General features: G+C 41.0%; 1 protein-coding gene across 1 annotated transcript; it reads left to right on the top strand.

The window, feature by feature from the left end:
* The first annotated feature begins 4,942 nt into the window (after nt 1-4,942).
* Nucleotides 4,943-52,213, top strand: LOC113026171 (scavenger receptor cysteine-rich type 1 protein M160-like). Its single transcript, XM_026174647.1, has 15 exons — nt 4,943-4,998; nt 10,032-10,061; nt 10,160-10,450; nt 11,073-11,378; nt 11,456-11,743; nt 14,132-14,437; nt 14,516-14,806; nt 42,623-42,898; nt 43,029-43,355; nt 43,971-44,255; nt 49,130-49,435; nt 49,511-49,798; nt 50,015-50,341; nt 51,822-51,913; nt 51,993-52,213. The coding sequence occupies exons 1-15, from the start codon at nt 4,959-4,961 to the stop codon at nt 52,137-52,139; spliced, it is 3,600 nt and encodes a 1,199-aa protein (XP_026030432.1). The 5' UTR covers nt 4,943-4,958; the 3' UTR covers nt 52,140-52,213.
* The last annotated feature ends 4,085 nt before the right edge of the window (nt 52,214-56,298 follow it).

Genomic DNA, 56,298 nt, shown 5'->3' with positions numbered 1-56,298 from the left:
AAAAAAGCCTTAGTTGCAAGAGAAAGGGAAAAGAGCAAAACCAAACTAGCCTGTTTACCACACGGAGAGAGCTAATAATCTGGCAGAGTCTAGATGGCTGTGCTGGTCCTTATGTAGAGAGCTGATGAACGACAGGTGATCTGAGGAGGGGTGATGGGGTGGAGGGGAACAGCTGCCCTACAGATTAAAGCCTGTTTGGGTTTTTTTTATAACAAGTTTTATGTTTTAGCTTTGATTGTTTTGTGGGGTGTTTCTTAGTGATGCACTGTAACACTTTCAAAGACAGACCTACAAAGATGGAGCTCAAAAGCTTCAGAAAGTATTTAGAAACTTCATCTTTTGCATGTTGTCTTATAAAATGAAAACATTTTTAATCACCTTTCTTCCACATTCTGATGTTCAGTTTGAACTTCAACAGGTCATCTTGTTTACATGACTAAATGCATTGAGTTGCTGAAGTGGCTATTGAGTAGATTTCATATATATACTGTATACCACCACTGTGACACACACACCAGGTAGTCTAGCAGCAGGCTGTCTCCAGCAGCCTGAAGCTTCTCCTCCTTCAGATTCACAGCTTTCTGCTGGTGTCCAGCAGCAACTCTGGGCCACAGATTTGAACAGAACAGTTCAGCTGGGGTTCATTAGTATCTCCACACTTGTCATTGTCAGTGTCTTTCACTAATTTGCATAAGAGTTTTACTCTGGGTCACAGATCTTCTCAGAAAATCACAAAAATGAGAACGAACCAATCCAATCAGTCTGATCTGTGCTGTCATGTCTCTCCAGGCCTGCAGGGGGCAGAAGCCGAGCACACCTGAGAACACTGAGCTGGTTTACTGTAACTTCAGTCTTTGTGCACCTGAAGGAGCAGAAGACGACCTCCGAGGAGCTTGTCTCAAACCCAGATGAACTTCTCATTTGTAAAAACAAAGACTGGTTTCTACTGAACCCACATTTACAATCAGAGAACAGTTTCAGTACAAATGAAACTTGAGACTTCCTCAGATTATAAGTTTTACCGTCACAGATACAAACAGTTCTCATCTTTAAGTTTTCCACACATTTAAATTAAAGTCTTGCTGACTCGTGATGAAAGATTGATTTTATTTTAAGAACTTCCTTTTCCTTTCCAGCCATCAGTGTGTTTGATCCACTTGGTACTTTCCACACGTCTTTCATTTCTTCATTTTCATTTTCCACAGACAGACAAACTGTTCCAACTTCTGCAATCTGGTAGAAGGTTCCACATCTTCCGGGCAAGGACAGAGAGACTCAAGAGGAGCTTCTATCCCCAAGCCATCCGTGCCCTAAACACACACACCCGCCCTCTCACATCATCTATAATTGACTGAGACAGGACTCTCTTCCAGACACTCTAAACCCAGGCACAATGTACATTTCAATTCCTTTAATTTTAAATATGTTTATATTGTCTATTCTGTAAAATAGTCAGATGTCTATTCATATTAATGTACAGAATTCACCTGCTTGCTACTACTACTGAACATTCACCCAATGTATATACTATATATATGTATATATATATATATATATATATATATATATATATATATATATACTATATATATATATACTATATATATATATATAATGTTCTTCCTCTACAGCCTCCCCTCATTTTTGCACATGTCGAGGAGCGTGTCAGGCTACATTTCACTGTGTGTTATACTTGTATAACTATGCATGTGACAAATAAAGAACCTTGAACCTTGAACCTTGAAGATACCAAATATCAACATCTCTTTAAACGTGCTGTCAGCAAAACCTTTTGTGTTGATTCTTCATCATAAGTTTACTCTTGAACTAAATCCTAATTTAATCATGAGATTATGGAAACAATCGATTTACAGTCACTTCATTATAAGTTTAAACTTTTATGCATACAGACTTTCAGCTTCATATATTTCTTATTCTTCAGCTTTTTAATATTCCTGTGTGATCTAACCTCCAGCTCCTCTCGTTGGTTTCCTCGGTGATGTCTGAAGGATGGGTGATAATTAGCTCTGGATCTTCTGCTGCTGGTTCAGGGGAGGTACAGTGAGGTTCTGGAGCATGATCTGGGTTTTGTGATGCAGGGTGGGCCTGTCATGAGCTTTCTTTCACAGGTTTCCCATTTCAGTTGGAGTCCTGTGAGTCTTCTTGTCTAAGTCGGGTCTGTGACTCTGCTGTTTTTAGGGCCCTGTGAGGTCCATGATCCTTCCTGGTTCTATCTTCACTGCCTGTCCTTCTTTTTGATTCCTGTGTCCTTCCTGTTTGTCAGCCCCAGATCAGATCCTAATCGTCTTCTTCCATCACGACAGATGTTTTGGTTACTAAGAGATGTAATCAGCATCCACAGCTATGTTTGTTGCAGACGTTTTTTTTCAGTGATTTTCGAAAGATGACAAAAAAAAAGAACACAAGGAGGACTTCATAAATATGTGCAATTAACTGAATCATCACACTTAGTCTTTCCTGTGTGTGAGATGCAATGAGTATAGTTTCTTTGAATTCTTGTCTTATTTGTATTAAAATGATTTTATTAAAAGGATGTGGATCGTTATACTCGTATTATGTTTGAGATCATGAAGCAGAGCAGTGGCTGTAAACAGATCATATTTAACTGACGTCACCTTCAAATGAAGTCATTTTGTTTGATCAGCTGTTGTATTAACTCCTCTTTTATTACACACTGTTATCGGCTGAATTGAGGTGAACCCTGATGTTCTTCTTTAATCTCAGTTTTCTCCTCCTTTAGCTCTTTTCTCCTCTGTGCCTCCTGCTCATCAGTCTGCTGTGATTTACTGCCTCACACCAGTTTTGTTGAACACAGAAGGTGGTGCAGAATAAACAGCAGTGAGTTTTCGGGTGTCTGTGGCTCAGGAGGTGGAGTGGGTCATCAACTAATGGGAAAGTTAGTTATTTGATCCTTGCCTCCTCGAGTATGCATGCTGAAGCATTGGCTGGAGAGTACTGAACTGTCAGAGTGTGTGAATGCAGATAAAGTGCTCTAACAGTGTGTGAAGAGGCTAATGAGGCATCATAAATTTTAAGAGGAAGCAAAATCTGCAGGACGAAGCAGGATAAATTCAGGCAGCGCCTTTTCCTTTCATCAGCGATTAGAGGTCAAGATGGAAGGACGAGGAACTGGTGAATGCTGTCTAACCTTCTCTATGAGCTTCACTATTTTTGAAAAGTCATTTAATAATTTATCTGTGCTATTTATATGACCCGAAACGGCTTCTTTTAGCAGGTTTTTATGGTTTTTGTTTCAGTTCTGCTGTCATAAGCATAGATAATCATGCTTGCTTCATACCACAGTAACTGCATGTAATTTGGTTCCTTTTTTCTTATTAATTATTACTAATTTCACTTTAACTATATTTGTTATTTTAATACAGGTTGTGTTTTTTATTGTTATAGCTGTTTAAATAATAAAACATAGCTTCTCTCATCTTCTTCTTCTGAGTCATAAAGAAAAGTTTGCACTTCAGCCCTTCATCCATTTTCAGTTTTAACCCTATTATCAGAACACACTTGTCACGGTTTGCCGGGGCAAGCCGTGTGAATAATAATGGATCCAAACTGCAGGCTGCTGAAGTGGAGGGTGAGTTTATTTGCAACCAAAAGGTACAACAGACAGGGTGGCGAGGAACCGAACGGTGAAAACTCTAAACTGGGAAAACTAAATAAAACACTAACCGGAATACGAACGTGACATGCAGGGAGAATGACCAGAGAATCAACACAGAAGGGTGGAAGGGAAATAACACAGGTGGGAGACACAGCTGGGAGTGATTAACATGACGAGACCAGGGAGGCAAACTGAAAACACTCACATAAGACGCAGACCTTCACAATAAAACAGGAACACACGGGGGGGGAACAGGGTAAACACCAATTAGAGAACAGAACCAAAATCGCGAAGAGAAAACACAAAACGCTGGGTCAAAAGGACCCAGGATCATGACAACACTGTCTTAACATTCTCGTACATTTGTCCTGCAGTAGAGAAATAAAGATGTTATCAGATAACATGAGTTAAAATTTCTGGATTTTTTCATGAACACTGGTAATTTACAGCTCCATCTGGGCTTTTATCTTCAACAGGGAAGAGAAATTATGGAATATAAAATGTGGTGACTTTTTTCCTCTTAGAACTGCTTTTAATCCCACCTTCAGCAAACATTTGGAAAATGTCATCTAAGATTTTACATTTGTAGAAATAGTTGCTGCTACATTTGTTGCCAGCGTAATTTAGTTTTTGGTGTTGTTGATAAAATGATGTGAATTTAATGCGAATGACAGATTTCCAGCATCAGTTACTGCTGCCTGCTTCCACTGTACAGGCTGTGACTACTCTGTGGGATGTTGGTGTGGTTTTAGATGTGCTGTTGATGGACGGCATGTCTGATGGACAGAAAAAAAGACCTGATTTCAGAATGATAGATTCTGCTCATCACCTCTATACTTCTGTCCAAAAATAGGAAACAGTGAAACAAACTAAAACATAGTTTTACACATATATTAACCAGAGTCCTTCTGGGTCAAAACCTACTTGACTTTTATACATCTAAAAATAAAATGTTCAAACTATTATTCATGTCATGAGTAGATATGATTCTAACTGCTGGTCATTATAAGCATTTGAAGCTTGGCTGGTGCCATAAAGTCCGAACAGATGAGAATTTATAGCATAAAAAAAATCATGTACCTGGATACAGGATATTTGGTCTTTTACTAAACAATATGTTCAATAAGACTCTGAAGAATTCAGCCGAGGAAAAGGCTGATGTGATGGAACACAGAGTTCAAGAAAGGTCACAGTGGAGTGACCTCCAGCAGAGCTCACACAACCAACCAACCATCCATCCCACCATCCCGCCCCTTCCTGTTAGCAGAAATATACTGAGGACAGCACATGATGGTCAGAGCAGAGAGACGTACAGCTGGACATGGATCACCTATTAGTGCTGCTTCTCCTGTGGAGCTCAGGTAGGACACCTGCACACACACACAGTTCAGTTTTGAAAAACACCTTCTAGTTAGAATCCTTCAGACTTCGGACAGGTGATCCAGGTGATCCAGGTGATTGATATATGTATTTTTTGTCTGCTTATTTTGTTGGTTTTTGTTTTTTGCCCTTTATCCCCGCTGTTTTTCATTCCCTCTTTCTTTTCCCCAGTCAAGTCTGTCCCGTATCTAGCATGTAAAAATAAAATAAAATAAACAATAAAAGGTGAATCAAATAGACCATTACGGCAAGGCTGGGATGGTCCACTTGGTAAAGTAAATCCGTTGGGCATCTTTCTTCGCCTTTAGACAATAATTCTGATGGCAAAAGAACCAAACAGGACAGGCAAAAAAAAAAAAAGAATCCTTCAGACTTTGTCAAATCAAAGCCATATTTTAATATATTGACAGTCACTTGTGAGTTGTTTTGTCCGACAGGTCAATATTCAGTGATGATCTCTGTGCAGCAGCACTCACTGTCGGACTTCCTCACTGATGATGATGAGTCACAGTTCCTTTACTCATGACCAAAAATAACTCAAGAAACTCTAATGTCTCTGTAAAGCTCACTCTGAATAACTAGCTGAACACACCTAAAGACTGTTTCCACCAGCTGGAGCTGATTCTAGCCTCTAACAATCAGAGAGGAGCCCAAACTTTCTGTCTTTCTGGCTGCTGTTACAACCAAATTTCCCCTTGTGGGACAATTAAAGGATTATTCTATTCTAAACTGTACTGTGTTATCCACAGCAGACTTAACGCCTCCTCACTAACAACTCCACTTTGAATGAATGAACGAACTACGTCTACTATATTTTAGAACCCAAAGAGGGAAGCATAGCCCCATCACGTCTAGACTTCTTATGAAAATGATGGAATTTAAAAAAAACAAGACTCACTGTAATAGAGGTTAAAGTAGAGCTCTTCCTTGCCACCATTGCAGTGTGCTGCTCAGAGGAAATCATCAGGTTGTTTGTGACCTTCTACAATAATATAGCCGTTATCCTATTAAATCAAATTGTTTTGTTTTTTTTATTTAAAAATAGAAAGAACCTTGAGAAGACTATTGTTGTGAATTGGCCTGTTGTGGCTGTGGCTCAGGTGTTAGAACAAGTCGCCTACTAATTGGAAGGCTGGTGGTTTGATCCACATCTGCTGCAGCCTGCATGTCAAATATCCTTGGCCAAGATACTAACCCCAGGTTCCTCTCTGATTGTTTCTCTCACTGTAAAATCATGAATGTTAGATAGAAAGCATTTATATAGAAAAATGTTCTTGAGTGAATGAAGCAAGTTGTACAAAAGCACTTTGAGTGCTCAGTTAGGGTAGAAAGTGGTTTAAAAGAAACAGTCTATTTACCATAAATAAAATAGAATATATATGTGTGTTATTAAACTACAGTGATAACATGTACTTCCTGTTTTCATCAGAAACTCCTCATTTCACAATAAGGCTTTTATTGTGAAACATTTTCAAGAACATGCTCCTCATTTTGTGACAGTGGCTGTTTCACATGTTTTAGAAAACTTCCTTTGTGAAGTGAGACACACAGAGTAGCATTTATTTTACTTTCAAGGAAGTAAAAGCATACACAGTCAACGTCGAGCGCTCGAGTGCAAGTGCAAGCCTGCGAGTTTCATCCATACACTTTTTCCAGCATTATCCTGTTATAAACTGTCAGCTACATGATGTACTCATACATGATTATAATTGTGCTCTGATTAACAGATGGAAGAGCAGAAATGTGAACTGAAAACAAGATAGATAGAGAGAAACAGAGGGACATACATTTCTTCAGCTTACTGTTAAGAGTATTGCATAACTTTAATAATTTTGCTGTCAATATTTTTGTTTTTGTTCTGTTCACAAGCAGAATATTATACATGCTATCATTAGGGCTATATATATATATATATATACATATATATATATATATATATATATATATATATATATATATATATATATATATATATATATATATATATATATAAAGTTCCTAACTTGCAGGGAAAAAAAATCTGCAAATATACAAAATTACATTCTGGATAATGAAGTCAGTGAATCAGATCAGATGCCTGCAGTCAGCATAATACCATGCCCCCATTTCTCTGTATAAGAAAACAAGTTTACCAATTGAAGAGACTTCACCCCTAACAGAAGAAAAAAGGAGAAAGTGCAACTTAATGAATTTAAATAAGAGTGTATAAATGGAAAAAGGACAGCTCCCTTAAGTGTCTCCACTTAAGTGACGGATGTTAAACACCTTTTAAAGATGAGGCTTGGGCTGAAATAACAGGGGTGATGAATATTGTTTCTAATGGGACAATTAGCCTGGCTCAGTGAAAGAAATTATTTAAAAATAAATTTGATGTTGGAAAAAAAAAAAGAACCAGCCCACTGTAAGAAAAAGAAGAAAAAGGGCTGACATGTAATCATTGAACCCAAAAAAATAACTCACTTACAAAGAAACATCAATATCATCCAGCATTCTGGGATAGTGCCCAGAAATTAAACTTAGTGATTTCATCCAGTAAGAGGATGTCATTATACATATATACTGTCCTAGAATGTACCACAGGTCTTCAAACTGGCAATAGGTAAACCGTTACTTAAAAAGCCATCTCTAGACCCAGCAGTCTTAGCTAATTATAGGCCAACTCCAACCTTCCTAAAGAGTAGTTGTCAAACAGCTAACAGATCATCTGCAGAGGAATGGCTTATTTGAAGAGTTTCAGTCAGGTTTCAGAGCTCATCACAGCACAGAAACAGCTTTAGTGAAGGTTACAAATGATCTTCTTATGGCCTCAGACAGGGGACTCATCTCTGTGCTTGTCCTGCTAGACCTTAGTGCAGCGTTCGATACTGTTGACCATAATATCCTATTAGAGAGATTAGAACATGCTGTAGGTATTACAGGTACTGCACTGCAGTGGTTTCTATCATATCTATCTAATAGACTCAAATTTGCTCATGTAAATGGAGAGTCCTCTTCACACACTAAGGTCAGTTATGGTGTTCCACAGGGTTCAGTGCTAGGACCAATTCTGTTTACATTATACATGCTTCCCCTAGGCAGCATCATCAGAAGGCATAGCATAAAATTTTACTTCTATGCAGATGACACACAACTTTATCTATTCATGAAGCCAGATAACACACACCAATTAGTTAAACTGCAGGAATGTCTTAAAGACATAAAGACCTGGATGGCCGCTAACTTTCTGCTTCTTAATTCAGATAAAACTGAGGTTATTGTACTCGGCCCTGAAAATCTTAGAAATATGGCATCTAACCAGATTCTTCCTCTGGATGGCATTACCTTGGCCTCCAGTAACGCTGTGAGGAACCTTGGAGTCATTTTTGACCAGGACATGTCCTTCAACCCACATGTTAAACAAATATGTAAGACTGCGTTCTTCCATTTGCACAACATCTCTAAAATTAGAAATATCCTGTCTCAGAGTGACGCTGAAAAACTAGTTCATGCATTTATTACTTCTAGGCTGGACTACTGCAATTCATTATTATCAGGATGTCCTAAGAATTCTCTGAAAACACTTCAGTTAATCCAAAATGCTGCAGCAAGAGTCCTGACAGGGACTAGAAAGAGAGAGCATATTTCTCCTGTTTTGGCTTCCCTTCATTGGCTTCCTGTTAAATCCAGAATTGAATTCAAAATCCTGCTCCTCACATACAAGGTCTTAAATAATCAGGCCCCATCTTATCTTAATGACCTTGTAGTACCATATCACTCCATTAGAGCTCTTCACTCTCACATTGCAGGCTTACTTGGTGTTCCTAGAGTATTTAGAAGTAGAATGGGAGCTATATAAATAAAATGGAATTGAATTAAATGTTTGTTTAGATACCAGAGAATATTCCATGAAAAGGTTAAAGTCTACACATTTTCAGTTAACATTTTGTGCTGTTAACTCATAATTATATATTTTATTGGTGGTCTAAGGAGCTTGGAAAGAAAAGCATCTGGACTTCTTTAAGCGTGGAGACTTAATTCAAATACATCTACTCTCTGTTTCATAAGGATAAGAGTGCAGATGTGGTGGATCATAAATTTGATTAGTTTTGAAGTTGTACATCTCTGTTCCTTACATTTCATGTCATGCCCTTATTAATGTTTTATTTGTTGCTTTGACTGTTTTCGAATAGAATATGCAGTGGGAATATAGAGGGAGATAAGTAGTGAAAGTTTTGCCTGGGTTGATTGTGCGTCGATCCATTGTTAATGCCTCAGGGCTCCAGTAGGTGGGTTCGCGTGCTTCCTCCTTCACTCAATACAGACGAGTGAGAGTGAGAGCTGCGTGTCTGTGCCTTTCTTTCACCTCTCCGCACTATTTCCCCTGTTTAAGGGCACAACACAGACATACTATATCCCAGTGTGGTTTGCCAGCTGCATTGCTCAAGAAAACCGCGCAATCATTACTCTTCAGCTGTGGATACATATGCAATCAGTAATGATAGTTATACTGGCTGCTAATAAGGGTTAGATTGAAGGTTAGGGTCTTTCTGCAAATTCTAATATGATGCCATAAGCTGCTGATTTATTTGGATCTTTGTGTTTTTGCACTGGTTTGAGATGGCAGCAGCATAAGGCCAGCAGCCCTAACTCAATTTCCTTCGTGGCCAACCTTTGGGATCAATAAAGTTTATTGATTGATTGATTTTTTTTTATTTTATTTACTCTGTTTTTATATTTGATTCTGTCTCACTTCACCCATTTTATCACAGGTTCACTTTTTGTAATAGTAACCCTTCATGCTGAAAAATGGAACATCTTCTCCTGGTATATCATCATCATATTGTGCTTTTGACACACCGATAGTTTTGACAAAACAAGATTACTTTAAGCAATGAGGACCAGAATGGACTGATCCATGAAGTCTTTAAAAACTGCAATGTTGATTTGTGACTTCTTGTTTTACAAGTCAGACTTGGAAAACGAGTCCAGAGTCCTGCTTTAAAATGGCAACTTTTTTCTCTAATGTTCTTTTCAGGAGTCCAGGCTGAAGAAAAACATAACTCAGGTAAATGCAGAAATCAAATACTCACAGAAGCAGCAGATAACTTTACTTTTCAGAAGTCAATTAACTTCTTTACTGATGACTCTGTGCTTTCTGTTCAGAGTCTGATGATGTCAGGTTGGTGGGAGGAGCCAGTCACTGTGCAGGAACACTGGAGCTGAAACATCTGGGAGAGTGGAGAATAGTAGATGGTTATGCTTGGACCCTGAAACATGCAGATGTTGTCTGCCAACTGCTGGACTGTGGCTCTGCTGTTTCTGTAGAATGGAGATTTGAGACCACAAACACACCTGTGTGGGAAATGAAAACTGAATGTATTCAGTCTGGATCTGCTGTGAGAGATTGTGTAACATCAGATTCATCTTCTTTCATCGCCAATGTCACCTGTGCAGGTGAGCCTATAAGTATAAAGCGTGTCATAAGTGCAACACGTTCACATCAGCTTCTCAGGAGTCACAACAGAGAAAACTTTAGGATTCATCTGGACCAACCACCTCTCTCAAAGGTCTCTTTCAGTTTTCTGAACCACCGTGTCCCATCAGTACCTTCTTATCTGTCCTCATGACAAACAACAAAAACATGCTATCCACTAATTACAACAAATCCCATTGTACACACCCAGACTGTAGAAAGTCTTTGCTGACAAGCAGCATCTGATTGTTGTGACCTGGCTACTGTGGAGGTCTGCTCCATGTGTGTTTGAAAACACACTAAAATCAAAGATAGAGGCTATGTTTCCAGTCCAAAGTATAAATGAACACATCCAAGTAAAAAAGGAGCTACAAGGCAGATTTGAGTATAAAAAAATGGAATACGTAAAGTCATAAGAGGCTAATATCATTAAGAATAAAAAGAAGCAAGTTTTGAACATTGTCAACATGTAATGCATGTTAATGATGAAGTCTAATCAGAATTGTGCTGAGTTTGAGTCAGTGAATAGTTGTTTGCTGCCATCTTTTTTTTGTGTGTCTGCTGTCTCTGATCTCTCTGTTTGATCTTCTCTGATGTCTCCAGACTCTGTCAGGCTGCTGAATGGTTCCAGTCTGTGTTCAGGCAGACTGGAGGTGAAGTCTGACCAGAGCTGGTCCTCAGTGTGTGAAGCTGACTTTGACCAGCAGGATGCAGAGGTGGTCTGTAGGGAGCTCGGCTGTGGGCCTCCTTCGGTCCTCCAGGGGGCGCTCTATGGAGAAGTGGAGGTTCCAGTGTGGAGCAAAGAGTTCCAGTGCGGAGGCCATGAGTCTGCTCTCCTGGACTGTAGAAGCTCAGGCTCAGCTAGAAACAGCTGCTCACCTGGCAAAGCTGTTGGACTCAGCTGCTCAGGTAGAAGAGGAGCTGCAGCTTTGATGTGGTTCAAACTCACTTTATTATTTTACTGATGACTCTCTGCTTTCTGTTAGAGCCTGATGATGTCAGGTTGGTGGGAGGAGCCAGTCGCTGTGCAGGTACACTGGAGCTGAAACATCTGGGAGAGTGGAGACCAATGTTTGAGTTTCGCTGGACGCTGAAAGAGGCAGCTCCTATTTGTGAACATCTGGACTGTGGTTCTGCTGTTTCTTTACAACACACCGAGTCATCATTAAAATTTAGCTGGAGTATCAAACCTGACTGTGTTCAGTCCAGATCTACTCTGAGAGAGTGCACAACATCGGGTTACTACAACCCCATCCTGAATCTTACCTGCGCAGGTAAATATATTTTTGTTGTTCTTCAAATCAGATCAATTCAATTTTATTTACATACAGCCAAGTCACAACAGGAGATATGCTTTATATTGTAAGGTAATGACCCTACAATAATACAGAGAAAGGCTCAGCAATCATATGACCCTTATAAGCAAGCACTGTGGTGACAGTGGGAAGGAAAAAAACTCCCTTTTAACAGGTGTTTTTTCCTTCACTTATTATGTGTTTGCACACCTCTCTGCAGGAGATTTCTTCCTCTGAAAAGGGAGTTTTTTCCTTCCCACTGTAATAGTGCTTGTTTATAAGGGTCATATGATTGCTGACCTTTTCTCTGTTTTCTCTATATTATTGTAGGGTGTACCTTACAACATAAACATCCTTGAGGTGACTGACATCATGATTTGGCACTGTATAAATAAAATTTAACATGTGTTAGATTGATTGGTGATTTGAAAGTAGCCATAGGTGTTATCATGCACAGGGATGCCTCTTTTAACACTGTATCCTGTTCAAGATTTAGCTTCCTTTGACCATGACTGTTGGTATAGGCTCCGCCCTCTCAGAAATCTGAACCGAATGGATGGAAGAAAATGGAGAGACTGGTCTTCTAAATAATCACACCACTGATCATGCCTCTATGAACTATAATTTTTACAGTTACAAGTTACCAAAAAAATTCAAAGAATTTGAAAACGAACATATCAGAGGTTTAAAAGCTAATAATTTCAGTTCCTCCTCTTACAAGACATTGCCCGATTGCATATTTTCACATTACAGTTAGAGCTGGGCGATATGAGATTTTTTCATATCACGATATGTTTTTTTCATTTCAGGCGATAACGATATATATCACGATATAAGCCAAATAACTATATTTGTAAGATTTAAATGTGCCGTTGCTCACAAGTAAAATGTGAAATAATCAGCAGCTTGTTTTTATTTAAATATTTATTTCCCATAATAAGTTCAACAGGGTAGATGTACTTAAGGAACATGAGACTTTTTCAGATAAATAAAGGCAAATATTGCAAACTACACAAAAGGCAGCCGCTAAAGCGTTTAAGTTTCAAAATAGAACAAACGAAACAGACTACTAAATTGTCAATTCCACTTAGAAACAAAATATTAATTCTAAAAATAAATCTTAGTTTGTTTTACAGAAGAACAGACAAAACTGGCTAACTTTTGTCAATATCAAATAAACTGAGAACTAAAAGGAAATTCTCAATCTCTCCTTGTTGTATAGCTTAGCTTTTCAAACAGTTTTAACAGTTACTTTAGTCTGACAAAAGCCGAATGACGAATTAGCGCTTCCAGTCAGAGACTGAGGCTACGTCCACACGTATACGGGTATTTTTGAAAACGGAGATTTTCCGTTTTCGTTTTAAAAAATAATCCCGTCCACACATAAAGGCAGAAATGAAGGAAAACGCTGCTATGAACATGCCAAAGCAGCAGGTGGCGCTAGATTCCTAACCGTGCAGAAATATTGGCCAATCAGAAGTCTAGAAGCCTCGGTGGGAAAAAGTAAACAAAGCTGGGGCATAGAAGCAGAACCGAGTCGTATGTGTGGAGGGACAGTAACTGTGTGTATATGTAAGCATTTAAACACTGCAGAGAGTAGAATTAACAGTAACAGTATTGTAGAAATTCATTTCACCGAAACAATAACGTGGCGCACAGTGTGACGCATGTACCGCTTTATTGTATTTCCAGACTTGCTTTCGGCACAATTTACAGTGCACGCTACTCTGTTTTTTGTCAGACTTGAAATAGCCGAAATACCTTCACACTACGGAACTTCTATGGCTCTTCTGTTCGACAATCTCTCCGGCATTGGAACCATCATCTGTTTTCTCTTCGGTAACCTTCGGTCACGCTCGGTTGATTTTTCTAGTCGGCACACTCATTTCCTCCATTACGCGCTGGCTCCATTACCCGCTGGCTGCTTCCCAAACAAACACACGTGCGGCTTGGCACTTGTGCTGTACGTAACAAGTCACGCGACGTGACGCTGCGGCTGTGATTGGTTCGGCTCTGCGCTACTTAATTTGGATTGGCTGACCTTTTTTTTTTTTTTTTTTTTTTTAAGAGGACAAGAGCGGCGAGGTCTATTGCGATAGCTTAATTTCTCTATCGAGTAAAAGTTATATCGCGATACATATCATTATCGTTCTATCGCCCAGCTCTAATTACAGTTAAACGTTTTTGACCTGCTTCTGAAGAAATAAAATGAGCTGAATGTAATTTTAAAGATGTGTTCTGTTGTTAATGATGAAGTCATGTTGAGTTGTGCTGAGTTTGAATCAGTGAATAGTTGTTTGCTGCCATCTTTTTCTTGTGTGTCTGCTGTCTCTGATCTCTCTGTTTGATCTTCTCTGATTTCTCCAGACTCTGTCAGGCTGCTGAATGGTTCCAGTCTGTGTTCAGGCAGACTGGAGGTGAAGTCTAACCAGAGCTGGTCCTCAGTGTGTGAAGCTGACTTTGACCAGCAGGATGCAGAGGTGGTCTGTAGGGAGCTCGGCTGTGGGCCTCCATCGGTCCTCCAAGGGGTGCTCTATGAAGAAGTGGAGGCTCCAGTGTGGAGCAAAGAGTTCCAGTGTGGAGGCCATGAGTCTGCTCTCCTGTACTGTAGAAGCTCAGGCTCAGCTAGAAACAGCTGCTCACCTGGCAAAGCTGTTGGACTCACCTGCTCAGGTAGAAGAGGAGCTGCAGCTTTGATGTGGTTCAAACTCACTTTATTATTTTACTGATGACTCTTTGCTTTCTGTTCAGAGCCTGATGATGTCAGGTTGGTGGGAGGAGCCAATAACTGTGAGGGCATGATGGAGCTGAGACATCTGGGAGAGTGGAGAACAGTGTCTGCCTTTAGCTGGACGCTGAAAGATGCAGCTTTTGTGTGTAAACATCTGGACTGTGGCTCTGCTGTTTCTGTTGACTCAAGACATGAGTCTTTAAAGAGACCTGCATGGTGGATCAAATATGATTGTGTTCACGTCAGATCTGCACTGAAGGACTGTACAGCATCAAGTTACCATTCCTTCATCCTGAACATCACCTGCTCAGGTAAAATATGTATGACATAATTTAAGACGGTAATGTAGCAGGTTAACATACACAGTAGCAGGAATAGCAGCTGACTGTCTCCAGCCATCATGAAGGCTGACATTTAGAAGTACTCTGAAGGAACCTCTGACCAGTCTGAAAGGACTCTTTCAGCCTAACAGTTTTTTAGTTGCTGATTACAGCAGCTGTTTATGAAGTAATGTGCTCGAACAGCAACTATGCTAACACAAATCACAGCTAGGTCTAGAAAGGTGAACTTAGGGCATGGGCTAATATGGAAGTGGAGATTTGTGAACTGGACCAAGAAACTGAACAGACAGTAGGGCTGCCACAAACGATTATTTTGATAGTCGACTAGTCACCGATTATTTTTGCGATTAGTCGACTAATCAGATCATCATCCATTGAATGTAAAACATACAGCTTATTGCACCAGCAGCATCTGCATCTGCTCTTATCATTCTCCATCATTAGCTTACAGCTTTAAGTGTTTAAGGTCTGTGCTAACTAAAAATAAAGACAAGATGATAGTTTATTAAATTTTAATGAAATTTGCAGATTGTTTTGGTGAAGTTTAATAAACTCCTTGCTATCTAAAATATAACAGGACACCGGAGTATATTCTTGAGCATCTCACATTTCTGATAATCAGTTGTCAGCTTGACGTTTATTCAGCTGTGTAAAAACTATAACCTTAATCTCAGCCAAACCGATTTACTCAGGAACAAATAAAATACTAAAAAAAAAAAGCCAAACAATAACATTTTTAAGTTATCTAAGTGACTTATATATGTTTAACCTGAGTAGGGGAAGACGGCCGTGGGTATGAAAACGATTTCCCCGGAGTCCGCGGTTCTCAGGGGCTCTAGGGAGCCTTGCCGCCGGCTAGCTATCGAGCTAGTGGGTAACAGACATTGGAGCGCTTTTGAAAATATGTGGTGTCTTGATAAACTGAGCAGATATTTCAGGTTTCCACAGCTACATTCTCGCCTGAAAACATGTTAAACGTTTATTTTGTGACCCAGAAAGAATAATAAGAGTAATATTAAAACTAACTAGCTGCCGCCATTGTTGAAAATTGAGCTGGGCTTCGCTATGAATTCTGGGACAGAGCTACTTCTTCTTCTTCGGGGTTTAACGGCAGCTGGCATCCTTGTACATGCAGTGCTGCCATCTTCTGTTTCAGTCCGTTATTACACTCTTAAATACTACTACTTATTCCTGCGTCTTTTGTGATCTTACAAAGCTTCAAACGACGTGTCGACTATTAAATCAGTCGTCGACGATTTTGATAGTCGACGTAATCGTGACTAGTCGACTAATCGTGGCAGCCCTAACAGACAGTAAGACGAGGTGGGAGATACAGGAACAAATGATGAGACATCATTTGAGATGAGGCATCAGTGATGGTACAGTTGGCTGGAACTACTCAATAGAAATTAGTTCTTGTTAACATGATAGTGGCAGGTGTCTCTAATCCAGGTGTAGGCAACTCCAAGCCTCAAGAGCCGGTGTCCTGCAGGTTTTAGATATCCCCCTGGGTCATCACACCTGAATAAAAGGATTAGTTTATTAGCAGGCATCTGGAGAACTATGCGACACGTTGAGGAGGTAAATCAGCAATTTGAATCAGCTATGTTGGACCAAGGACACATCTAAAACCTGCAGGAAATCCTAACCCTAACCCTACCCTTGAGGTCTGGCGTTGCCTACCCCTGCCCTAATCCTACCCACAGATCACACTCATTATTTTACAGCAATGCAAAAAATACTGGACCAATTGTAGGTTTATAGGAGCGTTGGAGCAAAGCACAATAAAAAAAGATCAGAGCTAGAAATCTTTAAATGACTACCATTACTAAATACAACAACAAACAAAAAGTACATCTACAGCCACTGTTACATAACGCTGAACCCTTCTTTGAATAAAACTGAATTCAGTTAACAATTCCCCTCCCTAAGTTGTTTCCTTAATTATCTAGTTTTTGTCTCTTCTTTTTAGTGAAAGAAGGACAAAGGGTTATAAATCTTAAAATTGGCATTTGTGGATTGAGCAGAGAAATCCACTTTTTTTTTCACCAACACGAAAAACAGTCATGATCAATAAATCAACATGGGTATGAGTCACAAGTTTTATCACTTCCCCTAAATGATGCAAAGAGGACAAAACTAAGGTTACATTCACATGTACACAGGTATTTTTTCTTTTAAACATGTTCCTTTCTTTGTGTTTTGGCCTTTCATTCAGTATTTTGGATGAAAGTATTTTGGACGAAACAGTATTTTGGATCAACAAAAAAGATTTTCATAACCTGGGTGAAGATTTTCAGAAACGTAGTATTTGTGTTGATGTGTGGCAGACAACAACAGAGATTTTTTTTCTCACAAAATCAGAGGCGTGCACCTGTATCTCCATTTTGTCATGCCAGACACTGCACCATACACCATGACTGGGGGCTTTTGAATGGCTAATATTTTTTTCATTATTTGTGTTTTATCACCACCTGTTGCTTGCTGTGCTCATGGCAGCACTTCATAGTGATGATGATGATGATGCTCCCAATCCACTGGTTTCCAAACCCTTCCAAGTGTCAACTGCTACCTTACTCAGAATAAATAAACCAGCCAGGCAACCATTTTTGATCTTTGTTACGTACAGTCATCACTACTTCTGGATGCCTTTTTTGGGTATCTGCCCCGGCCGAAAGCTGCTCCCATTCCCCTGTCAGGCCTTTCCTTAACTACAGCCTCAATTCATGTTCAAGCCATCTGGCGTTATCCACTTAAAATGCTGTCAAACCTTAAATGAGGATGTGGCCCCAGCTATTGAATTGGAGATAAATTATCTGTTGGACTACACCTCCAAACATGTCCCGTCTGGTTCCCTGTTACCCTCCCCACCGGCTCTATAAGCTGTTCATTCTCCTTTTGGTGCCCCACCTTCCCTCCCCATTTTTGATTCATTCACTTATCATTAGTTCATGGGGAAGATTGTGTGAAATCTAAAATGAGGGTGTAGGACCAGGTAGTGAAAAAGACCAAGTCTTACTTCTTGCTGTGTTGTTGCACCTGTAAACTGGAAGATGGTAAATAGACTAGTTCATGTATAGCGCTTTGCAACTCTATCTGAGCACTCAGAGCACATTACTTTACTTGCCTCATTCACACCAGCACTTTTTTCTATCTAACATCCACACACATTCATACTCTGATGGATGCATCCGATAGCAATTTGGGGTTAGTATCTTGCCCAAGGAAATTTAGTGTGCAGACTGGGATCTAACCACCAACTTTCCAGTTAGTAATGGAGTACCACCTGAGATAGAGCCACCCCGACAAGGCTGTCTGCTATGGGTAATACACTGACTAGGCAAAAGTACCTCACACAACCACACTTAAAGACAACTGAACTACCAGTCTCACATTTACACACTTATCAATTTTGATGTAACCATATTTGAAATTTGAGCGTATATGAAATCCTCTCCCCCCCTTACTTTCAAACAGGTGATAATTTCAATAACTTAATCGTCATAGATCAGTAACTGAGTCAACAGAGCTAATATGGAGCTGACTCATGGAGCAAATAATCGGCTGAATTTAGCCATTCTTCAGATAAATAGTCTAATAGCCTAAATAGACCGCAACTGCAGTTATCAATTCCAACTGAAATTATTTCAGTTTGTCCTCAATAAATTACTGTTTAACATTATTTTATAGCCCTTAGAATATTCTAGAATGTACCAGATACATTTTGATTACATCAGGTACTGAGCAAAGGCATGCTTATAACTACTTACCAGGAGATAGCCAGGGCCAACCAACATTAGCAATTAGAGCAGGGCGATATGACCAAAAATATTTATCACGATATACATCTGAAAATTTGCAATAACGATGTAGCTGACGATATAATTGACACTAGACAAAACACTTTACAACTCCTCAACTTTATTAGTTCAAAAAACCCATCAATGTATTTTCACTTAAACAAGCTGCTGTTTTTTATGTGCATTAAAGTTATATAAAAATTTAACAGTGCAAATGCAAATTCCTTGCTGACAGTTTAACCAAAACCTAAAAAGAGGTTATACACACACAATACGGTAATATTATGTTGAAGCACAGTACGTATCACTCCTCGAGGCTCCTGCCTTACGATAGCCGTAATGCTCCGACAATCCATCAAGCTTAGCAAAGTCGTACTAAAACATTTGACAGTGCTGTGTACGACATAAAATCATTTTGAGGTCAGTAAACACAACCAGAATTCATACATAAGGCACACGGGATTATAAGGGGCACTGTGGATTTTCAGAAAAATCAAAGGATTGATTTTAAGTGTGCCGTATTTTCCAAAAAACACGGTAATAACGACGGCCCGCTTGCATGCTCTACCAAAAATAGTGCTTTGTTGTGTATCTGACAGACGAAAGCTAAACCAGTTCCACACCACTGAAGTTGCAGCATTTTTACAAACCAATTCTGGTTCATCCGTTTCATTCAACGATCCGCTTTCGCCCTTCTCATTCTCCGTCGGCGACATGCTTTTTCCGCCATGTGCATATGAAAACAAAGGCAGTGCACATGCGCGTTTTACCCTTATTCTATCACAATATTTCATTTTCTTATCGTTGCCCAACATTATACTGGTATTACCATGAATGGTATGATATGGCCTAGCCCCAGTAGCAGATACGGCCGACACGGGTGGTTGCCCGGGGCGGCATCGTGGTGGGGGACGCCATCACAGACATCGGCAAAAAAAAGGTTGCTCGCACTCTGCTGCTGACCCTACATCAGCCAGCGCATTTTGGAGATGGCATAGGCACCGATCGGTTTTCTATCACCCATTTGCTGGGAGCAAGGCTGGACTGGGACAAAAAATCGGCCCGGGCATTTTGACTAGAGACCGGCCCACCAGGATAAAGATTGAAAATGTGACGTCATTCAGGGGTAAAACCGCAAAGGATTCTGGGAACTTGTGGCAAGAGGTACTAGCGCACGCAGGCTTTCAATTGAACTCAGTTACACAGCGATAAAAAGAAACACAAAAATGTCAAGAAGCTGTTGTATTATTAACTGCAACAGCCGGTCGCATGACAGCCACGGGAAGCCGATCTTTTTTTTTTTTTAAATCGGATTACGTCGTTGAAGAGAAATGTTTTAAGCCATGTTTCCGAAGTAAGAGCCGACGGATGGTCTGGATATACCAAATATAACGTCCCAGAACACTCCAGCTCACATGTTAGTCTGCTCCAAGCATTCCCACAAAGGTCAGAGTTTTTTAGTCGTTAATGCGTCATTTTTCTTAACATAATTGGTGATATAGGTTACAAGCAAGTCTGGCGCTGAACAGAAATTGTCGCGCTATGCTCCTTTGTTTATTGTGCATAAATAGTGAATTGTCTTGACACAATATTGCGTTTCAGTTCTGTTATTACCATGGTACATTGACAAAAACATATACTTTTATTCACAGGATAAAACAGTTGTTTTGTATCACTAATTGTCCAGTGCGATTACAAGATACAATATTATTGTCACTGCTACATTTCTGTAATGAACCAGAAATTATTTCCACTACTAATTAATTACCGTTGAGCTCAAAGGTCCTATTAATAAACGGTTAACGAATGTGTATTTATGACGATGATTTGTGAGACTGGTAAACTTACCTTTGTTCGTACAATGGTCTTTACACGGTGCGTTTCAAGTCCTGCACCCATCCATCGGTAAACTGTACCTGGGCTTGTTGCAGTGACCTGAAGTTACTAAACTTCATGAGTGTATGCACTCACTCCAAGAACCGTATGATTATAAATATGAGCGTGGTGAAAGTTGGGCAGCACGCTAACGTCTTTTGTCCCTCTGTGTGCTCGTAAGGGTCTGACCCTTTCACACCTTTGATTTTTTTCCTCGTATCTTTTCTTTGTCTTTTCGTCGAGTCTGTCTTTGTACGGACCGGCATTGTTCTCCTTTTGTTTTGTACATACCTTTTTTGTGCGGCAAAGAAAAAACAAGAAGGTATTGGAACCGGAAAATGAACGTTTTGCGGTGCTGCAAATGCTTGCATTTGATGCGGTACTTGGATTGTTTTGCCACGAGTTCCCGGCATGCAATGCGCGAAAACAAGGGGGCGGGTGCATTCGGCCTCCTCGGCTGTAATTGGTCCAGCCCAGAGTCGATCATGACCAATTGGCCAATCCAACACCTTTCATTATATATACCCTTCCTAAAAAAAAAAAAAAAAAAAAAATCCATCGGCCCATAAAAACAAAAGTTCGCCAGCGGCCCACCGGGCAAATGCCCGGTATGCCTGATGGCCAGTCCAGCTATGGCTGGGAGTAACGATGTGTTCACACCGAACGTGATAGATGCGATCAAAACGCGCCAGATTCACACCTCGACGCGTGTCCAACGCGAATTCATCGCGTGTCAAACCTGAAATGTGGGAGGAAGTTATGCCAGACGGTATCTTTGCAAGATGGCAGCTGTCGAGCTAGCACTTGAAGAGAGAGTCTCCCTTCTCTATTCACCGTGGAGAGCAGAGCAGCAGCGTAAAAGACGTCCTCGCCGTACCTGGGTCCATCAGATCCTGCAGAGGCGTGAGCAGTTTGGTGAGTTTCACCACTTGCTCCACGAGCTGCGCCTGGATGACGGCCGCTTTCAGCGATACCACCATCTTTCCCTCGCTCAGTTTGAGGACCTGCTGTCCCACGTTGGTCCCAGTATCGCCAAGACACCAACTACAGGCAGAGCGCCTGTCCATCTGCCTGCGGTTAGTAAAAGTGTTTAATACGGTAGTCCTTTATTGATACCTGTGCTAATATATGCTAAACTATTGTTTATACACTGCTAACATGGATGTGGTATGCTAACAGTGAATGCTGTTGGTGTTTACTGAAAGCAAACTGTGGTACAGAGACGACTATTTATAATATTTCTAGTGATTTATGCTGTTATCAGTGTTTGCAATGATAGCATGGCTGTGGTGTCATATCAATGTATGCTCTCGGTGTTTGCTGATATCAAACTGGTATGAGGACCACTCTGGGTTAATCTTTGTAGTGATACTCACTCCTTTTTTTTTTTTTATTTAGACCTGGTTTAATTCTGGGATAGTTGAATATTTGTATATAATCCCTGCAGCTGTCAGACTCTATAACAGGGGTCACCAGCCTTTATTAAAACTGAGAGGCAGATAAAATTGTGAACAGTTTTTAGTTATATGGTTCTATCTAGCATATTTTATCTTGATATGCTGTCTTATCACAGCATATTTTTTTCCAAAATATTAACAATGATTTAAGCAAGGAAAGGGCTACATGTCAACACACAACTCTTTATTTCTATTAATGTCTTACTTCATTCCTACCTGATTGACATGTTTAGGAATTATGAGTGATTGGCTCACTGTAGTTGTAAAAGTTGCTACCAATCAAATTATGATACGTTAAAGTTAAAACAAAACACAACTGACTGTTTTAGATATCATCTAATATACATTTTGTAATTATCCTTATAATTACAAAATGTTTTATGTAAGATTTAAGTTTTGTGATTTAAATCTGACATCACAAAAGTATTTTGGAATTTGAATAATGTATCTTGTAACTGCAGTACACATAATACTGATTTTGAACAATTTTGTCCAGGTTCCTTGCCACCGGGGACTTCTTTAGGACCATCGCGTTCAGTTTCAGAGTCGGTGTGTCCACGGTGAGCCAGATCACCCCCCAGGTAGCAATGGCCATCTGGGACTGTCTAGTGGACGGCTGTGCCTTCACCTGGAGACTGGCGGTCCATCACAGAGGGATTCCAGGAGCGCTGGAACTTTCCTCTCTGCTGTGCAGCTCTGGATGGGAAGCACGTCCAGACAAAGGCACCCCATATATCATATAGGAGACACACACATTGATATACACTAAATATTTATTCCATTTCTTTTTTTGTGGTGCCCACATTTATGCACCTGCTTGATTTTGTTTAAACAATTATTGCACACTTTCTGTAAATCCAGTGAACTTCTTTTCACTTCTCAAATATCACTGTGTGTGTCTCCTGTATGATATTTAACTGACATTTTTTGTTGTAACAACCAACGATTTATATAGGAAAATAATGTCTATTAACAAGGTTGCCCAAACTTTTGCATCCCACTGTATTAGTATATTTTGTCATTAGTATAATATGAAATAAATTCTACATGTGTCAAGTCGTGTGCCAACATTTGCTGTGTAGTAGAACTGAGACATTAGTCTTTATAAAAATTTATTTTAAGTAATATTAAAATTCTCAAACAGAAAAACATTAAACATAAATATATAAAATATAAGTATTTACAGAGAGACAGGAATAAAAAGGACCAGCTGCTCTCCAGAGCAGGAACAAGGCTGAGGAGGAAATGCTCCATTGGAGACTGGTGTGGCCTCTTCAGGGACACCAGGATGGCCAGCTCCACCACCGATGGACCGTCCTGGGACCCATCCTTCATCTGCCTCGGAGCCGTCCTCCTCTGTGGGCCTGTAAAACACAGCACAAAACACAAAGAAATGAGAAGGCTGCTACTAGATTTTCATTTTCAACATTGAAAAAATCTGTTATAAACAGATTGGTTGTAGATATTTAAAGATATTAAAGATATTTAACGATATATAAAGGTAATCACAAGGGAATCCCACCAAGTAAAAAGTTATCAGTGCTTGCTGTACATCTGATGCTACAATTACATGAGCAGGAGCTCAGGGACTGGGGAGCCAGGAGAAGCAACAGGGGATGCTCTGCTGCAGAATCAGTTGGTTCTATCAAGTAAATATTAAATGTTAACAGATTGAATACAATAATCAAAGAGAAAGTATATACAGTGGTCCCTCATTTACTGCAGCAGGGGTTCTCAGAATAACTAGCCCCTCGCTACGGACTTTATACACTTTTTCCCCCACACACATGAACATTAGTCACAGTTCTCATAAGTTGATTCTCAAAGTGCAAACCTTTGTAGATTGCAAAACGTAAAAGTAGCAATGACGGATGAACAGCGGGACCACTGTGTGCTGTTTATTAATAAACAATAACATATATTCCTATATGACAATATGCATAAAAGCAGAACGTTATTTGTACATCAGTGGGAAAATAGTGGTGGCTTGCTAGCTTTTGGGCAGCTTCCTAAAAGCTAGCAAGAGCATCTGGCTGCAGCCACTGGGGAGCGCCATATTGCGACCTCCACACTAACCGGAAACACGTAACTTCAGTTAAATCGACTTTGACAGCGAAAACTAAATTGTATTTTTGTTACTATTGATGCTGCTGACAAATACATTTGATTCTAAGTGGGGTTTTTTTAACAGTCTGGGTTTATTAAAAAAAAAAATCACCATTCCTCCAGCTTTTTCGTGGCCAAAAGTGTCCATGTGTTATATTTTTGTTTCTTTGCTACTTTTTCTGCATAAAGTTTTTTCACAAATATAAAATAGTCATTACGTTTTACATTTTTAATCCTTCAAACACCCTTTTCTAGTACAATGCACTTGTTTGAAGACAACCTCAAACCCACCATCTCATATATCAGCAGTGCTACTGGAAATTATTGTACAGTGATCCCTCGCTGTAACGCGGTTCACCTTTCACGGACTCGCTGATTTTTTTATTTTATTTTTTTTAACAGCAAATTGTTTTGTGCGTTCTGATTGCTGTAGACCATTGTCAATCAATCTAGTGCTGTGTCTTCTGCACGGCAGCAGTCCCCAACACCCAGGCCCGTTTGGTACTGGGCCGCGAGAGTTGAGGCTCGGGTGTGAAGTGTATGGTTTTCAGGGTTTTTAATCGTTAAGTTGGGTTCCCTGGGTCTTTTCCCGTGTTGTAGCCGTGTGTCTCAATGTTGTTGGTGCATTTCAGGAGGACACTGCTAATAAAGTTACACAATCACACAGTGAATTTGCGTTTATTATCATATTTACAAAATACTACAGTTTTTGTCTTTGTCTGTATCATTTTATTTTGTTGTATTTATCCGCGACACCTTAAAGGCCGGTCCGTGAAAATATTTTCTGACATTAAACTGGTCCGTGGTGCAAAAAAGGTTGGGGAGCGCTGCTGTACAGCACAGAATGAGTTTAGTTTGTCGAATTTATATAAATCTTCGATCGCTAGCAGTGTAACTCTGAAGTGCTGCACTGTATGTTTGTAAGTTTTCTCCCCGACAAACACAACAATGCCGACGAAACGTTTTGCACGGTTTCATTTTATAATGGACTTATGTTTCTACGAAGGTTTGAACTTTAAGAGTGTTTAAACAAAAGAAAAAAAGTGTGAAAATGTTTGTGCTTGTCTGAGGAAAGTGTATAAAGCATGTAGTGAGGTGTTTTTACAGTCTTAAAACAGCTAAAATAATTGTAAAAAATAAAGTTTACTACTTCGCAGATTTCACCTACCGCAGGTTATTTTTAGAATGTAACACCAGCGATAAACGAGGGACCACTGTATTATTAATAGTAGAGTCTGGGACATCTAATTGATTAACATCAACATTGATTATTGTTCACTATTATTTTTGTTCAAGGAGAGCCAAAAATACAAAACTCTCTCTCTACTTTTACCGACCTTAAACCGACACTTTAAATTAGCACCAGTCCTTTTCATCAAAACCAAAATTTTATCTACATTCTGTTTTTTACATTTTAAATCCCAGTTAGGTTATATATTACCAGTAGCTTTTATTTATTATTACCAGTAGCTTTTCAGATAAAACAGTAATAATGGTTTCATAAATCTTCGTATTTTTTTTTTTTTTTCATATAAGCATCAGGGACAAGGCTGTCTTGCAATTGTTGAGGTCACTATAGTGTGCGCCCTATTTCTTCAAGGATCACTCTTCATTTGTAGGTTTTAGTGGACTCCTACTACTGTGAAGTGGTTTTCATGGGACAGAGGCTTGTATTCCAAGATCTCGGAGATTGTAGAGATGAGCAGTGATGCCCTTCTTGCCATCTTTCCAGAAATATAAGTGATCTGGAAGCTGTTAGGCTTACTTACAGCAGCAGCACTTTTTGCACCTGCAGAAACTCCAGGACACATTTACTAACAGTGTTTGTTGCTGTTTGTGCTGCAGCTGCAGCTTTGAATTTTTTTTGAGAGTTAATATTTTGGCTATGGTGTCTTGTTATGAAATGTACAAGAGTAGAAGTGTTAGCACATGTGTCAAAGCTAAGTTTGACTGGGAAACTCAAAGCTCAATAGCCTGTATCAACAAAAATTCACTGCAGCCTGTGTAATATTTGATGCATCATAATTTATTCCAGTCTATCTTGCAAATACATGTTTGCGTTGCAATGTCATGCACAAACACACACAACTATTAGATCCTTAAGATCAAACCTGCGTCATTCTTTCGGTCCACTGCAGTGTAGCAGTCAAACAAGAAGAAGAAGAAGTGAAGTGGCCCCAAATGGCCAGGATAGAGATCAGAGGGTTAATGCGTAAAATGTATAAAAATATTATTGATTACAGGATAATACATTAATGTTAATATCAACAACAAGCTTTTTACTCTGAAGTTACAAGTATAAACAATGCTGTTACATTTACAGTTACACTTTTTACTATAAGTATGGACATAAAACAAGTGAACAACATTTTATAATAAGTTTAACTGGAATTCTGTACACTGAAAAACAAACACATAAAAACACAAACAAACAGCCAGTGCCTTCATCTGTCCATTAAATGTCAAACATCGCATTGACCCGTCCCTGCTCATCAGCACATGCTTTTAAAAAGAGCTCCATGTCCTCTGCAAACTGAAAAACAAAGAGGAAGAAGTCCCTCTACACAAACACAATGCAGATGACAGGCCAGGCGCAAACATCTATTGATCTGTTTGAATGCCTCTTCATCATGTTAGCCTTGAAGTTTTTTTTGTAAGAAGACTAAGACCACAGAGAGGGCATTTCATTTTCATGGACTTTCCACAAGCCACAGTTTCATTGAGCACAGAGGGTAGAGCACATGAATGTTCTACTGAAGATTCAGAAAATGGTTTAGATGCTGGAGACAAGACATCGAGAGGGAGGCGGGGCTCCACGGAGAGTTCAGTGGGGAGCAGTCCTGAATGCTGACATGACAATAATTGCCTTGCCATATCCCCACGCTGTATGACTGTCATGTTACAGACAGGGCAGTGAAAGTGCACCGGTATATCATTTTGTCTGTAACAGAGAAAAAAAAAAGAAAAAATAACAACATGTGTCATGATTCGGCTGTGTGGCAGGCAGGAGAGGACCCAAACGCAAACTCACGGAGACAAAACGTAAACTCAAAAACACAGCTTTAATGCTGGCAAAAAGTGAAACACAAAAACAGTACTAAACTAAACTGGGGAAGCTAAACATAAAGTATACCAGGAACCACGGGGAGAATCACACACAGCATGAGGGAGACTACGACACTGACAAAGAGAAACACAGAGCTTAAATACACAGAGGGTAGTGATGGGTCGTTCGCGAACGAAATGGCTCTTAGAGCCGGCTCTTTGACGTGAACGACGCGAGCCGGCTCCTTATCGCGAGCCGTCACGTGGGTTTTTTTTTTTTTTTTCTTTCTCTCAGCCTCTCTCTCGCACTTTTTTTCCGCTTCACTCTGCACGCGAGCCTTGTGCTTTACGCTGGGCAGAGGGGGGAGGGGCGGTAGTTACACTCAGTAGCACAGGAACAGAGCCAGAGAGAGAGAAAGAGAGGCAGGGACAACAACATTAGAAAGGTATAGTAATCATCCACAACTATTTTCAGTTGCAGATGATAAAGGATTGAGAAAGTTTATTCATGCAGGTCCATATGACAGAGAATATGCATGTTCTTTTAGTTTTCATATTATAATTTATATTTAATTGTGTTGTGGTTTGCAGTGTTTTGTGTTCTTTTCACTTTAAATTTGTGAAAGGAAAAAGCTGAAAATTTAAATAGTTAAAACTTGAAATGTGAATAGTTGATTTTTGTATTATATGATTTATTTATTACATTTTATGTGGAGTGAATAAATAAAAGTATATTTACGGTGGCCCCTAGAGACAAAGCACATACAAACTTCAAATCACGTACGAACTCTGAAGCATGTACAAACTCCAAAACACGTAAAAACACGTACAAACTCCAAAACACGTAAAAACTCCAAAACACGTACAAACTCAGAAGCACGTAAAAACTCAGAAGCATATAAAAACTCAGAAGCACATAAAAACTCAAAACACGTACAAAAGACAACAGAAGTGCTCCAGGATGCTGGGTGCAGTATTGAGCCTTTGTTATCTTGTGGCTACACAAGCCAGCAAGTACCAACGACCGGATTTGGTGTGTGGTAATAACAGGTAAATGAACTTTTTTTTAAATTATTTGAATATATATATGAGTGCCTGTGTATAAATACACAAACAATACACACATGCTTTCAATTGTGTAATTTAAGTGATCTAGTAGCTCTGCTTTGGAAGTTCAGTTCATGCTAGAAATGTGTTTTGGAGTTTGTACGTGTTTTGTCTCTAGGGGCCACCGCATATATTTATATATAAACATATATAAATAAAACCACTTGTTTTTATGTTAGTAATTCCTTTTGTGCATAATTTTATGTTATTGTTAATAATAAATTAATTAAAGCAACAAAACAACCTGAAGAGCCGGTTCAGAGCCGAAAGAGCCGGCTCTTTTTAGTGAGCCGAACCGAAAGAGCCGGATCTCTAAAAAGAGCCGGAAATCCCATCACTAACAGAGGGATAACGAGGGAATGAGACACAGAAGGGGAGCACAGCTGGGAGTAATCAGGCTGGACGAGACAGGGACACAAAACTAGAAACACTCACATGAGGCATGGACCTTCAAAGTAAAACAGGAAACACACTGACTGAATTCCAAAACATGCAAACTTAACAGCAACTGGGGAGACAGAACATAGGAACCTGAAACATGGTACAAAACATCAAAGTGGACATACCAGAACTTGACAACGTAAGACACAGACATGAAACACATGAAGAGCAGGGGAGTCTTAACATGGGTTGGAAACACAAGGGGGAACTAATAAGCAAATGAACCTAGGAGACCTAATGAGCTTAAACAATACTATAAACATCAAAATGAACTAAAACTCAAAACACTGGGTCATAAGACCCAGGATCGTGACAACATGTAATTTAAATGCAGTTGTATAGAATGCAGTCAGTTTATCTAACAATCAGATTGTACATATTAACAAAAATATCCAAGCCATCCTCAGTAATGAAAGCAAAATGGTGTGGATCACAAGAGCTGTCAAGAAATGTGGCGAACAGGAAAAAAATATTTAATAAAACACACTTTTTTCTCTCGCTGATGAATGCACTGAACTGTACAATGTGAAAAGCAACATTTAAGTCAACAAAGAGACTGCAGAAGTGCTGAAAAGAAGTGCATATTTATAACTTTAACTATGAGATATATTTAGTACCAACATACCTTTGAAGGCAAAGCATTTTTAATGTGTCCATTTATATGCTCCTCAATCTTTGCCGTGACAGTAGGGCTGAAAGTGGGGCACAGAGGGCAGTGAAACAGCCAACACGTGGTGCATTCCTGCAATTCTGGCTTGGAGGCAGAACTCCAAATTGATATTTGCATCTAAAACAGAGAGAAAAACAGATAAACATTATATACACATTTAAGTTCAGGTTTTAGCAGAAATAACACGTTACAGTTAGCATGTAAGAGATTTGGGAGAAAATTCTTTACAAAAACATAATTTACAATTTATTTGTGACAGCTACAGGGGTGGCTGTAGCTCAGGTGGCAGAGCAGGTCAGCCACTAATCAGAAGGTCGGTGGTTCGATCCCAAATATCCTTGGGCAAGATACTAACCCCGTGTTTGCCTACTGGTGGTGGTCAGAGGGCCCGGTGGCACCTGTGTCCGGCAGCCTCGCCTCTGTCAGTGCGCCCCAGGGCAGCTGTGGCTACAATGTAGCTTGCTATCGCCAGTGTGTGAATGGGTGAATGACTGAATGTAGTGTAAAGCGCTTTGGGGTCCTATGGACTAGAAAAGCGCTATACAAATGCAGGCCATTTACCATTTACCATACTATGGTAAATGGCCTTTTATATTGACATATAAAAGACAACTGAACAAAGGCTAACTAACATCTGGGCAATAAAACTGAATGGAATAGAGAATATTAGTATTTATACATATATAAAACTCTGTGACAACCTTTACAATGTTTTTGCAGGTGGAATGAGAGACATGAACAAAGTGCAATATGCAGTAAATGGAACAATGTGCATTGATGTTACAGATCGTGAAAAGTAGTGAAGTGAATTTGTTCATAACAAGCAAAAATCAAATACGTTTGAAACTGACCACTAAATGCTAATCAGAGGTGTCAAATGTGCACACATTCCTTACTAAAGTTTAGATACCTCGGGGGTCTGACCGTTGTTGTAACGCTAATAAAGTGCTAACGTAATCAGTGTAAGCAAACTAGATGATTCCTAGAATTATATAATTATAAACGGCAAATTTAGACATGAAAGACTATGTCCCAACCTTTACGATCCACTTGCAAGGTTTCCACAGTCGATGATCCATGCAGGAACGTATTTCTGCCTACTGTGGAGGTCACGTGTTTCCGGCTACTGTGGAGGTCACATGTTTCCGGTTAGTGTGGAGGTCCCAATATGGCGCTCCCCAGTGGCTGCAGCCAGACCCTTCTCAAAGCTAGCAGCTTCAGTCAAAACTTTCAAAAGAGAAATGAATGAACTTACCAGGTTGCCCGATCTCTTCACATATCTTCCTCCAAGCTTGGTCCTTTATATTCCTGTCTCGGTACAGAAAGCAGCTGGTGTCGTACAGCTCCGGGTGGTTTGCTACGGCGTTGATTAGCCTCTCCTCCATATTGAATTAAGTGTGAAGGGCTTTCGCTGGATCTGCTCCTTTGACCTAGGTCAGAGCCACGTCACCAGGCTCCTGATTGGTTGTCGCGGCGCGAATTGACGCTGAAGTTCAGATTTTTCCAACTCGAGCGGTAGACGCAATAAGCGCGAATTCACAAAATGCAACACAAAAACTGATGCGCGTGGTTTTATTCGCGAGTCAAACGCGCTGCTTTGACGCGCGTTTGACACGTTTTCGCGTTTTCACGACGCAAATCTGCTTCTGAATTTTCGCGGGACCCTCAATCGCGTGTCATCACCCTTCTCCATTGACTTTACATGTAAACCTGACGCTCTGGTCGCGTCTATCGCGTTTGGTGTGAACACACCATAAGGGCGCCCTCCGTTTGCGAGGTGCGCCTGCTGCTTGCGGCACAGGGAGGAGAGGCCGGGGCGGCGGGGGATTCTCTGGCTGGCTGGAGCAGCAGCTAATAACCAACTCGCAAAATAAAACAAAATAAAAACAAACCAACAAGTACGAAAACACCAGACATCATGATACGGACTTATAATTTGCACCAATGTTTTTTCGAAATTCTATACACGAAAAGCGAGCGCGAGAGCCCTCGGTGCGCCTGCTCGCTGCTGAAGTCAAAGTAAACTTTATTGTCATCTCTGCTACATACAGTCCAGTATATAGAGAGAAGAGACAATGGGGCTCCAGTTACAGCAGTGCAAGTAAACAAAGAATATATATAAGAAGAGTAAGAAAATAAATACAGTGGGGCAAAAAAGTATTTAGTCAGCCACCGATTGTGCAAGTTCCCCCACTTAAAATGATGACAGAGGTCAGTAATTTGCACCAGAGGTACACTTCAACTGTGAGAGACAGAATGTGAAAAAAAAATCCATGAATTCACATGGTAGGATTTGTAAAGAATTTATTTGTAAATCAGGGTGGAAAATAAGTATTTGGTCACCTCAAACAAGGAAAATCTCTGGCTCTCACAGACCTGTAACGTCTTCTGTAAGAAGCTTTTCTGTCCCCCACTCGTTACCTGTATGAATGGCACCTGTTTGAACTCATCATCTGTATCAAAGACACCTGTCCACAGCCTCAAACAGTCAGACTCCAAACTCCGCCATGGCCAAGACCAAAGAGCTTTCGAAGGACACCAGGAAAAGTATTGTAGACCTGCACCAGACTGGGAAGAGTGAATCTACAATAGGCAAGCAGCTTGGTGTGAAAAAATCAACTGTGGGAGCAATCATCAGAAAATGGAAGACATACAAGACCACTGATAATCTCCCTCGATCTGGGGCTCCACGCAAGATCTCATCCCGTGGGGTCAAAATGATCATGAGAACGGTGAGCAAAGATCCCAGAACCACACGGGGGGGACCTGGTGAATGACCTGCAGAGAGCTGGGACCAAAGTAACAAAGGTCACCATCAGTAACACACTACAACGGCAGGGAATCAAATCCCACAGTGCCAGACGTGTTCCGCTGCTGAAGCCAGTGCATGTCCAGGCCCGTCTGAAGTTTGCCAGAGAGCACATGGATGATACAGCAGAGGATTGGGAGAATGTCATGTGGTCAGATGAAACCAAAGTAGAACTTTTTGGTATAAACTCAACTCGTCGTGTTTGGAGGAAGAAGAATACTGAGTTGCATCCCAAGAACACCATACCTACTGTGAAGCATGGGGGTGGAAACATCATGCTATGGGGCTGTTTTTCTGCCAAGGGGACAGGACGACTGATCCGTGTTAAGGACAGAATGAATGGGGCCATGTATCGTGAGATTTTGAGCCAAAACCTCCTTCCATCAGTGAGAACTTTGAAGATGAAACGAGGCTGGGTCTTCCAACATGACAATGATCCAAAACACACGGCCCGGGCAACAAAGGAGTGGCTCCGTAAGAAGCATTTGAAAGTCCTGGAGTGGCCTAGCCAGTCTCCAGACCTCAACCCCATAGAAAATCTGTGGCGGGAATTGAAAGTCCGTGTTGCTCGGCGACAGCCCCAAAACATCACTGCTCTCGAGAAGATCTGCATGGAGGAATGGGCCAAAATACCAGCTACTGTGTGTGCAAACCTGGTAAAGACCTATAGTAAACGTTTGACCTCTGTTATTGCCAACAAAGGTTATGTTACAAAGTATTGAGTTGTATTTTTGTTATTGACCAAATACTTATTTTCCACCCTGATTTACGAATAAATTCTTTACAAATCCTACCATGTGGATTCATGGATTTTTTTTTTCACATTCTGTCTCTCACAGTTGAAGTGTACCTCTGGTGCAAATTACTGACCTCTGTCATCATTTTAAGTGGGGGAACTTGCACAATCGGTGGCTGACTAAATACTTTTTTGCCCCACTGTATACACTTTAGGACTAGGGATAAAGGGATCAGTAACAATTTCAAATTTATAGTTTGATGATTTAAAGTCTCACACACAATCTGTCGAAAGGGGAGGGGGGCCGGCTCCTTCCAAATAGAGCACATTTCCTTCATAATGTTGTAAATCCAAGCCCATTATGCATTCATGATTTGAATCCTGGGTTGTGCGAAACCCCAGAAATAAACCCTAGACAAAGTGAATCTGTGAATTAAGGTGGAGGTCTATTAGGTTTTGTTGTGATCCTCGAGTTGGGGGATGGGTGTTCATACTGGAGTGCAAAATTAAAACCAATGGAAGGAGGACAAGAAAAGTTCAAAGCCATCAGGTGCTCAGTTTAGAAAAAAGAGAAGAGAAAGAGAAACGAGCAAAAGATACAGGTAAGCAGATGTGTCACTGGATCATAGCAGGTCATCCTGAAACAATCAGAGTCAGAATACTTTATTAATCCCTAAGGAAATTATGTGGGTTACAGTTGTTCCAAGAAGAAATGGTAAAAAAACAGTAACAGTAATAGACTAAACTCCAAACAATACATTATGTTACAGATTTTAATATTAATTAGTCATTGTCAATTGTTGATTTGTCCTGTACTCATTGTATGACGTGGTTGGTAGCCGTTTGCATACTATGCATACTCTCTCTCTCTTCATATGTGTGTGTGTGTATGTTTCTCTGGTGAAATTCAGTATGGTTCCGACAACAGTTTTATGTTAATGTACAATCCTTAACATGTTTTGTGTGTGTGTGTGTGTGTGGGGGGGGGGGGGGGGGGGGGTTCGCCCAGGGCGCCAAAAAGGCTAGGACCGCCACTGCCCAGCACTATTAGCAACGTCATCGCCAGTGTCTTTTTTGCTAATTTAACCTAGAAACTGTACTATGAACATTCTTTTTTAACGCCTAGGACACAAGTATCATTTACCTTACCTTTATATGCTGGCACAGGTTTGAAGTCAGAAGTTTTATATGGTGCTAGTTCAGTCCCCTTGGAAAAAACAGCTTACACTGCCTAATAAAGCTGCTGCATTTCTTAAACTTCAAGCTGAAATAGTCCCTTAAATATGGCGGTAGCTTCACTTCGTTTCCTTCCAGTGCAGCTTCAACAAAATGTAACAAAGTTTTGCTTTCACCTGGGTTTGCACCAAGGGTGTCTGACCTGTTTTTGATGAATGATTTTCTTTTCCTTCTCTGGAACTGGGTCATAGGGGCAGCAGCCTAAGCCAGACCTTCCCAAAGTGTGGGGCCCGCCCCCTAGGGGTGAGTGCAGAGCCATTGCAGGGGGGGCGCGGCATGAAAAGGGAAAAAAACAAACAAACAATGCTTGGACACTGCTAGCATGGGGCGCCTACACAAACGCAAAGCAGGAGATGAAGCATCGCGGAATATGTTTCCAAACCAACTTCTTTCTAAGCCAAAGACTAGAAAATATGGTGAAGCATGTCTGCCCTTTGGTTTCACCTGCACAAGTGCCGAGGTACTTGTGCAGAATTGGTCTTTCTTTTGTTGGGAGCACGTGCTGGGCTCTCCAAATCACAGACAAACAGGATCCCACATTCTTGATTTTTAGTTCACAAACACTTGTTGTAATGACTAACTACTCCTGACAGGCACATACCTTTAAAGTTGCATGACGAACTCTGTATTCCTCGTCCACACATAAACGCAAAAAATGAGTTTTAAAAAATCTCCGTTTTCGGTGATTCAAAATGCCATTTACGTGTGGACGAAACAGCTGCGTTTTCAAAAATACCAGTGTAGGCGTGGACGTAGTGTAAAAGAGTTAGTAGTTTATTTTCTTACTACCTGCAGATTACTTGTATTTGCTTAATTGTTTACTAAATGTTTGAGGTGTGAAATAAACCGCAATTGAGCAAATATGGGTGTGTGTATTTGGAGGATGTGTTAGTGCATGCGTGTGTGTGACTGAGAAAAGCGACCTGTCGGATTTGAACCCAAGTGTTATTCAGTTACTGAACTTCTGCGCAAATTAATTTGTCTATAACAAACACAATGTTAGGAACATAAGGATGTCTGTAGGTGCACTTGGCACAAGCACACGCTATGTCACAGGTCAATGATTAGTTTTGTAATGGTATCATCAGATCTGCCGCTGTATGTTCTGTACACTCAGGTAAAGAGAGGAGTTCGGCAAAGGTGGGTACTGGACATGCCTAGACTGGCTAAATGTATAGTGAGTAGGGATGGGTATTGTTTAGGTTTTATCCGATACCAGTACCAAACCGGTACTTTTGAAACAGTGCCGGTGCTTAAATGGTGCTCAAACTGGTGCTTAAAGAATGGAGAACACAAAATTGGTCCAAAAACCTCTCATGTTCAGCTGGGTTTTTTTGTAAAAAGATAACAATGCTAGCCTCTTCTGTAGCTATAGGGGATTTATGGTATCACTCTTGGCTGGAAGCAGTGCTTAATCAATCAACACAAACTTTGTCCAAAAACCTCTCATGTTTAGCTGTTTTCCTCTTTTTCTTTGGTCATTTTAGCCTTTTTGGCCAGTGTGAAGGGAGTATCTGCCATCAAACAAGAAGACAGCCGCATGTAACTACGACGGTGTTTGCTAGTTCACCTTACGTGCATTAATGTAATAACGTGGTTAGCTTACATACGAACAACATTAAGCTACTCACGCAGAGAAGAACGGCTGCTGCTGCCATCATCATCCGTGCATCATTTCTGCTACATTGGCAGGGCTACGGGCCAGGACTCTACTCTTCGGGTTTTTGGGGGGATGTTGCTAACTCTGGGTCCGATAACAGGCAACCCACCCGCAGTAGATGTGCACGGCGTGAGGTCTCGCAGCAAGCTATCAAATACGGCGCATTTCTCGGCTTTTAACAAAATGCTATACGTCGCCAGGTGATTCATCAGATTCGAGGAGTTACCTCCTTTGCACAGTATCACCTTAAAGCACTTGTTGCAGGCTGCTGAGTTTGCATCTTTTGCTGTGAAGTACAGCCAGAATTTGACCGCTTCGCCTTGGGCATTTTTAATCTGTAGCTCTGCTCTAAAAGAACGTACGTACCTGGGCCCGCCTACTATCCTTGGAAAGGTAAAATGATTGGCTAGAATTCAAAGTGTGTGACATCTCAAGAAAAATAAAGCACCAAAATGTGCGCTGCTTTTCGGTCTGGTTACTACCATAATGGCACCAGATATCGGTACCCATCCCTAATAGTGAGCATTGGGAGCATCTGACAGAGGCCCCAGTCCACAAGATCTTCAGGTCCCACCTCGATTAGAACTTCAACAGCCTTCCAAACAAAGCTGGGAACACTGAGTCTAAATGAATATTCTGCAACTCTTGTTGAGGATGTGTAGAGAGCTGTAGCGTGCAGCCCTCTGCACCAACCTTACATGGTGGTAAGCCCTGAACTAGATGGTGGAGACTGGAGATGAAAAGAACCATCAACCTGAAGAATGATACCTATGAGGCTTGGTTAGCCTTTGGGCATCTGATGAGGATACATACCGGATGTCCCGTAAGTGAGGTGTAGGCATGTACCCTCGAGAGGAGGCCCTGGGCAGACCTGGATATGCTGGAGATATTGCTAAGCCTAATCATTTTTCTGAGGAGGCTTAGCAATACCTTGGTGCCCCTCTAATTGAGCAAGAGGAGATAACTGGGCAGAGGAAGGTCTGGTCTGCTGCTAATTACTAGAAGAAAAGTTTCTACCTTTTTTGTTTCTCCAAAATATTAAAATATAAGTAGTTCATTTATAGTTATTGGGCAGTATGTGTGAATGGACTGTGCCTTTTGAGAAGGTTCTGCGTGGATTGTACTGTTGTCTGTTGGTATGAAAAAAATAAGTGAACTTCTTGAAACATCTAAAAGAAACTAGCTTCATTTCCTTTCTCAAATGTCAGATTATTGACAATGTCCTATAAGCAAAATTTAAATATAGTTAATCTAACTTTTCAGACTCTTCCTCACAGTAAAGATTCAAACCACGTGAGAGGAGCATCGCAGTTTGCAATAGGGGCTAATTCTAGATAAAATGAATAAGGAAACACTTTAAACATCAATGGGTGCATTACTGATATAAAAATTTCCCATTGTCATCACATTTTTTCAAATATCCTTTTTGTGTGTTTTTTTCTCATGAATTTCAATTTTTTTGATGAAGGCTTTATTTATTTCCACACTTGTATATTTGCGTCAGTGTTATGCTTAGTGTTCTTGATCAAGGTTGAAGGGAAGTTGCTTTTTCTGGAAATACTTGGTCTGATAAGGAGAGTTCCACCTCCCATTTTTAAAAAAATATGGCTTAGCTTCCTTCCTCCTAATAGAGATTTTCTACTTCATCAACACCTAATAAAAATAAGCACTTAGAATGAAAATAATAAAACTTAATAAGAATTTAATGAGGCTTGTCTTGATTCTTTTTTTTTTTTTTTTTTTTTTTTTGTGTCCCGTTTGGATCTTTAGCCATCAGAATTGTTGTCTTAAGGCCAAGAAAGATGCCAAGCGGATTTATTTCACCAAGTGGATCATCATGGCCTTGCCATATTGCTCCATTTGATTGACCTTTATTGTAATTATGAATTTATTTTATTTTCAGTTGCTACAAACGGGACAGACATGACTGGGGGATAGGACAGGGAGAAAGAATGAAAGAAAGAGAGGGAGAGAAAGAAAGAAAACCAAAGGGGAGAAGAGACGGTGAGAAGGGGGGGAAGAAAGAAAAAAAAAACAAACAAAAAAAACAAAACACCTGGGTCACCTGTATGGAGAAAAAAAACAGAAGAGAAAGCAAACAACAAAGAGCAACATAATTAAAAAAAACGGCACCATCACAATAAACTAGCTAGCAGTAGATATCAGTAGATACTAAATAATAAACGATATTGTGCAGCACGCAAGATAGACAGCACACAATGTGCTTTGAGGCAGCAGCCAAGAAAGCTGTAGTCCGCGTCTGTGAATACCCGTGTGTACACCTGTGTGCATACCTGTGTGGATCAGCATGCTTGCATTCCAAAGGTTTCTCCATGTAACGATCTGCTAGGGAGTGTGGGGAGCCACAGCCCCGTCCTCCAGGGTATGAAGCAGACATCCAGAGGCCCCCAGAACACAAGAGACCAAGGAAGACCAACAGAGGGGCAGCTGCGCCACTGTCCCAGTAAGAGCTGAGGAGAGTCCCAGATGAGGGCTCACTCAGCAGCCGCGGAGCAGAAGCCAGGGGGAGTTGCAGTGACACGCCCGTGAGCTCCGCTGGCAGCCAGCTGTGCCTGAGTGACCAAGCCCCAGGCCGAGAGGCCGGGGGCATCCCACCTCCGAAGTGGCCCGAGCGAGCCCCAGGCTCCAGGCCCCGATAAGCGGCCGCCAAGGAGTGAGCCGGTGTGTACCCGGACGCCCACCCCCAGACACAAAGAACCACCAACGCACCGACACCTGAGGGAGTCCGCCACTGGCAGGGGAAGTGGTGGTGGGTGGAGATAGGCCTCCAAACCTTGGAGGGCCTGAGATGTCCCCAGAGAGGTGGCGTCTGATACCCAACCTGACATATAGACACAGACATACAGGCACACACAGATACAAACATCCATTCCCACCCTCATGCTCTCATATGCACTTACTCCAAACCTCCCTCCACCCGCTCATTGTAGTGTTGATGCATGTGTGTTCTAAGGTGCAATTAAAACCCAGGAGGGCATGGAGCTACCTGCCAGAGAGCAGCAGGTAAGCGCATAGTCCCTCCTGCTAGCCCTCAATGTCTACGTGTATTCAAAATTGAGAGGTGGGCAACGACGCCAGGGGTGAGGTGTACACCCTGATGGTAATTTGGACTCCGTGTATCATGCCCACCCCCAAGATCCTATATGTATGTGTAATGAGAGTGTGAGTAATGTGAATGTCTAAGTTGAGGCAGAGGCAGCCAGAAGGGGACAGAGGGGGGGGGTAGCCTCCTCTGCACCCTGGTGACATACCCCTACTCCAAGGCCCTGCATGTGTGGGTGGTTGTGGTGGAGCGGGAAGAGGGAGGCAGCTGGAGATGGGGAGGGAAGGAAGGGAGGGGCAGGTGACCCCTCCCTGGGGCCAGCTCCCCCGCTGACCCCAGTAGGCACTCCCATACTCTGCGACCCGCCAGGGAAAGGGGGTGCAGGCCAATCCAGACCGGGGCCCAGCGCAGCAGCGCCCCCCGGCCCCACAGAGCCCGGGACAGTCCACCCAACCCCACCACAGAGAAAACTGCACCCACCACACCATCCACTCATCTTCCAGACTACATGAGACAATAGACACCCAGGCTGAGATCTTCCTCCACCTCTCCTGTATCTCCCCCTCCTGCAGAGAGTTCCTGAGGAGAGGAAAGCTCCTGCAAGGTGTGACAATCTCCCCCACCAGTTGAAGAGCCCCCCAGGTGGCTCGACGCACCGGCGGCACCCTGCGCCAGGGATGGGCCACCATGCACCCACCCGCCCACAACCTCGGCAACACACAAACCAGGACCCAAGGCCCCGAGGCCCGGCCAGGGCCCCAGCCCAGAGACGGAGCGCCCTCAGAACCTCACGCCCATCCCGGACCCACCCAGGGGCAGCCAGGCTACCAGGTCAGTAACCCACGTCCGTCAGCACAGACCCTCCCCTAGCCCCGCTGCACGCAGCCACGAGGAAACAGTCACCCGAGAGCCAAAAGAGCCCCCAACCGGACATGACCGCTACCCCGGGTTGAGTCCCCCAAGGAAGATGCCTCCGGGGAACCCCCCGACGCCCTAAGCCTGTCCCTACCCCCACACCAATCACAACAGTGAAGGCGGGACCAAACTATGACCCCCCACCCCCACTAGGTGATGGAGCTGATCAAAGGAGCCCAGAGCAATTGATCTGATGTGGTGGCAGAGGCTGTGTCAAGACTAATGTAATCTAATAGATAATTTCTATATTGGTTAGAATTAAGATTGTTTTTATTTTTCCAGTTCATGAGGACAGTTTTCTTGGCTATGCATAGGGCAGTGAAAACCATATGGGCTATATTCTTTTCTGAAGTGACATTATCTAAGCTGCCCAGTAAACACACTAAGGGGGAAGTTGGAATGTTACATTTCAGACACTTTGATAAGTCTTCACATATCTCGCGCCAAAACTTCTGCACTGGTGGACAGAACCAAAGAGCGTGAATGTAATTGTCTGGTGTATTGCCTTGACAGTGTGAGCAGTTGTTGGAAGATGTAAAGCCCATCTTGAACATCCGATGACCTGTATAGTGCACTCTATGTAGTATTTTGTATTGTATTAATTGCAGACTGGGATTTTTAATCAATTTAAAGGTTTTTAAGCATACCTGAGACCAGAAGTTTTGGTCTAAGCTGACTGATAAATCTGTTTCCCACTTTGCAATAGGAAGGGATATTGATTCATCTAATTTAGAAAGTGTTCTGTATATTTTAGATAATAATTTGGGGATTTAAGAGTAAGGAAATGTGCCGCACTTGGTGGTGTTTGTAATTCAACTTGACTGAGGTTAAATTTCTTTTTTACTATGGATTTAATTTGTTGATATTCTAAAAATCTTTTCTTGTTGATCCCATATTGGGCAACTAGTCTGTCAAATGGAATAAATTCTGTTCCCTCTAATATATGTTCTAAGTATTTAATTCCTTTACAACTCCATTCTGGGAAATTAATCATATTATTGTTTTGTAATATGTCAGGGTTATTCCAGATAGGTGTACGTTTGCATGGGATTAATGAAGACTCCGTTATTTTTAGAAACTCCCACCATGCTGTCAGAGAGAAGCTGATGTTGATACTTTTAAAGCATTCATGTCTTTTGATGTTTGAGCTAATAAATGGTAGTGCCTGTTCAACATCTAGCCAGGGCTCATCTAAGAAGGTATGTTTTGACCATTCTGAGATGAACTGAAGCCTGTTGGCTAAGAAGTATTGGTGAAAATTAGGCAGATCTAATCCTCCTCTATCCTTGGTTCTTTGTAGCGTTTTTAAGCTGATACGCGGGGGTTTATCTTTCCAAAGGAATTTGGAAATATATGAATCCAGAGATCTGAACCAATCTTGTGATGGTTTGTTAGGGATCATCAAAAATAAGTAATTTATTTTTGGCAAGATCATCATTTTTATAGTAGCAACCCTTCCCATGAGTGATATGGGTAAAGATTTCCATCTAGTCAGATCGCCTTCTACTTTCTTTAGAAGTGGGATGTGGTTTAATTTAGTTAAGTCTGAAAGCTTAGGAGAAACATTAATACCTAAATATTTAATATTTCCGGATTGCAGTGGGGCAGAGGAAGAATTATGGAAGGAGCAGTTAATGGGGAGAACTGTAGATTTTGGCCAGTTAATTGAATAATCTGAAACTCTTGAAAACCAGTTTATTAGAGTAATTACCTCAGAGAGGTTGGTTTGTGTGTTTTGCAGAAAAAGCAACACATCATCCGCATAGAGACTGATTTTATGTTCTATGTTCTTACATTTTATGCCCTTAATTGTTGTATGCCCTTAATTGTTGTCTTGATTCTTGCTGCACAGTCTATTTACGCCTACCTACATACCAGTAGACACTCTTTCAATGATGAGCACTCAATGATGATGAGCTGGGAGTCAAAGAGGCCAGGAATCAGTGTCGACTCACAGTTCTTTAGCCACGCAAACAAACCACAATCTGCATAGCAATCCACTGTCGAATCAGTTTGCAAGTTGTCTCTTCCTACATGTTAGCTTAACCTCCGTGCTCTACCATGTGCCTAATAGCGCAACTGTGCTCTCTCACTACAAGGGCGCTCTCACTCACAGTCGGCAGCCTTTTCAACACTTTGCAGCAATTCCCCAACTCTCTGTGAATGATACTCCTTATCATTAAGCAATTGTCATTGATCAATGGTCTTTGATCAGTGGTTGTTGATCAATGATCAGGACAATTTGCATATTAACCTCCTAGGACCTGGCGTCCACATTTCTGGACATCACATTTTGGGATGTCTAGACCAAAATACTTAATTTTTCTCTACCAGGGCCGGATATCCACTTATGAGGAAATTATACTGCCACTGTTCAATCAAAATTTAAAACAAATGTCCTCATATGTGGATCTTATTTTTCTCAGAAACAAAAATTAGGGGAAAAAAATCTGGTAATTCTTTATTTTTACATTGATCAGGTCCCAATCAACCCAAAAAGCAAAGAAAAATGAAAAATGCATGCATGAAAGAGTTCGGGTCTTAGGAGGATAATGATCGTAAACTAACAGCCCATTGTTCATTTAATTGGCTAGTTTCAGTCATTGTGCAAATGTAATGTTTATAAGATTGGAGGAACCTGTAATCAGCTGAGACTAAAGAAGCCAATTGGATGAGTGTTGAAATGTTTCTCCCACTGAAAATGCTAAGTCCAGATGAACAGAGTGAACTTTTTGGGGTTAATGATGGTTATTACAAATTAGTTCTCTCTTCTAAGTCTGATGGTAATCTTTTTTTTCTCACAGTAACCTTGTTATATAAAGAGGAAAATATCAGTTCAAATGTATCAGATCTGTTTCTCTTCAGAGTCTGTCAGGTTGGGGGGAGCCAGTCGCTGTGTAGGAACAGTGGAGCTGAAACATCAAGGAGAATGGAGACCAGCAATTGACTATGACCTCAGGAAAGCAGCTGTTCTCTGTAAACATCTGGACTGTGGATCTGCTGTTTCTGCTGTAATCAGACCGAAGTCCTCACCTGCAGATGTGCTGGGGATCAGCTCTGACTGTTTTCAGTCTGGAACTACTCGAAGTGAGTGTGCAGCACCAAAAGCCTCCAACTACACCCTGGATCTCATTTGCTCAGGTAAGATCATGTGTGACATCATATATGACAGCCAGAATTTCAGGGTAATCCTCCCTCTTTAAGTTTTAAGTTCTCCGAAGAAATGACAGAAATCACCTGCTTCACCTTAAATAATCAACTGTCTTTACAGACTTGCTGGTTCAGCCCATCATCCAGGCATCCTCCATGGATGGGGTTTATGAGGCCCAGGAGCAGGGGCTTACAGTATCCAGGCACTCCAACTTCACCATCAGCTGCTCCATCCAGCCACAATACCCAGGAGGCTCCTTCCAGCTCACCTTCAACTCCACCAACACAGCGTACAGCTACACCCAGCCAGCTGTCAATCACTCTGCCCACTTCCTGTTTCCTGCTGCAGTGCCCGCCCACCAAGGAAACTACAGCTGTGTTTATCACATCTACGTTTTCTCTCATAATTTCACTGCTGAGAGCCACCTGCTGCCTGTCACTGTCTCAGGTAAGCTGAGAGATGATGAAATATCAGTCTGGAAAAAATATCAATCTAAACTTACTGAAAATTATCTGGAAACATCCTATGTGACTAAGATTATAGAAAGTGTATAAATGTCAATAGAAAACATTGTTGTATCACATGCATTAGTAATTAACTTAACACTCATTGGAAACAAGATCGCATATATAGTAGTTTGTTGTTGTTTTTTTTACACATGAAAATGACAGATTATGATTTTTGCACTCCTGTAACGGTTGTCTTTAAGTTTACTGGTTGTCCTGCTTCCCGTTCCACTAACTCTGTATATGCAGTCTGCGGACTTGTGTTTCTCATATGCATCTCACTGACCACTAAAAAACAAATTAAAAAAAGGCCAGAGTCAGGTTACTGAGATGTTTCAAGGCTGAAATAAAAATTTCTTACTAACCAAGCAGAGAGAGAGAGTTCAGTCCTCAGCTGAGCTTTATTCAAAATCCTAAACTATACTTCAGTACTACAGCTACAAGAAGTATTCAGAGAGGAGTGATGATTTACAGAAGTGCCATCAGCAGTCAAGTATTAAAATCTTTTCAAAAATCTTTTTACTTCTTTCCTTATGACACTCTGCTTTCTGCTCAGAGTTTGTCAGCTTGGTAGGAGGACCCAGTCGCTGTGCAGGAACGCTGGAATTGAAACATTTGGGTGTGTGGAGACCAATGGATAGCTCTGACTGGACCATAAAGGCAGCATCTGTTATCTGTGAACATCTGGATTGTGGCTCTGCTATTTCAGTAGAATGGCGAGAGGATTCCACAGAGAAATCTGTGTGGAAGATCCAAGACGGCTGCATTGAGTCTGGATCAGCTATAAAAGAATGCTTACAACTTAGGTTGTCTTCCTTCTCTCTGTATCTCACGTGCTCAGGTAAGCCTATCAATATGATCACATTACACTGATAGTAATGTGTCAGGTAGACGCATAAATCACCTAGACTGGCAGACAATCTTCATCAGCCTGGCAAAGCAGAGCTTCAGGAGTCCAGTGGAACAACCAGCAGCAGCTTCTTTGGTTGCCACTGTCACATCCCCGAGTGACTGACTGGCCACAAGTGTTAACAGCTCAGCTTAGCCAGGGTTCATTATTACCTTCACCCCGACACAGCCTTTGTTTTCCAGAGCACCTCCAAATACTCCTCATTTGAACTTGTCAATGTATTTGAATGCTAATGCTAGTTTCTAGACAAATGTTAAAAACCTCGGTGTGTGCCTTGAGGGTTCCTTTAGACTGTGTAGACAGGTGAGCGCATTAGTCGAATCTAGCTTTTTTCATCTGAGACCGCTAGCCAAGTAAAGCCATACCTGCCAGCTTGTGTCTTTGAACGTGTTAGTCATCTGTTAATTACTTGCAGACTAGACAACTTTAATCCTCTGTACTTTGGTTTAGACCAGGCTTCTATTTATCATCTGCAGTTGATCCAAAGTGCAGCTGCTCCTCCGCTGACTGGTACAAAATGAAAGGCGCATATAACCCCAGTGTTGGCTTCTCTACATTGGCTTCCTGTTTCTTACAGGGTCCAATTTAAAATATTACTCTTTGTTTTTAAATCAGTAAATGGCTGAGCCCTCTCTTACCTTTCTGAGTGTCTATTTATTTTTGCTCCAAAAAGAACCAGGAGGTACGGTTAAAATCCAATGCTATTCATTCCACAGTCTAAACTTAGATCTTGTGGTGATGGAGCCTTCTCTGTGGCAGGTCCCAGACTCTGGAATAGTCTGCCTCTAACTGTTAGATTTGTATAAATGCTGGAACATTTTACATCTGTATTGAAGACACATTTTTATGGTCTGGCTTTTAGCGCAGGTTGACTGAAACATGTTTTCTTTTAACAGTCCTAGTTATTGTTGTTTTAGTTTATTTTATTGTCCTATTGTATTATTCCTTCTGTTTTATATTTTATTGCATCATTGTTGTTCAATTTACTTATTTTAGTTACATTTCAGTTTGAAAAGCACTTTGTGCAGCATGGGGCGTTTGGAATGTGCTATGTAAATAAAGTTGACCATGACTTTTCCTGCATAGCCAGGTCTCCATTTAAGAGACCTTTAATGTTAATGAGACTTTTTACAAGGAAAAATAAACGATATATATTCTCATTATGCAGACACATTTGCACATACATTCCATCCCCATAATGTTCTCTCTATGGTTCCCATTGTGCATGTTTAAGGCTGAGAATTTTCACAACAGACGATATTATTCCAGACCTCAAAGGGAATATCCATAAACATAATAAAAATACAAATATTTATAAGTTACTCTGCATCAACTGTCTGTCTGGTCATCTGGCTGATCTGAATTGCCAAAAAAAACCAAAACAAATAGCCTTCTCAATGTAAGATATACAGTGGTATGCAAAAGTTTAGGCACCCTTGATAATTTTCATGATTTTTCTTCATAAATCATTGGTTGTTTGGATCAGCAATTTCATTTAAATATATCATGTAGCAGATGAACACAATGATATTTGAGAAGTGAAATTAAGTTTATAGGGTTTACAGAAAGTGTGCAATAGTTACTTAAACTAAATTAGGCAGGTGCGTAAATTTGGGTACCCTTGTCATTTTATTGACTTAAATATCTTTAGCACTAATTATTGGAAGACAAAATTTGTTTGGTAAGCTCACTAACCCTTGACCTACATACACAGGTGAATCCAATCATGAGAAAGGGTATTTAAGGTAGCCAATTGCAGGTTTTTCTCCTCTACATCTTCTCTGAAGAGTGACTACATGGGAGCCTCAAAACAACTCTCAAATGACCTAAAAACCAACATTCTTTAACATCATGGTTTAGGGGAAGGATACAAAAAGCTATCTCAGAGATTTCAGCAGTCAGTTTCCACTATAAGGAACATAGTGAGGAAACGGAAGACCACAGGTACAGTTCTGTTTAAGGCCCAAAGAGGCAGGTCAAGGAAAATCTTAGATAAGCAGAGGTGGAGGATGGTGAGAATAGTCACAGTCAACCTACAGACCAGCTCCAAAGACCTACAACATCATCTTGCTGCAGATGGAGTCACTGTGCATCGTTCTAATATTTAGCGCACTTTGCACAAGGAGATGCTGTATGGGAGAGTGATGCAGAAGAAGCCCTTTCTGCGCACATGTCACAAACTGTGTCTCTTGAGGTATTCTAAAGCACATTTGGACAAGCCAGCTTCATTTTGGAATAAGGTGCTGTGGAGTGATGAAACTAAAATTTAGTTATTTGGACATAACAAGAGGTGCTATGCATGGTGGAAACAACACAGCATCCCAAGAAAAAAATTTGGTGGTGCTTCCATCATGCTGTGGGGCTGTGTGGCCAGTGCAGGTACTGGGAATCTTGTTAAAGTTGAGGGTCGCATGGATTCCAGTCAATAACAGCAGATTCTTGAGAACAATGTTCAAGAATCAATCACAAAGTTGAAGATGCACCAGGGCTGCATATTTCAACAAGACAACGGCCCCCATATACTGCTCAAAATCCACTAAGGCATTCATGCAGTGAAACAAGTACAACGTTCTGGGATCTCAGTCCCCAGACCTGAATAGCATTGAAAATCTATGGCGTGACTTAAAGTAATAATAATAATAATGGATTGGATTTATATAGCACTTTTCAAGGCACCCAAAGTGCTTTACAATACCACTATTCATTCACATTGACACACTGGTGGAGGCAAGCTACGGTTGTAGCCACAGCTGCCCTGGGGCGGACTGACAGAAGTGAGGCTGCCATATCGCACCATCAGCCCCTCTGGCCAACACCAGCAGGCGGTAGGGTAAAGTGTCTTGCCCAAGGACACAACAACCAGGACAGAGAGCCCGGGAATCAAACCGGCGACCTTCTGGTTACAGATGCGCTTCCCAACCCCCTGGTTTTCCTTGCTCGGAAACCATCAAACCTGACTGAACTGGTTATGTTTTGTAAGGAAGAGTGGTCCAAAATACCTTCAATCAGAATCCAAACTCTCATTGGAAGCTGTAGGAAACATTTAGAGGCTGTAATTTTTTCAAAAGGAGGATCTACTAAATATTGATCTAATTTTTCTGTTGGGGTGCCAATACACCTGCCTAATTTCATTTAAGTAACTATGGCACACTTTCTGTAAATCCTATATTCATTTCACTTCTCAAATATCATTGTGTTCATCTGCTATAAGATATACTTAAATGAAATTGCTGATCCAAACAACCAATGGTTTATGAAGAAAAATCATGAAAATTATCAAGGGTGCCTAAACTGAATTCATATCACTATTTTTTTTTGTAAATAGTTTGTAAATAGATCATTGCAAATATTCAAGCATTGTACATATTGAGCGCTGCAGTAGGAGTGGTCAATAGTTAACTTTTTATTTACCATAAAAAGTTGATTAGTGACATTGATATCAGACTTGGCTAATGGTAGCAGAAGTGTTCATCTTAGTAGAGCTGGGCGATATATCGAGTTTTTAAAACATATCGATATATTTTTATACGAGATATAAGATGTGACAATATCCTTTATATCGATATAGTCTATGTTACGTTATAATTATAGTTGTGGAGCCGCAAGTTTGCCTCTCTTTCGTCCACTTTTGTCTCTACGCAACGTTACTCCGCCTCGCCTTCACTGAAGACAACTCCCCCTCCTCCCCCATCGCTTCACGTGCAGGCAGCGACAAGATGGACACGGCAAATCTCCGTTAACGAGTTACTGCGCATCGCCCCATGCGTGGGGCTGGACGGCGTCAACGTGTTAACGAGCTAACCGCGCTAACGAGCTAACCGCGCTAACCCTAAAATCCTTTCATTCTCTCAAAAGTTGATAGCGCGCCTTATGTATGAATTCTGGTTGTGCTTGATGGCCGCGAACCGATTTTATGTGGAACACGGCGCTCAGCAATCTGTCAAAAAATGTTTTAGTACGACTTTGGTAAACTACGAAGCTGCAGCACTTGATGGATTGTCGGCGCATTACGGCTACCGAGGAGCTTCGCGGAGTGATACGTACTGTGCATCAACGTAATATTACCATATTGTGTGTGTATAAGGACCATAAATGGCACCTGTAAGAGACGTGGTTATGAAGCGGATTTCAAACTCCAGGCTGTCAGTCACACAGTAAAACTTGGGAACAGAGCAGCTGTGAAATCTGTCTGTCTTTGTTATTACGCTCAGCATCTTTTAGTTTACATTTTGACTGCACAATTGTGAGCTCTTTGTTTAGCACAAAAACAACCTTGTTTTCTTTTATTTATGGAGCATTTTTATTTAATGAATGCTCATAATTTAATTTTGAGTAATTTTTCATGTACATCTGTGCTGTATGTTAATAAAAGTGCCTGTGTGACATCTGGGACACAGCTTTGACTAAGAACTCTCTTTTTGTTCTTACTTTATGGCTTAAAAAATATATCGAGATATATATCTTATATCGCCATCCAGCTAAAAAATATCGAGATATGAATTTTGGGTCATATCGCCCAGCCCTACATCTTAGCTGAGGTTATTCCCCCATAAGAAGTATCTTTTTAAGTGTTCTCCTTTTTCTATTGGTGCTTTCACACCATATAACTGTGAAAGTACCACCAGTCAAATCCAGGTTGATCTACTTCCATGCAGAGGTTGTCTGTTCCTTCTCTCTGTATCTCTGTGGCTACTCTGCCTTCCTCCCACAGTCACAAAACCTCCAAGTTAGTCTCAGAAAAAAATATTTTTCTTGTGTGTCTGCTGTCTCTGATCTCTCTGTTTGATCTTCTCTGATGTCTCCAGACTCTGTCAGGCTGCTGAATGGTTCCAGTCTGTGTTCAGGCAGATTGGAGGTGAAGTCTAACCAGAGCTGGTCCTCAGTGTGTGAAGCTGACTTTGACCAGCAGGATGCAGAGGTGGTCTGTAGGGAGCTCGGCTGTGGGCCTCCTTCGGTCCTCCAGGGGGCGCTCTATGGAGAAGTGGAGGCTCCAGTGTGGAGCAAAGAGTTGCAGTGTGGAGGCCATGAGTCTGCTCTCCTGGACTGTAGAAGCTCAGGCTCAGCTAGAAACAGCTGCTCACCTGGCAAAGCTGTTGGACTCACCTGCTCAGGTAGAAGAGGAGCTGCAGCTTTGATGTGGTCAAACTTGTTTATTCTTTTACTGATGACTCTCTACTTTCTGTTAGAGCCTCATGATCTCAGGTTGGTGGGAGGAGCCAGTCGTTGTGCAGGATCACTGGAGCTAAAACTGGGAGATTGGAGACCAGTGGAAGCTTCTGAGTGGATCCTGGGCAAAGCAGCTGTTATCTGTGAACATTTGCACTGTGGTTCCCTTGATTATGTGGAGGCTAGAAATGAGTCCTTGCTCAGATCTGTTTGGAGAGTCAAACCTGACTGCGTTCAATCTGGATGTGCTCTGAGGGAGTGTGTAACATCAGAATACTCTTTAATGATTATGAATTTCACCTGCTCAGGTAGGCTCACCACTGACATCATCCATGACAGTTATACCTGTCACATGCTTTCTGTCATGAATATAATGTTTGCTTAGTGGTCTTGATTGTAAAGATTGAGAAAGCTTCAGACCCTCCAGGACACACTTGCAGGAAGCATTATGCTCTGTGTTTGGTGCTCATTGTTTGAATGAAAGGTTGATGTAAGGTGACCTTGTAGAATCTGTGTGTTTACAGACCTGCTGGTTCAGCCAAACATCCATGCATCCTCCATGGATGGGGTCTTTGAGGCCCAGCAGCAGGGGCTTCAGGTGTCCAGCCGCTCCAACTTCACCATCAGCTGCTCTATCCAGCCACAGTACCCAGGAGGTTCCTTCCAGCTCACCTTCACCTCCTCCAACACGGCATACAGCTACACCCAGCCAGCTGTCAATCACTCTGCCCACTTCCTGTTTCCTGCTGCAGTGCCCGCCCACCAAGGAAACTACAGCTGTGTTTATCACATCTACGTTTTCTCTCATAACTTCTCCTCCGAGAGCCGCCAGCTGTCTGTTGCTGTTTCACGTAAGCTGAAGTTTTCTGATTTTTTTGGATGCATATAAACACATTTGACCAATCACGGCACTGAAGAGAGTGAAACAGTCAAAGTGTTCAACATGGCGGAACACTTGTTTGTTGTGTCACAGAATAGCTCACAATCAGGTCTTTGAAATCATCTCTTCCTTCTCATGTGTTGTCCCAAATCTGCTACCCCACTGAAATCCTGAAATATGGATGAAAGCTTCAACTGCTGGATCAGACCAGAAAATTCTCCCTGCTGCCGCTTTCTCCTGAGAATGGCATGCACCCAGGATCAGGACTAGCTCATCGTCGCTTGATGTTCTCTCCATTTTTTCCACACAGTGGGCTTTCTGAGGATACTTTTTTTTTTTGTAAAAACTTAACGTGCTCAGTGTGTGTGTAGGTTATATGGAAAGTTCACATACGGGAAAAATTATAGCATCTCATTTTTGTGTATGAGCCTTATAATTAGAGCAAAGATCATGTTTCATCACCTGGATAAGTCTGGTTCTGAGTGCGGTCAACTGCGAGAAAGATACAAGCATCATCTCATCTATCATGCACCCCTCAGCCATTTTCAGGTGTACTTCCTACACCTAGCTAAGACTCAGATACTTCATTCAGGACCCAGAACCAGGGTTAATCTGCTAATAGCTCACTTTGTTACTATGATACATAGGGCCATCCTGGCGTGCATGAAGACCCACACCTGATGTTGCGTTCCAGAGTTTTCATTTGTCAAAACCGCAGTGGTCTCAGGACTGATGTTTAGGTTCACTTAATCCCTACAAACCAAAAAGTGCTTCACGGTGAAAATGGATAATGAGCCGAAGCAAACTGAAAAAGTAGCCCAAGAGTTTCTAAAGGAAAAAAGATGGGTGATTCTTTAACAACCAAAACAGCCACCTAATGTCAGCACAACAGAGGAACTTTTCAGAATAACCCACAAGCAGAGCATCTCAGGGAGGGGATCCAGGATTTAGTGAGTGATGTTCATAGGTCCTCAACTTCAGGCAGCCAGTGACTGCAAAGGATTATTATGAGTATAAAAAAACAATCCGTATATTTGACCAATTCGTGAGCATTCTGAAAATATGGATTAAAGTGTTTGTAATTGAATACTTGGTTAATACTTTAGTTTACTGTTTAGCTAAACTTGATGATTTCATTTAAACATCCCCTGTGATGGTGTACTGAAACAAAACTGTCCAAATACTTTTTCTATACCACAGTACAGTGTCTCAAATTATATTTGTAATATTTCAATGAAGATATATTTGCACTTTCAACAAATAATTAGAGATGTATCACTATTTTTAGTCTGATTAACATATTTCATTTCACATATTCTTATATTACTATTCTTATATCTGAACAGCTGTAAAAATGACTGTTTCTTCTCAGAGATCAATCAAATATTTTATTCAGGTTCAGTGTAATAATTTAAACTACTGAACTCATTAAACTTTGTTCCATCCAACAGCTCCAGCAGCTCCAACAGTTCATACCATCACAGGAGTCATCCTGCTGCTGATTCTCCTGATTGTGATTACTGCCCTTTATTTCTGCTGGAAGGTACTGAAACATCTTTGTTGCTGAGAATGAACTGACAAGAGGATCAATGCAGTCAGTCTGATCTGTGATGTCTCTGCAGGCCAGCAGGGAGCAGACGCTGAGCAGAAAGGACACTGACGTGGTTTACTACAACTACAGTGATCACGGAGAAGGAGGATCAGCTGAAGATGAAAGTCGCCAGGGAGGAGAGGAGGACCTCAAAGAAGCTCATCTCAAATCCAATTGAATTTCTGAAAAATGACTATCATAATAGTTAACACAACAGTTTTCTATTGAATATAAACTTGTGTACTCACTTCACTGATGTATTGCTTCATTTAAAACTAGAGGGGAAAGCACAATGTCATCCAACAAACCAGGGGCGATTCTAGGATTAGAGCTTTGGAGGTGCTGAGCACCCAGAGAGCTGCCCAGCCAGGCAAGATAAATCATAAGATTCTTAAATTCATCAAGTCTCTCTGTGCCTGGGTCCTCGTCTCAAAACATGACATCACTGTTTTATACATTTTAACACAATTTAATCCCCATATTTGTGAAAGAAAAGCAAAACACTTTTTTGAAAAGTCTGTAACAAAACCATCAAATCTGATCAAGGTTATTTAAATGCTGCAACTGAAGAATGGATCGGAATAAAAAAAAAAATACATATCCTAACCTTCATTACTGGGGGAAAATAATGAGTGATGCTCATAGTGAGTAAAAAGTAAACTGAGTGCATTGTTTGGACAGAGATTTACTTTTAATGTGTATGTATAATATAATACATATACATAAAGAAAACACTCCCAAAACAGAATAAATTATTACAAATAAATCTTTACTGCAGACACTAATTTTACTAATTTAATAATACTAATTTTGTGTTGTAAGATTTATGGGTTTCATTCTTTCATAGTGGTACTTAGGAGAGCTTGACACTGTGAGAAGTTTGAGAAAAACTGATAAGTGTATGTGTGCTTTTGGAAAACATTTAAAGCTGCTGTACAGAATCTTTGAAACAAGCTTAAAACATTTTTAGAATATAAACAGAGCATCTGCTTCTCTTTACAGCTCCTCACTCCACCAGGACTCTGTTTGGCACTTTCTGATAGTGTGCAAATGTGATGTATGTACTGCGGCAGTCATACAGACAACTGGACGGTCCAAAAGTTGGCCTACCTATTACTGGCTGAGGTTTTATTAGAGTTGTGGCTGAACTACATAAAAATATATCATTAATTTTAATCTCCCCAATCAATGATAATGTTATATTGGAATGTTTTTAAAGAGGGTCAAAAATGTTTCAACCCAGTTTGTTTTGCAGATTCTGTACAGCAGCTTTAATATAGGGAGAACACAACTTCCAGATTGTTTGAGTAAAATCTGGTTTTTTCTCTTTTTGCCTGTCACTTTTCCTGTCTGTTTTCTTACCTGGTTCTTCCTGACCTTGTACTTTCTCCTCACGTTCCCCTCTTTCCTCGCTCTAATTGTATTCAATTAGATGAAAAATTACATTAATATGAAAAGAATACTATTAAGATCACTAACAAAAAGTCCTCTCTCAGTGTATTTTCAACCAAAAGGCAAATAACCAAACCACATGAACATCTATTAAAAGATATAAACATTGAAACACTGATCCAACATTATTCTTGATTGACGGATCATTTGATTTTACACTTTTACCTGAATGTGGCTTCTTTTTAAAAAAAAATAAAACCTCCTTATATCCATTATGAACCTGGCTGTCTCTCTGTACACAAACACACGCGCACACACACACACACAACAGCAGTTATAAGGTTAATGGGCATTCAGTCAGTTAGCTAGTTAGTATCCATTTCAAACAGGACAGTGGTAACAACAGCAGGCTACAGACAATTTTAAGTTTTAGATTTTAAATAGGTTGTATAACTTTTAATGAGAGCAACAGGACGGTCAAATGTCGCTGATTTTACTACAGAGCAGGACGGATTGTAGAGTAGCAAACATCAACCGAAAAGTCAAAGGAGCTTGCAAAGAAAAGCGTCTGGACTTCTTTAAGTTGCTTGAAGACGTTTCACCTCTCACCCGAGAAGCTTCTTCAGTTCTAAGGTCAAATGGTGGAGAGTCCCAGATATAAATCTAGTGGGAGTGACCCCCCACAGAGGGACAAAAGGACCCCCTGATGATCCTCTAATCGCCTGAGCCAAGGTGTGAAACTGGGTGTGGGTCCCAATCAGCCAGAGTTTCGGGTGTGTTCATTGTGAAACCTGGCCCCACCTTATCATGCGACTTCCTGAGGTCAGATGGCCCAGGATGTGAGTGGGCGTTAAGGCGTCTGGGAAGGGATCTCAAAACTGGATTATAGATGGCAGAGAGTTGGTGTCGTAAACCCCCGCCTCTGTTCAAAGATGGTCGCTCACAGTGGACATAGATGGCTTCTTTCACTCCTCTTTCAAACCATCTGTCCTCTCTGTCCAAAATGTGAACGTTAGCATCCTCGAAAGAGTGTCCTTTATCCTTAAGATGCAGATGGACTGCTGAGTCTTGTCCTGTGGAGGTGGCTCTTCTGTGTTGTGCCATGCGCTTGTGAAGTGGCTGTTTGGTCTCTCCAATGTAGAGGTCTGAGCATTCCTCGCTGCACTGTACAGCATACACCACATTGTTAAGTTTGTGTTTTGGCGTTTTGTCTTTCGGGTGAACCAGTTTCTGTCTGAGCGTGTTGCTGGGTCTGAAATACACTGGAATGTCATGCTTGGAGAAACCGAAAAGTTTTCAACACTGCTGGTTACCTGGTGTAATGTTTTTCAGTAAAAAGAAACATGGTCTGACTCCTACCAACTATATAAAGAGTAACTGAAGGTTAAATGCAGCTAATATGTCCTGTTTTAAGCCAGGCACTTACACCTCTGCTCCGCTGCGTCTCAGCCACCATCGCTCTGGCAGCAACGGTGCTAGAGCCAGAGCAAGGGAGAGCTGGAACAAACCATTTTTTTGGGGGGGGGGGGGGGTATCTATACTTTTGTTCTTAAAATGTTACGTCTCAACCAAGTACTGTATGCTTTTTATGATTTTAGTAGTGTGTCACACAAACAGCAAATATTGTCCAAAAAAGTAAGAAATCTTTGGGGGTGCTTTGATTCATTTTGGGGGTGCTGAAGCACATTTATTTCTTACACTTTAAGCCAGGGGTGGGCAATCTCAGTCCACGCGGGCCGGTGTCCCTGCAGGCTTTAGATGTGTCCTCAAACCAACACAGCTGATTTAAATGGCTAAATTAGCTCCTCAACATGTCCTGAAGTTCTCCAGAGGCCGGGTAACGAACTAATCATGTGATTCAGGTGTGTTGACCCAAGGTGAGATCTAAAACCTGCAGGGACACCGGCCCTCGTAGACTGAGATTGCCCACCCCTGCTTTAAGCCCACAGAGTTGTGCTGACAGATTTTTTTTTTTGTCCTTTATCACAGCAACTTTTTCTTTATCATTTAGAAGAACAGTTAAATATGGAACTTCTGCAAACTGTATGTGGCCCGCCATGTAAAATGAGTTTGACACCCCATCTAAGCCTTTGTCCAACAGAGTCCTTCCTCTGGACACAGATCCATTCGCATGGTGGAAAAACTTCAAGCATAAGAAGATTGAAGCTACGCTAGCAGAACAAGACCATTTGTTCCAGGTACATCTGCACCAAGTGAGAGGATGACATTGATACTACAAGTACATCTTATCTCTCAACAGAGAGTGTGGACAGACTGATGTTTTTGCAGAGGCAGGTTGTTTTAAAGCGGTGCAGCGTGTGTTATTTTGGTTTATGCAGCATTTTTATATTGATGGCTTGCTGTTTTATTTAATTTTACATTTAGATAATGCAGTAACACATGTTAAGAAACAGCAATATTTCAAATAAATAAAAAGCTTAAATCAGATGAAAGAAGATCAGATTTCAGGACTGGACTCTTCACAAACACTGAAGAGTCAAAGTTGGATTGAACATTTCTACACTGTGTCTGAGTTCAGTGTCTCTAACATCCCCTTTACTCACTGATTAGAAAGACAACAACATGTTGGACTGTTTCTGGATCATGTCAGTGACATGTTACTTTCCCACAACCACTTTACTAACACTGAGTCACCATGAGAGGAGCAGCAGAAACAAGCTCACACTGACAAGTTTAGAACAACATTAGAACAACGTGACAGAAACACATGTATTTGTGAAGAACACAGAGTGACTTTGTGTTTAATTTGTGATATCAGGGAGGGAGCTGTTCTCACACACTGTTGTACTGATCATTAAACAGCAGGTGGCGACCTCACTTCAGTTAAAGCACAGTCACAGAAACACACTGTGGGCTTCATATATTCGTGTAAAATTATAGCTGCTGTATCATTTAAATTTGGGATACTTTTTGACGTTTTGATT

The sequence above is a fragment of the Astatotilapia calliptera genome, chromosome 7 (assembly GCF_900246225.1).
Source record: "Astatotilapia calliptera chromosome 7, fAstCal1.2, whole genome shotgun sequence".
Taxonomy (NCBI): Eukaryota; Metazoa; Chordata; class Actinopteri; order Cichliformes; family Cichlidae; genus Astatotilapia; species Astatotilapia calliptera.
The sequence above is the reverse complement of the archived record's forward strand: the minus strand, read 5'-3'. Positions and strand labels throughout refer to the sequence as shown.

Bases quoted from the DNA above. Each gene is read 5' to 3' on its own strand.
- LOC113026171 (XM_026174647.1), top strand. From the start codon at position 4,959: ATGGATCACCTATTAGTGCTGCTTCTCCTGTGGAGCTCAG. The intron at 11,379-11,455 runs GTAGAAGAGGAG...GCTTTCTGTTAG, and splicing joins TGTTGGACTCAGCTGCTCAG to AGCCTGATGATGTCAGGTTG. The intron at 51,914-51,992 runs GTACTGAAACAT...ATGTCTCTGCAG, and splicing joins CCCTTTATTTCTGCTGGAAG to GCCAGCAGGGAGCAGACGCT.